The sequence below is a fragment of the Mytilus galloprovincialis genome, chromosome 11 (genome assembly GCF_965363235.1).
Source record: "Mytilus galloprovincialis chromosome 11, xbMytGall1.hap1.1, whole genome shotgun sequence".
Taxonomy (NCBI): Eukaryota; Metazoa; Mollusca; class Bivalvia; order Mytilida; family Mytilidae; genus Mytilus; species Mytilus galloprovincialis.
In genome coordinates, this window is record NC_134848.1 from 76058683 (window position 1) to 76127574 (window position 68892).

Here is a 68892-nt window from a genome sequence, read left to right on the forward strand (position 1 = left end):
AACCGTTAAAGATTATGACAAATTTATTTTACAAAATTGTTCGGTACATCCTCAGTAATTTTTGGCGTATTTGGATCGAAGCGATTCGAAGAAATTTTATAGGAGTTATCTATCTTTTCGGAATAAATTTGTCGGTATGTTTTTTTAACTCATAAACCGTTAACCGTATAACCCTGGAATGTTTTTATTTGAGTCCCCTGATTCCTAACTTAGAAAATTAGGTCAAGGTCAAAGGTCAAGGTCATATTTTAGATTTTCATATGTCTTTGATTTCCCTATAACTCTTGAACGGTTATAGATACAAAAAAATTAAGCAGTGAAAAATGCTTGGTACTTCAAGGGGCAACTTTTTTTACATTATGACTATATTGATTTTACCATCATGTAAGGGACATAACTCCCATCGATGGTTTTTAAAAGGCCATTTTTAGGCAAAACTCTTAAACAAAAGGTCCTTGACCGATAGGGTCTTTTGCAATGACCTTGTGGAGCAATGACCTTGACGAAGGTTACAAGGTCAAAGGTCAAGGTCATCAAATTATGTGGTTTTGGCACTATTTAAACAGTTTTATGTGTGTTTGAATTTCAACCAACCAACCAACATACCAACCAACCAACCAACCAACCAATCAATCAATCAATCAATCAATCAATCAATCAATCAATCAATCAATCATGATCATGATCAATCAACCAATAATGATCATGATCAATCAATCAATCATGTTTCCGTCTCATGTGTTTCTTATAGGGTTCAACCAACCAACCAACCAACCAACCAACCAATCAACCAATCAATCAATCAATCAATCATGATCATGATCAACCAATCATGTTTCCGTCTCATGTGTTTAATATAGGGTCCAAGATCTTCTTTGTGTCTTTTTCCGTGTTTCAATTGACCCTATCCAATGTGTTTAACCAACCAACCAACCAACCAACTAATCAATCAATCAATCAATCAATCAATCAATCATGATCATGATCAATCAATCATGTTTCCGTCTCATGTGTTTAATATAGGGTCCAAGATCTTCTTTGTTTCTTTTTCCGTGTTTCAATTGACCCTATCCAACGTGTTTAACCAACCAACCAACCAACCAACCAACCAACTAATCAATTAATCAATCAATCAATCAATCAACCAATCAATCAATCATGATCATGATCAATCAATCATGTTTCCGTCTTATGTGTTTAATATAGGGTCCAAGATCTTCTTTGTTTCTTTTTCCGTGTTTCAATTGACCCTATCCAACGTGTTTAACCAACCAACCAACCAACTAATCAATTAATCAATCAATCAACTAATCAATCAATCATGATCATGATCAATCAATCATGTTTCCGTCTCATGTGTTTAATATAGGGTCCAAGATCTTCTTTGTTTCTTTTTCCGTGTTTCAATTGACCCTATCCAACGTGTTTAACCAACCAACCAATCAACCAACCAACCAACCAACCAACTAACCAACTTATCAATCAATCAATCAATCAATCAATCAATCAATCAATCAATCTGTATGACTGTTTAATCATGACAGTTTATTGAAGGAACAAACTCTCAATTATTCAAGAAAAATTGAAATTTAATATTGTTCTTACGTCACTTCTGAAAAAAAAATCCACATGTTCTCTGAAACTACAAGTACAATCGACCTCAAAATTTGCAGTCAGCAGGGCATACATGTACTAAACGTTTATAAAAAAACTTGGTGCAGATATCTCTCAAAGCTTTTCCTAGAGAAAAGAAATGGCAATGCCGTAAAAATAGCTTGCTAGGTCCGTAAATCTCAGTAAAAACCTACAATAAAATGTCCGCTCCGAGTTTGAAATACTAATCTGTGTTACAAACAGGTGCTGAAAAATGTACATTATCAGAAAATAATCAATAAATGTGTTTTAAAGTTACACCGGATCAATTAAATCCAAAACATGCACTACTTGTGAACTGTCATCAAAATGTCAATTTCCTACAATGACAAAAGAAATTACATTGTGTACATTCCATCTCTATAGATGTTGTCTGTTTAACGTCCCCACCTAAAAAGAAATAAAAAGACTATCTTTTCGTTATTATAAACCCGTGTCACGTGATGTGGCGCGCGCGCTGTACCTAAAATAAAAGAAAAACTTTCCAAACTAAACATGAAACTTCTCCGGTAACAATAATATAGACCCCATACAGAAACAAACAAACAAACAAACAAACAAACACCCCCCAATTCAATTAATTGTACAGGGGGAAAGACCCCCTACAATTGCTTTTTTAAAGCAATTGATTTATATTATTGTTCTTACATCTCTTCTGAAAAAAAAAATCCACATCCTTGTTATCAGTTGAACTCGGACACTACAAGTCCAATCGACCCCAAAATTTGCAGTCAGCAGGGCATACATGTACTTAAGGTTCATAAAACAACGTGGTGCAGATATCTCTCAAGACTTTTCCTAGAGAAAAAAAATTGCAATGCCGTATAAATTGCTTGCTAGGTCCGTAAATCTCAGTGAAATGCTACAATAAAATGTCCGCTCCTAGATTAAAATACTAATCTGTGTTACAAACTGGTGCTGAAAAATGTACATTTTAAGAAAATAATCGTTAAATGTGTATTAAAGTTCCACCGGTTCAATTAAATCCAAAACATGCACTGCTGGTGAACTGTGATCAAAATGTCAATTTCCTACAATGACAAAAGAAATTACATTGTGTACATTCCGTCTCTATACATGTTGTCTGTTCAACATCCCGACCTAAAGAGAAATAAAAAGACCAAGTTTTCGTTATTATAAACCCAAGTCACGTGGTGTCTCCTCAATCTGGCGCGCGCGCTGGACCTAAAATAAAATAAAAACTTTCCAAACTAAACATGAAACTTCCCCGGAATAATATAGACCCCTTACAGAAACAAACAAACAAACAAACAAACAAACAAACAAACAAACAAACACACACACACACACACACACACACACACACACACAATCATGTTTCAAAGGGGGGAAAGACCGTTTACAATTGCTTTTTAAAAGCAATTGATTTATATTGTAAAACGGCAATTTGAACCATTCTGTTCCGTTTAAATAAAAAAAAAAAAAAAAAAAATCCCTGGGACCCCCTTTTGGCCCCCCCTTTTTTTTTACCTTCCACTTACAAATGAATGTAGCTTGTGTGCTATATATCCCATCAACAGATAAGAACGACAACTCCAGTTTTTTCCCTATTATTAGGTCTTTCCACTTTTCCGTGGAAAGACCTATTGGTTTTCTTCTGATTATTAGGTCTTTCCACTTTTCCGTGGAAAGACCTATTGGTTTTCTTCTGATTATTATTTTTTTTTTTTTTTTTTCTTCCGCCTAATTTTTTTCCTTCGCTGTTTTTTTGTTTCGCAAGATGTCGATTTGATATTTGGAATATGATATCGAACAGTTTATACGCTTTTGAAACCAACTCTGCTTAACCAAATACTTTCCCATATAAGAGTTATCTCCCTGAACACTGTTTTTCTTGTTATCGCCAAGGCTTCGCAACCGTATAAGAAACCGACAAATTTATTTTTTCAAATTGCTCGTTATATCCTAAGGATGTTCTGTTTTATTTTGACCGAAGCCGTATCGAGATTCCATATGAGAGTTATTTCCCCTTTTGTATTTGAAATTTTGAAATGTATTTTAAACTGGAAAACCATAAGTGATAGAGACCTAGGGTCTTTTGATTTGAGATCCTTGGTCCAAAAAAATGAAAATTAGGTCATGGTCAAAGGTCAAGGTCATATTCTAAATTTTGATTTTGGCTTATTTTCACTCATTTTCATTAACCTTATAAGATATCGACAAATTATTTTTACTAAATTGTTAGTTGCGACGTCGTAACTTAATAATTTTGGTTGAAAGGGTGCGTAGTCAATAAATGGGAGTTTTAGCCCCTATCATATCTAAAATTATGCGTAAAGTGATATAACTTATTAACCATACATATTAGAGACCTAGGGTCTTTTGATTTGAGATCCTCTGTTTGTGACCTTGAAATTGAGGTCAAGGTCATAGGTAAATTTGACGTTCTAGATTATGACCTTTGCTTAAAATTCATATCTTTACATCATATAGCCATAGGAACTGACATTTTAGACTGATTTTTAATATTCTAATATCAAAATAGATATTTACTGGTGGAAAGACCTTCAATTGTTCTCTGAACAATTGGTTTTTAATTATTTTTTTTTCTTCCGCCTAATTTTTTTTCCTTCGCTGTTTTCTTGTTTCGCAAGATGTCGCTTAGATAAATGAAATATGATATCGAACAGTTTATGCGCTTTTGAAACTGACCCTGCTAAACGGAATACTTTCTCATATAAGAGTTATCTCCCCGAACACTGTTTTTCTTGTTATCGCTTAATCTTCGCAACCGTATAAGAAACTGACAAATTTATTTTACCAAATTGCTCGTTATATCCTCAGGATGATTTGATTCATTTTGACCGAAGCTATCCGGAGACTCCATATGAGAGTTATTTCCCCTTTTATATTTGATATAAGTGATATGCATTTTTAACTGGAAAACCATAAGTGGTAGAGGCCTAGGGTCTTTTGATATGAGGTCTTTGGTCCAAAAAAATGAAAATAAGGTCAAGGTCAAAGGTCAAGGTCATGATTATATTTTTGATTTTGGCTTGTTATCTCTTATTTTCAGAAATCCTACAAGATATCGACAAAATATTTTCACACAATTGTTAGTTACGACATGTCGTAACACATAAATTATAGTCGAAAGGGTACGTAAACATTTGACGCCAGTTTTCCCCCTTTTTATATCTAATATCATACGTATGGTAATATAACTCATTAACAATATAAAGTAGAGGACTAGAGTCTTTTGATTTGAGGTCCTTGGTTTATAACCTTGAAATTGAGCTCAAGGTCATATTCTAATTAAACATTCTAGATTTTGACCTTTGCTTTTACCTCATATGTACACATGATAAAGCCATGGGACTTTTTGCATTAAGTTGTAAGCAATGTGACCTTAAAAAACACAACCGGAAGTGACCTTTTGTTAACCGGAAGTAGCTATTTTTTGTACTAAATCAATGTAAAAGTATATGGAACCATATATTTTTGGAATCAGTGTCAAGTAAACTATCAAACAATACCGGAAGTAAACTTTTTAAACCGGAAGTAAAAGATTATCTCCCTTTTCTATATATTTTTTTATAGAATCCATATATTTTTTGAATAAGCGTTCAATAAGCTGTCATTGTTGACGGGCAAGATAAAACAAATATGTTGCTAAATTTTGTTTGATGACATCATGATGTCACACATAACAACCATGGAGGAAGCGCCTTAGCAGACGAAAAGAAGTTTGCAAGTTTATAGAATATACACTCAGTCAATACGATATATGTGGACCAGTTAAAGTATATTGACACTCGGACTTCGTCCTTGGTCAATATAACCTGAAATGGTCCCTATATCATGCGCTGACCTCGTCTAAAGTCCATGATATATAAATGTAAATATCAATCTTGCATGTGGCGTGACAAATTCAAACGAGACTTAAAATAGATATATTCAATCATCTATACCGCACACATGTGACCTATGATGCATTCATGACCTGGCACCCGCAATCCCAACATGAATTGTGATAAACTTTTAAAATATATGACATAACATATCAGGTTAAAAATATACCTTAGCTATTTTTTACATTATCCTGACAGATTTTATAGTGGTTGATGAAAAAACTCATCCAAGGTCTTTTGTGTAAAAACATTCCTCATTTTATCATTTTAAAATAAAGATCAGATTACGACAGGTTTTTTCCCTTACGTTTTCATAATAAATGTGATCGAGATCTTTTACGAAAAGTATGATTGTATTCTAGTAAACAAACTTATAAACTACATGAATTAGTTAGCTTCTCTTTCAAGATCCAGAAACATAAATAACCTATCCTTATGAGTATACGATCCACCGAACGTATATTATTTAAATCAAAGGACTATTCTCCACTGTAAATTCATTGCAATGAAAAATTAGACGTACGCTGTCTTTGACAGTCGAATTGAAGTCAGTGTACCAAACATCGATGTTAAAATAAACAATATTGTGTTTTTCACCAATTACAATAATTTGATATCTAACTAGTATTTAATTATTGTTTAACCCAATCAATACCAATATTTAACATTGATATGTATTATTTCGGAATTTTTTTCTCTGGTGTACAGTACATATATCACAGTATCGGAATTCCTATCAGTAAGGCTACAAAGGTTAACTGTAGGTAAAGTATCGTACATCGATAAAGAAGAGACGAATCACGATAACTATCAAAATTGAAACAAAAAACGAATGAACGCACACACAACTGTACGGACATTTTATCTTCATCGTTTATTTTTATCTTGTCATTGAGAGACAAAATCAAAATATTCTCCAAACTAACATTTGTCATTCAAAGATTATTCTTATCAGGTGGTAAATGACTGCTGGTTATATCTTGATTTCCTATGTATTTTCATTACGTTCCAACTTTAATGCAGCAGACATAGGTTCCACACACGAATGGAAAACAACTGTGCCTTCGTACATGCTTTGTATGTCAAAAATGGTTTGTCCGATGTTATAAGTAATATATCAACTATATCTGATATAATCGTTTTGACTGTGTTTAGTATATGTTGTCTCTTTATCATAAACTGTAATCACTATGTCATCTTCGTATTAAGACAACAACAGATGCCGACAAGCTTCAACACGGTTAAATATATTTGAAAGCTGATTTTATGTGTCACAGCACTAATCCAAAATTTCTATCTATTCAACTTTCTTCGCACATGTTTCTAAAAAAAATACTGTAAGCTTAATTTCAAAATATCAGGTAAATATTCAATTGTATATGTATCATCTTTCTAAATGACAGTGTTAATTATTGACAGATGCACTGGTATTAAAGAGATAATAGTAACTGCAATTACGATTATCCCAATATGGCGACGGCAGATATAGGTAAAATCTTTACAGTCAATTTACTTAAATGTAGCATGTTTTTGTCAATAGTTACTCAGCTGCAAGGTTTTTCTATACCATGACATCATATTTGAATCGTAACGGTGCACTGGAATTATCTAAGCGCTTTGAAAATTGCCGTTGAAAAATTCGGGATGATCATCGTAACTCTATGGAATTTTTCTTGTTTGATAATCGTAATTTCTTTATCGGATAATAGTAACTGAAAAATTAAATGTGTCTTTCAGATTTCAATGGTATTGTTTGTATTAAAATGCAAATGTACAGTTAATTGATGACATTAACGGAAAATTAAAAAATGAAGAAACTTACAGGTTAATATTTAAGACAAATTTACTTAATATATATTTCTCGATTTATTGGCATTTTTTTTTTACAAAACCGTGATTTCTTGTCACAGCCACTTTAAAACAATTGTTTCTCATCTTCACATGTATTTTTTTGTGCAGTCAGTAGATGGAATTAGATTTAAAAAAATTTAAGCAAAGAAACATACTATTTTTAGAGGGGGCTAATAAGCTATGGATTCCTGGCATTTCCCTAGACGCCCTTTTCAACATTTATGCTCAATGTTTGCAAGAGATATAAACATAAGGGTCTTACAAAAGAAATTATGTTTTAATAACGGCACTTTAATTGTTGACAAAAAAGAGCACATTAAATGGACCAGAGTGATACCGTATTTTTGTTAATGTCCACTTTGAAACGGTTCAAATCTCCTTCAGTATCTGGTTTTAAAACTATGAAACGAAATCAGTGTACAGCTTGATACGTGTTTTGATGAATATAATCATTCTTGTTACTATTGCAATATGGAGATTGTAAACATGTAAATATGTCCACTACAAAACGGTCACCTACAAAATAAGTATTGGAGATTTTTTATTTTTTCAATTCTATTCGTGCAAAACAAAAAGCAGGGGTTAGTTTCATGTAATTTTCAGTATGTTATCAACATAGTATAGGGTTGATGTCAACTACGAAACTTTTTGTCCAATTTTCCATGTATCTATAAATTGTACATGTGTGTTGCTTCACAAATTAACGACAAAAATGTCATAACACTTTGGGATATTTGGATGATATATTGGCTGTCAATAATATTGTATTCAATGTGTGCACTTAAGAAATATATCTTACAGAACTGACTTTAAAGATAATACTAATAATGAAAACGGCACTTTCCTAGATCTTGATATCTATATCTCTAACGGGAAGCTAAATACCAATATTTGTGATTATAGAGATAATTTTTCATTTCCTATTATTAATTATCCATTTTTTTATTGCAACGTTTCTGTGTCACTCTCTTATGTTGTTTGTATATCTAAACGTGTTCGATTAGCTCATGTATGTTACAACGTTTAACGAAACATTATTACACCATGGCTTTCGATAACACAAACTAATGAACACATCTGCTAAATGTTATCATCAGTACAAGGGCATCAATATCTTAAATGGTACATCATATCATTTGAGAGTTACGACACAGACATTGCGTATACATGTCAAACATATCATTAACAAAGGCTTCAATATGTACTGTACGGTCTTCAACACTGAACAAAGCCCATACCACATAGTCAGCTATACAAGTCCCCGAAATTGCAAATGTAAAACAATTCAAATATGAAAACTAGCGGCCTAATTTGTGTACAGAAAATAGACGAAAAACAAATACATGCTACAGCAACAAACGACAACTACTGAATTACTTGCTCCTGGGACTGAGGACAGGCACTGTTTCAGAGGTTCGTTCTCATTAGTTAGTTTTTGTGCAAAAACTCTACCCTTATAGTCTAGTCTGATCAATGTGAATATAAGCATACGTACCGTATTACAAAAATACTTAATGTCAGTCTTATTCAGATATATTAATTTCAATTATCACCGAAATACGGGATAACGAAAAAAGGCTATCACCAACATATCCACAAATAAATTAGGCCGTTAGTTTTCTCCTTTTAATTGTTTTGCATTGTCATTTTAGGGCCTTTTATAGCTGACTTTGCGGTATGGGCTTTGCTCATTGTTGAAAGCCGTACGGTGACTTATAGTGGCTAATTTCTGTGTCATTTTGGTCACTTGTGGACAGTTGTCTCATTGGCAATCATACCACATCTTTTTTTATATATTTAGTACAATAATGTCCTTTTCATGAAAGAGATTGTACTATTAGTGGTACGTATAAACTAATCATTGGAGCCATGGTTGGCTATCAACATAACATTTAAAAGAAATCGATCCATTTTTTTAAGTTTGTATGTTTGTTCTCATTCACTTGATGTGAATTGTTTACTATTTAGCGTTGTATATATAGGTATATGTATCGTTGATCCATAGCTATACCTGGTCAGCAACCTTTGTATCAGAGCATATATAAGAGTTTTAAATATACATTTGGAAATATGATGTTAGTAACAATTTGTTAAGCATTTTTATTTTTTTTGCTGATATTTTATTGTTGTAAATAAGTTTTCTAGTGCAAGGACTTTGATGTAAAGAGATACGCAGTAATTCAATATGCATGTCACTATCGTGACATAAGGTACATACAACATCCGGATTTTTCTTCATGATTTCACATAAAAAGTAAAAATAACGCTAAAAAAAGAATATAAAATGCAGTTCACATCCACAAAAACAACTTCGAATTTACCTCGCTAGAATGAAACAGGTAAGAATATATCCGCCATTAAATATGTATATTTAATTATATTAATGTATAAAAAATACATATGAATATATTTCAAATTTATCCATATTGACATCTGCAAGTAAAAATATATATATTGAGGGTATTTGAACTGCTATGTTATACACTGAGCTATTATAGAAAGTCCTGTTAGAATGTAGAAAAAATGGTTTACTTTTATAAGTTGTTACTTAGATGGTGAGTTCTCTCATTGGAATTCATACCACATCTTCCTATATCTACGAAATGCAATATCTCAATTGAAATGGTGTTAGGATGGAGTACACGTAACTAAGTTACGTAGTTTCAAATATAACCGAATAACTATGGAAAATATATGTATTCGTTAATAATTTTCAAAATAATTGCAAACAACCAAGATAATTAATATTAAAAAATATTCCCTTCAATGTGACATTATTGACAGTTATAGAAACATAACCCTGCATTTACAATTGTGAGCCTAAACAATGTATTTAATGTCTCAAAGCACCACTCTTTTGTATTTGGTGTTTTGCTTAAATATTTTGTAACGTGAGGTGACTTGATTATTAAAACAATCTCAACTTGAAATAGATCTTGCAATGATAATACGAATTAATACATTCTGCCATTATAAATCGTTTGGTAAGCCCTTTTAGAAAGCATGACCTTTCCAGATAAACTTCTAACAATGGTCTTAGAAGAGAGAAACCATAAAATGTAATAAACATTTCTAAAATAATTGAGGAAATGTTCTGTATTAAATTCCATTAAATTGTGAAAATTGTGGTCATCATAAGTAATATTAAACCCCATTAAAAAAAAATGTTATTGTGAAAATATATATAAACAAAACGTTGGTGTAGTAAATAGAATAATGAATACGCCTTTTAGTCAGCCATCGTGTGATGACATGACTTACGATTCATAGGGTCATAATCATCAATTGTTTTTAAACATCTTTTTTTTTAAATTATAAGAACTGTCAACCTCAGAAATATATGACCTGGGATATATTAGCTAAACCCTTTCCAAATGTTAAGTTTTGCATGGTCCTCATCTTCGATCTTAATTTGGCTTTTATTCATTTTGGCGTCACTGGTAAGTTTTCCGTGGTGCACTCAATTTTAACCCTAGTATATATCATGAGTTTATTCATTGGTAAATAAACTGGTTTTTTTTTTTAATATTTATAATTTACAGATTTTTTACAAACAAAATCCATGTTAACTTTCGGATGTGCTATCTCGTTTTTGCCAAACATTCTACAGGTAAAACCCAACCTTTAAGTATCCATCAAGTAAAGGTTATAATTATTTGTGATAACGAAATGTCTGATTGAATAATTTATTATTGGTATTAAAAGACCTTCGAACCATCAACGATGTTTAGAACTCTGGTCTCGACGGGTCATTTTGTGAGGTCTTTTTATGTCAGTTATAATTTTAAAGTTGAACTTTTAAATTCTTACAAAAAAAACCAAAGACAAAAACAAGACAAAAAACACTTGTTAAACCATAATGTCCTGATATTGTTCTTTAACCAGTACTCACATTGATATATACAAATAAAAGTTAACAGTTGAATGGGAAATGAACCGATTAAATTGCAGTACATCATTTAATTATCATTAATGTTTCTGCATTAAAATAAATGAATATGATAGTTCTATAAAGGGCAAGGTTACATTCACTCATTCAATTTATTTTTCTCCTAATTTTATTTTCGCAGACTTTAAATCAAAGTTTTAGAATATCAAAATTTCAAATTTTTGAACATTTTTAATATTTTTAAATATTTACTAAATGATTTTAATTTTTAAACACTAAATAACGTTTTTGAATGTATTTGATAGTTCAGATATTTGATCAAACTTTGAAGTGCAGTTTTTATTATTTTCACTTTTTAATTTTTTAATTTTTCGTTAAGAAATCATCAATAGAAAACGACACATGAGGATACATGTAAATTGCGACACTGAGTTAAAACGGAATGAGACGAAACATAACGAATAAAAATGAGCAAACTAAAATGAACAGCTACTGTTGACCTTACAGATAATGTTTGCAATACAACCAGAGGCAGACAGTTATAAGCGGTGACACATTCGATAACAAACTTCATAGTTTCCAAGAGCGGATAATTCATTTTAAAACTACGGCTCTGTTTAGGATCATACTTAGCTAAGAATGAAAAAACACAAAATATATCAAATCATTTTCATGGCAAAATAAATAATGTAAAGAAAAAGTCTTTTCCTATTAAAAAATCACATGGGAAAACAGTTTACGAAAAATGTGTAGCTTGTCGTCGTTTGAAAACAAATTAATCCTATTTAAACCGGTTTCAAACAATATGATGATTTTTTTCAATCACTAATATGAGCTTAGCATTCAAAATACATAATTCAGAACTATTTGTTTTTCCTTCCACAAATCATTTCTTTTTGTATAAGGCAAATTCTAGAATATGTGGATTAAGTTTGGAAAACATTGGTTTTATTTCATGATCTTAATTCATAAAAAAAACAAATGTCCAAATAGAGGATGCAACGATTGTACACAGCTAACACATTAATATCATTTTGCTCCAATACTTACAGTATAAACAATTTCACTTATATTCAAAGCTGTGCAAAAATGTAGACTGTCATCAAAGTGAGAGGGTTAGCGCTATAAAACCAGGTTTAATCCTCTATTTCTACATTTGAAAATGCCTGTACCAAGTTAGGAATATAACAGTTCTTGTCCATTCGTTTTTGATGCGTTTTGTTATTATTTGCCATGTGATTATGGACTTTCCGAATTGATTTTCCTCTAAGTTCAGTATTTTTTTGATTTTACTTTTTGAGTAGCAATCGATTTACGTCCACAATTCAAAAATTCTATTAATACACTCATCAAGAAATATTATTACCTTTTACATTTGTTCACCCTCTTCCTTCGCTATATTAGTATTTTTATATAACAACTTTCAAGTTCATCTACCGAAAGATTTTTTAGATACTTTTTAAACACTTAAGTGTCTATTTCAATTGATTCGTTAGTTTATGTGAACAATTTTAACTAATTTAGTCATTAAAAACGCTCCGATTCAAGCTTAGATTTAAAAAATATTTCAAATATGCCAAACAACGTCTCTTTTCAGATAGTTTTTTGTCAAAAATGAAAGTGGCCGCATCCGTGTTCATCCTCAAACTTTATATATATTATGTATCATCATCAAATACAACTTACATTTCAATATTATGAATGACCACAAATGCGACCACTTTCATTTAAGACGGAAACCGTCTAAAATTTATCTAAAATGTTAAAATTGTGAAGATTTCAGTAATTTAGCATCACTTAATGATGCTAGTACCCGATATATGTGCATTGTACTGTCAAAAACAGCCCAGAGGCTTTCTACTTTCCAATATATCGCTTAAAGATTACATTTTCACAATTTTGTAAAACTGCTATATTTTTGGGCCAAAAAGGGGTCTTACTGAACCTACTCCTTTACCAAGTTTACTTATTTTAATCATGGATGATTGATTAGTTTATAATGAGTTGATTGATTGAGGTGTAACGCCAGCTGGTCGTCGCCGATGCCCATTTATTTTCCTTGATTTTAAAAAAGGCTGACTTTTTTTAGTTCGTTCTTACGTTGTACTGCTATACCACTGTCGCAGGTTAGGAGGAGGGTTGGGATCCCACTAACATGTTTAAACCCCGCCACATTTTTTTATGTATGGCCTGTTCCAAGTCAGGAGTCTCCAATTCAGTGGTTGTCGTTTGTTTATGTGTTACATATTTGTTTTTCGTTCATTTTTCTTTTTATATAAATAAGGCCGTTAGTTTTATAGTTTTAATTGTTTTACATTGTCATATCGGGGTCTTTTATAGCTGACTATGCAGTATGGGCTTTGCTCATTGCTGAAGGCTGTACGCTGACATATAGTTGTTAATGTCTGTGTCATTTTGTTCTTCTTGTGGACAGTTGTCTCATTGGCAATCATACCACATCTTCTTTTTATATAAACATATTTGTGTGCAAGATTTTGAAAATCTTATTGATTCATTCTGAAAAGAAAACCATACTATGACCTACATGTATTGATATTAGTTTCCGTGTTAAATGTACACGTATCACAATTTCGTGCCCCATTCGTGTCGGTTCTTAACTTTTTTAAATTTTTTGTATACCTTCTACTCTATCACATGATCAACTTATACAATTTTCTTCTGTTCTATAAAATAAAATTCATGTACCTCACATTGGCGTCTGGTTGGCGGAAGAGAGGGGGTATATAATTATATCCTGTTTATATGTTGAAAAAAATGTATTGCTATTCAAAAGAAAATCATTATGAATATTTCATTAGATTTAATTAAAAATATCAGCTTTTCCGCGATAAAAGTCATTACATAGCACCCCTCCCTCTTTAAAAAAACTAAGTTGGTACAATAAATTACATACAAAATGTTTTGAATTTTTCATTTACCAGTTTCGGATAATAACAATTCACTTGTGTCATACTTCATACAGTTACAGCATTATTTTTATTGTGTATGGATAATAATTTCTAAAGTTTATATCTAGATTAATCTAGACTTTTACTTCACATTCTTAATGAGCCGTCGGTGGTATTAAAACATGAACGCATTAGAAAGGAATATCTCTCTTTATTGTGGTCGGTGAAATAGGATGCTAAATTTTACAAATCTTTATAAAAATATATTATGTGACAGTACATAAGTCAGATAATGCATATTTTAAGATTTTTCTTATCGTAGAACATACCTCATGATGTTTTACGACAAGACAAACCTTAAAATATACATTATCTATATAACCTACATAACCTTCAGTTCATTATTGAAACCAAACGATTAAAACTAACCTTTTCAACAATTATGTCAGAGGTATTTATGTATTTTTAAAACTTTCGTTGTCAACTGTATTACTTAACGCTAATCTTAGTACCAACTAAAATATAAAAACAAAATACGGAATGAAACAAATAAAATATTATACAATATTATTTTTGTTTTTTTACTTTATACATTGGGTACAATCATCAGTGTATTTCAATTTTAGTTTTATACATTGTTATAAAGATTTTGCGTTTTCATTTTGAACAGATTATAATTTTCGTGAACAAATATTATATGTAGTTGAGGTAGCGTATACTTTAAATACTCGTACATATTCATGTATTTCCTATTTTCGTACATTTGTTTTGGTGCTTATTATTTATTTTCAGGGGTGTAGCATAGTACTCAAAACGAAAGTAGCATAGTACTCAAAATGAAAGTGGGTATTTCTGTTCTCGTCTGTCTTCTTGTGATCGATACTGGTTTGGTAAAAGGTTCATGCCCGTCGGTATGTTCTTGTTCTAGCCCTTATTACGAACACATTATAGATTGTCGATCCAGATCCTTGGGAAATATTCCAGCAGACCTTCTAAATGATACGTTATACTTGTAAGTGCACACAATGGTGTTGTAAGTATAATTTGAATTAATAACTTGGCATTTTCAATATCTTTCCGTGGACAAGAAGCAAATATGCAATTTATTCTAGTTCAGATTTCTAAAAAGGAATCAGCAATATTCATCATGAAAATAAATGTAACTTAAAAAAATTATCTTTTTTCAAAATAAGTCTGTTTTTATTGAACCCCAAAGTTACATTAAAGTATCGAACTATAAACAGGCATTGCAGAAACTTGATTTCGAATAATACCCTTATGAAGGAAATAGTAATATTCTGCTATTCAATAGTCATAAATAGATTTAGCTGAACAAACATCTTGGTCACAGACCAAACCTGTGGTAAACACATCAACTATAAGAGGAAACAACACGGAACAAGAGAAACACTGAACTGCTGTAAAATTAAACACCCAACATACATAGAAACTGACTATGTGAAGGCAACTGCCGTATACATATTATTAAAACAAAATGGGGAGAGGGGTGAACCTGTTTTTTATGGTTAACCAAATTTCCCACTTATATGGAAATGTTAAAAATATTGCTTACATGACAACATCACGTGACAGGAATACAAAACAAAAAAAATACAAGAACTTATCTCATTACGGATACAAGGATTGTAATTTTGTTTTTGCGCCATATAAAACCCTCATTGGTGACACTCAATTCGAAAAAAGTTTTAAAAAACAAAATCAAAATAAAGAGCAAAATTGCAGAGCATTGCGGACCAAAATGTCTTAGAATTTGCAAATTACAGCCGAGGTAATATATCCCTATAAAACCTAAGCACTTTCAACATTTCAAGGTTTTGTGATCAGTTAATTTTTCATTATGATCATACATAGAAACTGACTATGTGATAGCAACTGCCGTATTAAGGACATTTAAGAAAGAAAATGGAGAGAGGGGTGAACCTTTTTTATGGTTAACCAATTTCCTACATAACAACACCACGTAAAAAGACAACAGTACAAATAAATGCAAGAACTAAATTCATTATTGGTACCAGGATTGATTTTTTTTTATTTACACCAGACAAAACCCTCATCAGTGACACTCGAACGAAAAAAGTTTTTACAAAAAAAAATTGAAGTGCAAATTTGCAGAGCATTGGGAACCGAAATGTCTTAGAATTTGCCAATGACAGCTAAGGTCATATATTCCTAGTGAGGAAAACCTAAGTATTTCAAAAATTCAAAGTTTTGCCAACAGTTAATTTATAACTGTGACCATACTATCAACATGATCAATGCTAAATCTTTTGAACACAAAAATGCTGACTACTGGATTGGTGATATCGTAGTGGAATAAAGTATCTACCGGCAGTGGCATCGACCGAGTGGTTGTTAATAAACTCATCATAAATACTTGGATTGATATGTTGTATTAATATGCGTATCGTCTACAAAAGACTAATCAGTGACGCTCGAATAAAAAAAACTGTAAACGGCAAGGTACGAAGTTACGAGAATTAAGGACTAAAAATTCCAAAAAGAACATTCAAAACATACATAAAATTATTCATATCATAAGGACTTTTATCTTAGGTTTGTGATTAAGAACCAAGGTTTATAGTTGATTTCCATTCGTTCGATGTGTTTGAGCTTTTGATTTTGCTATTTTGCAAATGACATACCGTTTGGAATTTTGCTTGAAGTTCGTTATTTGTTGTGTATTCTTTTAATCGAAATTCTCTCATATTGATTAATGCAAAACGTTTGTGGATGGGTTACATGTTAAACTTATCAAATCGGAAGGATTGTAAAATATAACTAAAACCAATATTCAAAGAAAATAGACTTATAGTTATGTATATTAGATTGGCCGTTATACTAATTTGAAAAAGAAAATATCAAAACAGTTAGATGTATAGCCAAATGAAGGATGTATATTACGAATAACTTGTTTCAAGACAGGGTGTTCTTTTAAAACTTCGGAATTTGCAAACAACGCACTAAGAGGACTCATTGTGTCCGGTATTTGTGTTGGGTTTTTATCATTGGTCTATACGATGTTATATTTTATTTCTCATACAGTTAACGTATAGTTCATTATTTTAACAATTATTATTACTTGCGATCGTGGCTTGATTGTTCAGAATTTTAAAAAAAAGCATGTTGTGCTAACATCGGACGTTCATGACATATAAATGAACATATAATTTCATGATAATATTTAAGAAGTCAACCCCTTTATTTGCAAGTTGCACCGATATTTGCATCTTCAATTAGCAGCCTGGTCAATGGCCATATAATAACAACACTGGCAAAACCTTGTGATCACAAGAATGGCGATAAATTAACATTAAACCATAACAGAGTGAAAACGCAAATAACATTTCAATGCTTGAACACACTTAAAATATTGGTATTGTTTGAATTAAGTAAGAATCATGGTATATCGCCATTTTCGATTGTACAAACTCGGTCTAGTTATTTGCCCAAATCTGCAAATTTGGAGACATATTTGCAATTTATTGGTTAGACAATTTATTTTATAAAGAAAAAAATGTGTTTTTAGAATGATTTTTTTTTCTCATATAAGCCATTTAAGGGGAAATAACTCTTTTGGTAAAGGGAAAAGTTATACTGGACTGATAGAGAAATATTTGTCTTTTTACCTCTAGCAAGAAAACAAGTTCAGGGACACCATTTGTTTTCATTTTTATTTCTTACAATATATTATAAAACCTATATTTTCACAATTTATTTCAAATTCTATCTCATATTTCTTTTTATGCACACAAATGTATTTATTCCTGAACAATCTAACCAATTTTAGGTAAGTTATAAAATTGAGAATGGAAATGGGGAATGTGTCAAAGAGACAACAACCCGACCAAATAAAAAACAACAGCAGAGGGTCAACAAGAGGTCTTCAATGTAGCGAGAAATTCCCGCACCCGGAGGCGTCCTTCAGCTGGCCCTCTAAACAAATATATACTAGTCCAGTGATACAATGATTCATAGCTTTGAAAATAGCACGATGACTCATAGCTTTGAAAATAGCACGATGACTCATAGCTTTGAAAATAGCACGATGACCCATACTTTTCATAATATTTTTGAAAAAAGCATAGGAAAGTCTTCATTTTGACAAAGTGTAAGAAAATTATATTTCAAGAAATATATACCTATGATCTACCTCAACATGACAAGAAACATATCTTTTATGAATGAGCTCATTTTTTTATATCTTCTATCTAGGAGGCTCCAGGATAACAACATAACAACAATTGATGTTCAGTTTTGTATGGAGATGCCACAGTTGAAACAATTGTATGTATAAACTGTTTGTTTTACATATATAGATGATAGCACACATGAACAACGCGTGTTTCATTGTCATTGTCAATATTCTATTCTATTAACGTAAAATGCAATGGTCTTGTCTATCGAATACTTCGAGTTGCAGAAAGGAGGGACTACTGATTTTACTCTCAATAGTGCTTCATAATTGCGTGTTGAAAACTGATATCGATCCAATAAAATGTCATGTTGCCCTTGATTATTTTATGATTTTTTAATATCATGTTTAAAAATTTTGACCGTTTAGTGAACTATTACACTGTCGGCTTATTTTATGTTACTTTGTCGTTTCCGTATGCTTTCTTTTGATCTTTCTGTATTAATGACAAATTTCAATGTAGAAAATATTATCTAAATTGTTCTACATGATCTAGTTGAATAAATTAATGTTGTAAGCCTCTCTTTTTATATATACATGCCCTTCATAAGGATACAGATGATAATACATTAGTCATTATAAAGTTATAACGGATGAAAAACTTTCATATGGCATTGAACAGATTTGTAATCAAGGAAAAATTGAGTACCAAAAGAGCATTTTTATATTGAGTTAAATTCCTTATCCTAGTTCTCTATTAACGAGTTTTTAATAATTACTAAACAAACTAATTGTACATCAATAGTTATATTCTCGACATTTAGGATTAAATGTTTTCTTTTTTATCTAAGATATCTCTTCAACAACCAGATTTCTGCAATTCCGGTGAACACGTTTGTGGATTGTGAGCAACTAAATACCATGTATGTTTATCTTTTACACATTTATTTTGTAATGACCGCATGCAAAATCATAACGTTCAACACTTAAGCACACAAAACTATTGTATAGGACATGCACAATTGAGAATTGAAAACAGGATGTTCCTATAGTAATTGCAAGTCTTATTTTCTATAAACCATAAAAAAGACAATAATTACACAATCATCTTTAGAGTTTAGTGTTGTGTGGTTTTTTGGGGTTTTTTTTTTTGTCTGATTGTCTTTTTTTCTTTTTTAGCCATGGCTGTTTATTTTGGTCTATAAGTTTGACTGTCATCAGGTATCTAACTATTTACACCACTGGATCGATGCTACTGCTGGTAGACGTATCGTCCCCGAGGATATCACCACCCCAGTAGTCAACACTTCGGTGTTGACATGAATATCAATAATGTGGTCATTTTTATAAATTTCCTGTTTACAAAACTTAGAATTTTTCGAAAAACTAAGGATTTTCTTATCCCAGGCATAGCTTACCTAAGACGTATTTGGCACAACTTTTTGGAATTTCGGATCCTCAATGCTCTTCAACTTTGTACTTGTTTGGCTTTATAAATATTTTGATATGAGCGTCCCTGATGAGTCTTATGTAGACGAAACGCGCGTCTGGTGTACTAAATTATAATCCTGGTACATTTGATAACTATCCCCACTTTTTTCCAAAATATCATTGTTTTTCCAGAAATTACACTTTTCAACGTATCATATTCTTTGTGTGTAAAATTGTTATATAAACATAATGCATATTAAATAAACCATCCCTCAAGAAAAGTTGTACTTGATTTTCATCTGATGAAGACATAACTTTTCAATTAGTTTCATTGAGGTCTGAAAGTGTCAGTAACAACTTAAAATCTTTTGTTGATTTGTGTATCATTGTCATTTAGCCTAGATTCTTCTTTTACCTAGTTAGACATCGGACTAGGACCTCTTTCAAACTGATTTTTACTGTGCGTATTGCCATTTGTTTCTTTATTCTACTTTGGCTATATGTATAGGAGGAGAATTAAGAAATACAAGGCATGTTTAAACCCTCAGCATTGTTACACCTGCTTTTGTTTGTTTATAGAAGGCTGAATTGATAAAAATAGCCAATGAGACAGCTATCTACTTGAAACAAAGATTATGCAACCATACAAAATCAATAATGAGCAAAACTTATTAGATATAACAAGTATGATATAAAAACACAAAAATGACAATGGGTTTATAAAAACTATGCTAGATAGAGAACATATCGGGATAGCAAATGCATATTCATATTTGCTATAGAAACATTATCTCTTCCTACTTTTGACTAATAATCATACGTTGTAATATGTGGATTTCGTGGTTAAACCGGAGCAAAGAATTCCAATGTCTAACGAATTTAAAATTTGTTTAGGAAGTTATGCAGAGTTTGACAAAACAAAAAAATCCAATATCTTGGACATTCTAAACCATCTTCGTAACATCTCAACCTGACATGTCCGAGTTTATCTAATGTTTGATAAAAATTTAAAGGTGACAATTTATCACTTTTCGATGGTCTTAAATCGTGTAGGCGAAAAAAAAATACAGGCCACAATCAAACAATGCAAGACATAAAAAGTAAAAGGGGTAAAAAGAAACCCTGAATTGCTACAAACACAAACGCTAACATTCATAGAAACTGGCCATTTAATAACAACAGCTATGTTCTTGTGTGGCACAGGACAAGTTAAGAAAGAAAAAAACAGTAGGTTAAAACTAGTTGAATGGCTAGCGAAACCTCCCGCTTATATGGCAAGGTTAATATATATATATATATATATATATATATATATATATATATATATATATATATATATATATATATATATATATATGCTAAAATGACATCACAATCTGAAAAGCAAAAGCACAAAAATACTGAACTCAGAGAACAATCTAATCGGGAAGTCCATAATCACATGGCAAAATCGAATGACAAAACGCATCAAAAAAGAATGAACAAGAACTGTCGTATTCCTGACAGAATATAGCATAAACAAACGCAAGAAAACTCGCATATGTTCCCTATAATCTTTTGTTTGTGTCTTGCGTTTGGTGGTTAGAATTTTCTCTTTTTATTAACAGCAAACTTAAACAATGTTTGTGAAATTGATCTGTTTGTAACATACTATTCATCACACAATATAATGCTTAGTTTTGTTCTAATTGACACTTTCAACCTATTCACTCTTCTCTTTACAGACAGCTGCAATACAATGAAATATCTACATTAGATTCCTTCACCTTTATGAATCTTCCAAATCTTCATTATTTGTGAGTACCTGTATAGTCTATATGTTGTTCAAAACTTAAAATAACATACGAAAAGACGGTAGAATAGACGTTTACTCTAAAAACACAAATTAAATGACAGTCGTCCCTTCAACAATGTATCAACAGCTATCGATCTTGGTGAATATTATGGCTTAACAACATATGTTGTAACACAATCAAAAGAAAACATTTCTGATTCTTGCAAAAACGATTAATGAAATCAACGAGTTAAACTATGAGCTTTTGCTGACAAAAAAAAATACTGTGAGTACCTGTAAATAGAACGTTGCAAACATATTGAATAGAATTTGCAATAAAAATTGAAACAATACATATAACCGTGATTGGTAGATCCTACTACAAAGGCAACAGAAAGTCTGTACATAACTATAACTTGGTTTCAAGTTTTTAATAAGCTGACGTTTTCATATCATATCAATATGTTAAACTAACAATCATTCGTATTGACACTTTCTTTACTTCTAATTATTTCCTAGTATTATCATTTTCTTTTCATAAATTGTCAAGATAAACATGATAAAGTTAAATTGTTCGATCTCTTTAGATATCTTAGCAACAACAAGATACAGTTACTGAAGAGTTATACGTTTATCAACCTGCCAAACGTATATTACATGTAAGTCATCATGGAACTATTTTATTTTAATTTAATTTCCGGTTCAATCAATTTACACATAACTTTGATTTCAATTATATACTTGGAATAATTTCCATGCTAAACTAAGAGAAGATTTATTGTCCTACTTCACAGTTATCTTCAAAAATTAAAATTATCAAAAAATCTTATTCAATTATACAAATATTAAAAAAATAAAACGTTCACTACAAAACATTACTTTTTGTATGGTTCATAATACAAACATTAGTATAAACAAGATTGTGATTCTCTCTTTTTCCTCAGAGTTCAATAAAATGCTGTATCAACCTATTTTTTTATTGCTTGATTTCTTTAAAGGAAAAAAAGAACAATTATAAGCACTTGTTTAATAACCAGTATATTGTTCTTATACTGTTTGTTTATACATTAATATGCACAGATGCAATAATTTGCAGTATTTTTCATTTATATATATATAAATATACATAAATATTTAATGTTACAGAACTTTAAATGAAAACAATATCAGTCATATCGAGGAACACGCTTTTGGGACATTTACGTCTTTAAATGAGTTGTAAGTTAATAACTAGTATTTACGAATGTAGAACACATATTCACATTTTAACTATACATAGATAGTTTGTAGAAATCCACGGTCGTCAAGTGATGAAGTAAATGTTGCAATTATGGATGATGATATTGTCATCATGTTTGTTTATATCATTAAGAGTTACTGTTGAGATCCGTTATAACCTCTCTTTAAAACGGTCAATATACTGTGTAATTGAACTTAATGCGTGTTCATATATTATCTTAGGCAACAACCATTTTCTTATCTGGGGGGGGGGGGGGGTGCTGGGATTTTTTTTTTAAATATCTTTATGGCCTAGCTGACCGAAAAAAAAATATGTTTTGCACTGTAGCTGAAAAAAAAAATCATGCTGTCACCTGCTTGAAATTTGTTTTTTGCACTGCTGAATTTTAGAATAGAGAAAATAACAACAGTTGAGACAGTGAAACAGCAGATTATAAACATCTGTCCGGTCTACAGATTACACTAAGGCTTCTATTTATACCTTATTACTTTTTGTATTTTCCTGTAATAGTGTTTGATCCAGAAATATTTAAAAGCATTTAAAATCTCCCGCATGAACGCTACTACATTAAGACATACTTAAAACTGCAACTATTATAAACATGAAATGGTCAGGTTATAACAGGGATATATATGGTATCATAAGCAGTCTTTTAAAGTAGCCTTGATTGTGTATTGCGGTAGTATTTCCCTTCGTATCATTCTGTATCATTCTTTATACCTCTTTTTTCAATGGAATGTCAATTACCATAGTTGGAAACAGTGGATGTTTATAATTTGCATATGTCAATAGTGGCCACTTCAATTGCACTATTAAAATTTAAGGACTGTAATACCAGTATGACGGACTCAGAGATTATCATAATGTAGAAAGTGGGCTAAAAAAACCAACAGAGACAACAGCCAATGCCAGGATATAGACAGAGACATGCACTTTACATTTTACATCAATCAAAAAATAAAATAAATTTTATGTAAATGTTATGGTTTTGAGAAAAAAAATGTATTTCTGTTCCACATTATATTAAAAAAAAATTTGCTTTCCTTCTCATAAGAAAAAAAAAATATCGGAGGAAGGTACTGAAAAAAAAATTATGAACACAATAAAGATTTAAAATTTCATAAATACGACAAATGCTTTGACCAAAATTTAATACGTGGAAAGGTTAGAAAATTATCTGCTGACAGCTTGTGTTGTAGCGGTATGAACATAAGCATTTTGTGTTATGAAAATATGTTTTTACCATTATTTTGAAATTGTTTCAAATGACGGAATGTATCTACATCATGCAAATCTCTAATTCCTTGCAAGGTTTTGGGTATACCATGTTTTCATTTTTGGTTTATAGGTCTTCATCCTTTGAATAACCTTTGGATTTTCAAATATGTTGAGCTCGAACATCACTGACGAGATATTGTCGAAATGCGAATCTGGTGTAGAAAAAGTGGTTCTGTTTATGTTTCTACTGTATTGGCTCTCATAGTTGATCTATCTAAGTAGATATGCCGAGCATTGACTAACTGTTTAACTTATTATTAACAATCAGTTTAAAGAATATATTCAGGAGAATGTCTCTTAAAATTGGAGCAATGTACTTTCACATGTAAATTGACTTGCGAACCATTTCTCTTGTTTATATCATGGGATGAACATATGTTCCTCTATACTAGTACATAGAGGGGATGGTAATGTGTATAGATTTAACTATAATTGTGCATATATAATTGGACATTTCTAATGTAAATTCTCGCTATAAAGTTTGTCGTCTGATATAGGCGAGGCAGTAAAAACTAAAGTCACGTGAGCTGAGCAGACCTGCAAACATTTTACTTGAAATCAGGTCAGGTTTGATCGGTGTTGTCCAAATTAAAGTTATCTTATGACCGGACTGGTTTCGAAGTTGATTCATTATAGAACCTGCCTAGTCTCCAAGTTTACTTTTTCGTCATACAAATAATCCCAGGAACAACATGTTTAGGACTACACCCATCTGTAATAAAATCTTAATTTATAATCAAACAAAAACTCATCCAAACAGAAAGAGGGAAAAAAAATATATATTGAAATAAGAAGTTTCAAACAAATTAAAAGAATAAACCATGGACAAACAATTAAAAATATGGGATAAATGAATGTAAAAATCAGAATTATGAATAATAAAGCAAATAAACGAAATAAACAAAATAATCAAAATTTATACATACTAGTACATCAATAGATATAGCTGTCCACACTATATTTGTTATTTATTAGATTTTAAAGAAATCAATGAAGCAGAACTATAATATCTCGACAACGACTAATTACCTTTGTTCCATACCTAATTAATCAGTTAAAATGAAACATAATCACGTAAATCAATTAAGGAAATACTATAATCTCCAATAATGATAGTCTGAGAGTAATGAGCGTCTCCTGTGGTGCACACCCAAAGTGGTTTGAATTCCTTGTTATCATTGTTTGTTGCATTATTTTTTTCTCTTGTTACTAATGTACAGATTATCATAAATGTGCAATATAGTAGAAATGTTACATGTAATATATATGACGTCACGTTTCATAGAACTATTACATATCTTTTTATGAATCTTGCACATGGATCGGGATTTTTGCGCTCTTCGGTCAAGTTGTTATGTCTTTGATTCATTGCCCTTTCCAATCTCCGTTTTATGTTTGTTGGTTTTTGAACTGGTTGCATACAACTACTGGCCAGTCTGGATCAATTTAACAATACAAGACATGGTAGTTACCAAATTTATAATTGTGCAAACTGGGTGTTCAGTAGAAATTTATACAACTAATTATCTTTTCTCGGCTAGATAGAGACATTACATGTTTCAAGTTAAAGCAAATTTGAATTAATTACACTAAACGATGATTAAACGTCAGTGGAGTTTTGCTTATTTAGAAACTGAAAGATTCATTTATTGTCATTGCAATTATGACTACCTTTTGTTCTCGTACCAATAAAGATTAATAACAGGATTTTAATAAATAATAGTGTTGTTGATGTTTTGATTTGTGTCGACTTTTCATAATGGTTAATCAATCGAAATGAAACATAATCACATACATTGAAATAACCTTGACAAACTATTTTATAGAGTTAAATGTGAATATTTTATTCGTAGAGACCTCGAATCAAATCCACTCAACTGTGACTGTACCATATATCCATTTTGGTCATGGTTAGTCGGAAGACCAATCCCAGAATATCGCTTTTATCAAAGAGAAAGTGCTACATGTAGCAACGGAACATTAGTTAAATCACTACAAGTAGATGTACTTACAAAATGTAATCGTAAGTAGTACCAATTGATAGATAGTCTGCTCTCATAAAAGTATAATACAATCATACAATTAAGTTCTGTATTTTTGACATCTTTAAGCCTTTTTCAATTTGATCAATGCTTCAATTAGACCAACCTACTTGTAAAATTGCATGATACAATATGATGTCAAATTGGCCCTAACCCATGTACAAAACATCGGTTAAAGAAAACATTTACCTTGAATTGTCAGTTGAAAAACAAAAAATTAAAAAAACTAAATAGTAGCAGGTTTTATAAGATACTTTAGAACAACACAGCTGTTGATTAACAACATATTTGGTTACAGTTCAGATTGAAAATAATTCAGTTGAGCATATGAGGAGATCGAAATCGAAAAGTACATAAATAAGGCTTTATCATAAACTTATCTAAATTAATCTTGCAAGGTCAAAAAACGAAAATTGGAAATTCCTTCACTATTGGCAACGAAATTCAATCCGTGCATTCACAAAATGAAACAATGCGTCAGTAAATATTGGGATCTAGTAAACCAGGACTCGGTTTGTAAACAATCTTTTGAAGCAAACCAATTTAAGTTTCTAAAAAGGATACACACAAAGCAAATCTAAAATTGATCGACATAGAAAAAAAGATAAATTAGAGGTGATTCCCTGATGATGGGGGCCTATAATGCTTAACCCATTCAAAAATGTAATACATTGGCGTATACTTGTTTCTTGCACTTTGACGTTTTGCTTTTTTTCGTTATTATTTTCTTATATTTGATGTTTTCCCTTAGTTTTAGTTTGTAACATGCACTTGTTTTTCTTTCAATCGAGGAAAGACTTTCGAAAAGCGGTACACTACTGTTGCCTTTTTTTGTCATCAGCATATAATACAAAAACCGCCGAAATACTAAATAAGTGTTGGATTGATGTTAAGCGATTGCAAGTATATTGATGTTACAATAAAATTTAAAAAATACATAAGCATTAGTATAACATACTAATATTAAGAATAACAATAGTACATTTATGTCATATCACTTTAGTGTACAAATTTGAATTGTTTAGTTCATTTTTCGGAAATGAAAATAATTTTCCTAACGAATCTTGATATCATTGTTTCATTTCAGCTGATAACTTCCAATGCTTCAATGGTGGAAAACATGTGACAAGGAGCAATGGACATGTAGTTTGTGAATGCATTGGAAATTGGACCGGTAGTTTTTGCCAAGGTGATTATCTTGATTGCTGCGAGGCAGCGAAAAAAGTCACAAAACTATGCATATACATTTATTTGTTTTATTATTGCCGTGGACACTTAACATGAAATTTGTCTGTGATAGGAAGCCTAACGTTCACGTTTAATCAAATTGTTAGCTTATGAGGGAACACCCATTGTCCATGTAGCCAGTAATTGTGCAAGACTTCATTGTCATGATACATACATCATGTAATAAACTTTGTAAATAACACTACAGTTCAAATCTTGTTTTTCGAGTTTACATTCATAAAACTCAATATGTTTAAGTGCAGACACGTGACTAACTATGTTATAACAAGAGAAGTTAAATTAAGAGCACCTTTTCACTCTTGGCTAATTTCAAATAAGGTACACTTGTGTGAATGAATCACTTCCAAATCATATAAATGTTTACATGAATGTCAATCAAAATATTCGGAATCAATAATTGACATATATCTTCATTTGTAAACACAGGTACAAACACGATACGGATAATAGGCCCAGTGTTTGAGCAGAACGTTATTGAACCAGGAGTATGTCAAAAAGCATGTCGTCCTTTATTGAGAAACAAATCCTTGGACGCTACCAAGGCCTTATTGATAAATAATCCGTTTCAACTTCATAAATTATACACCATGGTCTTGAATTATGATTATAGGCACTGACGATATCTAAATACAGTGTATGATTATATGATACAATTCTTTTAACCAATAATGGTGCCCAAAATTTGGGCTATACAATCAAATGAATTACAAAAAAACGCACAGTAAATAATTAATGATTATAATGATTAAAGTAAATTCAAACAAAACACATGAATGTATGTGTCTGTAGATTATTACTGTTACTGTTTATCCTGTTTTCGCAGTACTCATTTGATGTGGCTCGGCACTTGTATATTATACCATTGTCTAGTTGTGCTTTTGTAAATTTTGTATTCTTGTATTTTGTTTTTGTTTCAATGTGCTTTGTTTTATCATGTACATGCCGTTTTGTTTGTTACCTCTCACTTCTGACTTTGATGACAGTTACATAACATTCTATTATATTGACAACACATTACAAAACAATTACTGTGTTACAAAGGGAGGATTAAAACTAAGGGTAACCTCAATCTTGTTTATCGGTAATTCATATATTTTCCCTTTGATCTTACTGCCTAATAATCAACGTACTGGCTGTATCACTGGTAATACATTGTGTGACGTCATAATTACCGATAAACAGAATAATAGGTAGTTTCGTTTTTGATACTGACTATATCATGTCGAATATCTTAATTCGCCCTAACGGGCTCGTCTAGATATTCCACATGATATAGTCAGTATCAAAAGCGAAACTACCAAGTATTAGTATATATGTAATTTAAATGTAAGGTAATCTTGTGTGACTGAATCACTTCCAAATCATTTAAATGTTTCAATCAATGTTAATCAAAATATTCGGAATCAATAATTGACATATCTCTTGATTGTAAATACATATGTTGACACAAGTACAAACACGATACGGGTAATAGTGTGTTGTGGCCGATAACGATCGTCATGTGTCAAAAACATTACGCACTAGTAAGGTTAGCACTTGTAAAACATGTGTACATTAGATTATTTAAAACATTGTGATACATTTGACCCATATAGAAACTAAAGAAATCATTCAGCTCGGCAACTAATTTGTTATTATGTTTTTGATTTTACCACCAAACATCAACAGAAAGTCGGTGTATCTCACATGATTGTGGATTTGGTAACTGCTATATCGAGCCAGTTAATGGTACAGCTCAGTGTGTATTTGAAGACAGATGTATAAATTGTTGTCCAGGTATGTTTGGTTATGTTACTAATAAGATAAATGACGTTTTAAAATGAAAAGTTAGTTTTCTTTATGTTATAAAAACTCTTCTGCAAAAAGAATTTAAAATGCATTTAATAGAAGTTGTATGTTACACACTGCATACACTATAATCATTATAAATGTTTCTTGAGTTAGAAATACATGTTGTCAGTACAATATATTTTGATGATCGCTTTTATTTATATTGTTATACACTATGTGCTTTAACATATATCCTGAATTCAATATTATATTTTCAGTTTAATCATCATCAATATTCTCAACATCCCAATGTATACTAACAGAACTAGCTTTTTATGTCAGAATAAAAGGTTGCATGTTTGTAGGGATAACTTTTTCAATTGTTTTGGGTTATTTTTAGAAATGTGACTGACATAAATAAATAGTCACATGAAAAAGTTGAAGAAGTTTTTAAATCAAAGGTTATATTATTCATGTTATTATCATACAACGATTTGATGATTTATACTTAATTTATTTTGTTTTCACAAGAAAATTGTGATAACTTTTGAACAAAACTAATCAATCTCTTAAAAGATGTCAAATAAATATAAATATATATAACATATTTTTTGTATTTATTTTTTTTTTTTTTTTTTTTTTGTGAATTAGTGTTATCTCAGCATTAAATATGTTCATGAAAACTCTTACACATGATATTTTTTCAGACATCGTTAATATAAAACAGTGTAAGCAATGTTTCATAGTATGTACAGTCTTTCTTCAACGAAATATGTTTTTATGATATGTAAAGCCAGTTTAACGGAACAAACAAACGTTTTTAATCTTATTTATTTCCTTATTGTTTGTATTACACATAGATGAATACTTGATTTCATTCAATTCATAAAGCACAGAAATTTCAAATATACCAAGCTGAAGTTTAATTAAGATGCTAAAAATTAAAATTCACCAAAAATTAAATTATGTATTCTATTTTAATTTTATGTACGTATGATCAAGATAAACTAATCTAGATAAAAACATCAGCATGGGACAATGGTGATGCGTAGTGTGATGATAAAATAAAGAACATGAGAAGGTAATAACTTTAAACTTTTTAAACTTTCTACACACAATCCAAGTACCATATATGTTATATTTGTTTCCACATTACTTTTTTCCATGATCGCATTACATTTGACCGGATACTTCTCATGAAACAAGTGACAGTTCACATTTCACTGCAACAGTATGCCAACACAAGTTCTAAATGCACCTTAATACTTCAAAAGTTTCTAATGCAACGTCTCAAATAACATAATGAATTAGGTCATTAAATAATTTAACAATATTTAGATCGACAAATATTGCATTTCATAACTTATATGTGTTGACAACTGATATTGATAAGTATTCATTCAAAAGGGAAGATAATGTTAATAAATCAGACTTTTGGGGATTAATTTGATATACTACACATGTCAAATACTACTAATTTAGTTTTTGATAATTGTTATAATCAAGTCATTGCCGACGTTCTGACTATTGAGCTCATGCTAAACTCGGGGACAGCAAAGGTATCACCGAAGTGCTGTACAAATGAAAAGAAAGCACATTATACATTGCATGCGTCCGATCCATTTTTCTTGATCTACTTTCATCAGGACCAAATCAATTAAATAGCTATATGACCAAAAGTTAGTAATGTGATTAATAACCTTTTTAAAGAGGATAAATTTTTTTGATGTTACCCATAAAGACATGTCTTACTGTAGGAGTACATGAACATTAAACATTGAATTCTTAAATTTGGTCCACTATCTTGCCTTCTTTTTCTGACACAAGCTAATGAAATCAAAGGCGACAGTTCCTTTTAAGATATTAATTACTTCACAATTTTGAAACAAAAACACTTTCAAAGGCAAAATGTCATCTACGTTGCAGTGTTTTTAAGACAAAGAATTTGCAAAAGAAAGAATTACTGTTATTTTCTTGCTTGTTTAGAACTGTTCGTGATTGAACAATGAAGTTCTAAATGTCGCAAATAAACACCCAGTCTCATCAGACAGATTAACGAGTAAACCCGTTAATAACGTACTAGGTATAGTATTGTTTTCAAACGAATGTTTGGCCTCACGTATAACTAATCGGAAGTACAGCAAAAGGGATGTTTCTGTATAAAGTATATCAATGTTCACCTTGTTTTGTATTCACGATTTCGAAATAGTAAATTCTATAACGAATATTGATATTTTTCTACAATTTTCTTTTGTTGGTAAGAGTCTTCATGAACAACGCAAATACAGAATGCAGGCAAGTTTGGATGGCGGAGGAAAACACTATCACAGCGTCGTATAAGATACAGAAACGAACCAATTAAAATTCCGTTTTTTTTTGTACATTTAGTTATGTGCGTACTTGATATTTCAAAATTTTTGCAGTTAAAATGTGTTTTATATGTTTTTACTGTAGTATGTGTTTTAAAGCCATTATGAAATGCATTTTATTTATATATTTGATTATCGAATAATACACAAACATGAGTTGAGTTCTCTGTACAAAGATATCACCTTTCTTTCATCCAGTTTCTTTTTTCTTTGAGATATCTTTTCTTTTAGTACGGTGAACAAGTAAGGAAAAGTCTCTCCTTTAAAGAGTTTAATTGTCATTCGGACTATACGGCTATAAATCACTGAATTGGTAATTCAAAGGTAAAACTTAACATCTTAATTTGTCATTAAAAAAATCGTATGTTGCAATTTTTTTTAATTCACTTTGAAGTACGCTAGCTTACCTGAAAGAAAAATCGACTTTGAAAAGTTTTGAGGTCTATATTGTAAAAGAACATCCGTGATATGATTTCTGTAATTATATCCATTTACGTTACAACTTATATTAACGATTTCAAATAAAGATTAGCAAAGTTAATCCGTTATTAGAGAGTTTTTGTAAAAGTTTAATATTACGAATATTTTGCATTTAATAAAGTACGTTTCAATTCAATTTCATCATTTGTTTTTAAGAAAAACATGTTTTTACGTGTAAAATGATCAACATTTATATGATATTTCATACCTTTATTAATCAATAATATCACACAGTAGCATATGTTTTTTGACCGCTACGACACGAACAACGAAAATTAACCGGCTCTCTTTAATTTCTTCGGTAGTTTTATTCTTCAAAACTTTGACAATTCCCCTATGATTCCATCTGATTGTGAGCTTTACTGAGCCGGAACGTTTGTAAATACCGAAATTGTCACAGTTGTTTAACGCTGTTAATGACTGTCGTTATTTGTTGAGCACTCATGAGGAGGCCAATGCCAAATGCCTTAAACTCTGACTGAAATTTAGAGAAATGGGAAAGAGCGGAAAAACAACCATACGGATCCCTTAAACGAAGGTGTTATTTTCTGTGTGTTCACTACTACAAACATATGACACATGCAAGAGAGTTGTGTGTGCAGATAGGAAACATTAGCAGTATAAGGGATGGGCGATGATTTCTACCCATTCACAAACTATGTGCCTTCTTTCCCCAACCATTTGTAAACTGTTGCTTGGTGCACATGCGCTTACCGAATGCGGCATAACTTCGGCTGTTTGAAGTATTCCGTATTATTGATAAACATGAAGCCCTATTTTTGGGCATGCAAGTAAATTTCAAAGCTTTATTATCAGAAAAATCTCTTTAAATCCTTTCATCTTGATATTTATACAATGCACGTCCAGCTTGCACCAGTAAAGATTTACGCTTAGTCAGGTAAAGTCCCTGTGAAGCGGTACTAAAACATCATATTTTACGTGCTTTATTTCAAACTAAAATTTGTACCGCATTACACATTGCTTAACCCTCTATTCCGCCTTAAATGTTCTGGCTTAATTCTGTTGTGTGGATTTCTTTGATACGATTTTGTAATTATAATTGTTTTCGAGGTATTGATTAGTTTTTGGTGTTAATGAATTACATGAATAATCTTTTTTAAATACGCCTTCATGATAGTAGGCTTCAGGTAAAAATTCAGCCGGCAGGGAAACTACTGTAACTTAAAAAGAATATGTGTTGATATTGTAAAATAGAATAAGTGTTTGAAAAACGCCAATTTTCAGAGCTAATCAACTTCATCATTCCTTTATTTTTTTTTCATTTTCGAGATAATTCCTAGCTTATTGATTTGAAAAACATATCTGTATATGAAATGTAACCTAAATTGTTGTATATTTCTTCAAATCTTTAAAATATGGAAGAAAATAATAAATAACAGAATTTGATCATTTACTTTTTTTTATGCATACCTGTCACTGCATTTATTTTTGACGACATCGATATTTCAAAAGTACTATTTTTTTCCGGATCCAATCATATATAATATAGCCATATAGAATGTTTGATTTTTTAATCTAAAATATTGTGTCTGGTCAACGTACTATTAAGCTCGTCAAGAAAAAGGCATTTTTAAAATTTTTCGTTTACTTTAACACTTGTATTTTCTATAAGGTACCGCAATCTATTTTATGTTCCGTGTTAAGTCCTGTTTTAATCAAATATGGAAAACTTGAAATTCACTTAAATCCAATTTTCTTGGATTTGAACGCTCATGGTGAAGGTTTAGCAAGGGAAGCGCCCTTACTGCGCTATAAAATAAAGTGTTTATCTTTTGCCTTTATCTAATAATAACTGGTTTAAAATTTAAATGGTTCAAACAACGTTGTGAGTATCAGATAAAACAATAAGTTTTTGTAAAATGTGTCTAAAACGTTGAAGTAAACATTGTTTGTTTAATAATTTTTGCTAAACACTTTATTATTTAAAAAAAAAAAAGCTTGTAACCTAAGTTCGCATGTATTGATTCCTAAAAAATTGAGCGTCATACAGAATTGATTAACATTCATGCTAGAGACTACCACACATGTATAGTGCGCTAGGAAAATACAGACGACATATAACACAACGGTTTATGTTTCAAGTGTTTCAATGCGTTCATATATTCAATTTTCAATCTTTGACCGTCTGTAGTTTAGTGGTTTAGTTCGTGTGTCATTATTGGTGATAATTGCGGTTGAACGTTTTGATCCTGTTCCCTTCTTGTTAGAGCATTCGACTCCTATCTTTGTCGACTTAAGTTTTCAGTATTCCTGTAGCTGGTTAATAGTTTTCTCTTGCTTACTCCAGCAGTACAAATATAACCATGTGTGCTTAAAATGCAATTTATCACCATCAAATAATCAATTAACCAATCAATTTTCATACACTAACACCGTAACGTCACAATAGCCCAGCCATCACACCCATAAACTATTAAAACGAAACTAGAATGTCTTTTACATCTGTCTTCTTTAGCAGCTTTAACAGTGACTTTTGACTTTTTGATTTGGAAAAAAAATCTTTCTATATCCATCATCTCAAACCAACGCAAATAATTGAAGTTAGCATACGGGAACAATCTTTTTCAAAAGTAATACTGTTAGTTTTATCAGCAATCAAAGCCGAGATTCAAAGTTATTGTGAAATTGTGAAACTACCTATTCCAGAGTTGTTGTGATTTCGATGTGAATACTAAAAAAATCCAAGGATCTTGTAGGGTACATACAATCTAACTCCCTTTCATTTTCCAATATTATTAAAACATTTGACTTTTCAACATTTTCCACAAGTATTACACATTCCAAACTAAAAGACAAATTGAAAGAGTTGGCATTGCTTTGTTTCATTAAAAGAATAGCCAAAGTAGATACAAGTATCTTGTCTTTGGGGTGGGGGATAAATTTTACTTTGTAAAGGATCACTCTGATTCAAACAAAAAATTCTCTAAAACGATTATTATCAAGATGCTTTATTTCTTGATTGACAACATATTTTTTACGTTCGGAGGACGAGTTTTTCAACAGACTGTCGTCATTCCAATGGGAACCAATTGTGCCTCTTCTTGTCGACTTGTTTCTTTATTATTATGAGGCTGGGTTAATACAAGAACTTCTTAAAAAAAAAAGATAAATAGTTAGCAGCATCCTTTAACTCTACTTTCCGCTATATAGATGATGTTCTCTTACTACATAATTCACAATTTGGTGACTATGTTGAACGCATCCATCTCATCGAACTAGAGATAAAGGATACAACAGATACAGTTAAGTCGGCCTCATATCTTGACTTACATTTAGAAATTGACCATGAAGGTCGGTTGAAAACAAAACTTTACGACAAAAGAGATGATTTCAGCTTTCCAATTGTGAACTTTCCATTTATAAGTAGCAACATTCCAGAAGCACCTACATACGGGGTATATATCTCCCAATTGATATGATATTCCCGTGCTTGTATTTCCTATCATGATTTTCTTGGTAAAGGGTTGCTGCTCACAAGAAAGCCATTAAACCAATGGTTCCAAATAGAGGGTTGATACTCACAATGAAGCTATTAAACCAAGAGTTCCAAATGGCGACGTTGAAAGCATCCCTTCGTAAATTGTACGGACGCCATCACAAGTTGGTTGACCGTTATAGAATAATCGTTTTACAGATGATATCGGATATGTTCCGTACGTCGTAACTACAATCCCCTTTAGTACTGCAACTGACATAGAAAAAGACGCTTAGTTAACGAGTTTAATGGTCCGAAATAACACACGGCTGCAAATTGTTTTAAATGATAGAATAATATCTATATTTTAATTTCCGTCTGGTCGTAAAACGTTTCTGTGGTCACATTTTTTAGTGTTATCCCTTTAATGGGGGTACCTCTCAATTTACGGTTTTGGGTAGTTACCTTAAAATCCAAAATATATATTTTTGTTTAAATTTCTCGCTTTTTTTGGTAAATATTTTTGATGCACATATCATCAAGGATTACTGGAATGGTGAAGACATAAATATAATACCATCCCCAAGTAAAATTTTCAAACTTAAAGTTGGCTGTTTTTTTTAGATACAAATTTAACGCGTTTTTCTTTGAAAACGAGAAAACAGATGATTCAAAAACAGTATTTGACCTTTGAGAGGACAAAACATATTATTGCGATACTGCATGCAAATTTTGTTAGGCAAATTCCAAACAATTTTGTCAAAAACTTAAAAATAAAAACATCAATTGTACCTTTTTTAATTACGGAAATTTCCTATCCGTAAATCAGCTCCACCATTTATTTTTTCCTTCACAATGAATTTGATAGTTTTGATGTGATTGTGTAGATTTTGTAGAATGAGTTAAAATTTTTTTTGAGTGATTTGAATATATATATAGTAGTTTTTTCGTGTATATTCTGTAAATAAGTTATATTTTTGTTAATAAAATTTTGACTTTTTATAAAAGTTAATAAATTCCTTCGGATTACAGTTTTTTTTCGGATAATGACTATAGTTGATATTGTGTGAAAATACATTGTATGTCAATGTTTAGCCTCAGAGCAATTGATATGCATGCAATTGGTCAGGAAAAAGTACTAATTGAAGATTCGCAGATATTTGGTGTGTGACAAGGTGATGCTACAACCAACTTCTCTTGATATTCTGCTTTCCTTGGGCGAATCTTCAGTGTTATGAGACTTGCACCGGAAGGCAAAATTGTTGCGTCTTTAAATTAGATTGATTGATTGATAAGTGGTTGCTTAACGTCCAGTGGCAAATATTTCATGCATGTTCAGGACGAGAACAAGTTAGCAAAAAAAACAATAGGTAGGTCTTGTCATAATAGAGGACATTCGGGATGATGGTCGGGAAAATTTGGACTGTCAATGGAAAATGATGGTAAATTGGATTGGGACTGAAATTTTGCATTGCAACAGGCCACCTACGGACCCCTCAAAGAGTTGTTGCAAGAGTGCTTAACGTGCAAAGAATGTGGCACTCTCTTTACAAGAGGCATCGGATTTAACGTCCCCATTCTGACCGGACGTGACTGCGAACTTGATACATCCCGCACAGCCAAACGGACCACCCACTTCGTTTTACTGCCGGTCGGGAGAAGACCAAGTGACCATATTTCGTTTGCCCAGTCAGTCTTTGGGAACGTTAAATTTGAAAGCCATATATGTGATCAAACTGACACTTTTATACGATCTCGCGCTCAGTTTCGGCCTTGTGGTTTGGATATGAAAACAGGTTTTGTGTGAAAGCAAAACCTTTGAAAAATAAATGGAAAATTACACAAAACTGAGTACTCTGAACATGTTAACAGTCTTTTAAGTTGTGCTAATTAAATTTAATGTGAGTAATCATTTATTCATGCATTACCAAGTACGTATTGAAGTCAACACCTGTGCAAATAGGTAAAACAGTTACTGAGAAACAAGAATTTGAGCATGCTGTCAGTTCATAGATAAGGATTGTTAGTAATGATCTGTTCTTCCATAAGAAAAAGCATTTCTTATGTAGCACATCCTCGACATATACCGATTACTTTTACCCAAGATTGTCTCTCAACTCCAGAACTAACTAGATATTGTGACACCTTACAATTCAGACACAGTGGGACCAAGGGATATGAAATATAGAGTTTAGCTCTGAACTCAATATAGGGGATGCCATATCTGCTGCAAGAAAATTGAAGTCTGTGTTAAGATTTTCAGAATTACACCAAGGTGTGTCTGAAAATATAAAGGATACATTAAAAAAAGATCAATTACTTCACCCTGCCGCCAGTGCTTTTATGAGCTATGTCCTCGTTTTGGGTATTTCTATGGAAAAGATAGCATAGGTTCTTAATTGACATAGGAAGATGTGGTTCTTTGTTAGTTGATTGATAAAAAATAACATAAAGGCGCTTCTGAACCGTATATTGTCCCTAAAGATAAAAAAAATCGTAAATGTATGGCTATTACAAAATCAATCGTTTCTGTAGCAACATTCGCCCCATTACATTTGGGATTGGCCGTGCAGATATATCATGAATATGCATATGAGAATGTGGGTCATGAACATTGATCGAAACTTTGTACTCACATGGCTTTTGTGTTTCCAATGCAGAGGTAAGACTATACCTGACGAGTTTGACCGAATCAAGACGGTATGTACGCTCCATATGGCATTTGTACTCAAAAACTGTGTTTACTTTGAACAAACTCTGACCTGCGCCGAACTTGTTCTTGTAAAAAAAAAATAAAGTGTGTTGTAATGCTAATACGCGTACTAAATCCGCATATGATTACTAAGAGATTGATTCATGTCCCTATTTAATAAAGACTTGAGCTATTGTATGTCGCTTTAAAAAGTTAGATGAGGGTCATGACTGATTTTGAATTACAACATTAGCAAATTGGCATTACATTGTATAATTTTTCATCTTTCCCTTATACAATTGATGAGTAAACTTTTTTACCAGGATTATCCCACTAAGACAATGTTCATGCACCAAACTGACTTTGTTTTACACCCAACCAAACCTTTAATCAAGGCAAGTAACTCTTACGATTTTTTAAACCTCTTATTCGCCTCGGGTGATTATGGTATTGTTTTGTGTTATAGCTGATCTGTCCAGACTTTGCAAATACACAGTGTGTATTTATCTATAACTAGATACTAATTTTCACACAATACACAACCTTTTAGATGCAAAATTAAAAACACTGTTTCAGCGCTTGAATTTAGTTTTTTTCAAAGATAGAAAAAATATTGAAATGATTTGATAATCTGTTGATATAGTTAAGAAAATCATTCTGTAACATACTGTAGTGAAACACTATACACAATATGAAAGCTTATGGATGTGAAAAGGTCAAGGCCACTACTTCGTTTGCTATGTCATAAATGGAAAAAAAATCAGAAGGTTCCAAATCAACGCCATTTTGTAATGGCAGTACCTCATATAAGTAGTAAAATTTGTCGTTTTAACCTCGTTCATGGCATAAGTTTATGATTGAATCGTTCTTGTAGCATTCTATCGAATAAATATCAGACAATTTCTGCTTTTTGTTCTTGTGGTTGAAGTATTGATATTTTTAGGTCTGACCTTTGACCTCAATTTAACAAATATGTGACCACTCTGGATTTTTACGACCAACCTTTTCGTTTTGTGCACGTTTTACTCTTTCCATCGATATATAATGTAGATGTTTGTTCTTCCGGACCATCAAATTTTAAAAATGAACTCTGTTTGCAGTACTACTTCCCTTTCATAAATGTGACTTACCGAATTAGACTATTAAGCGTATTTGTTATAACATAAGCAACACGACAGATGTGGAGCAGGATTTGCTTACCCTTCCGGAGCACCTGAGATCGTTTTTGTTATGGTTCGTGTTGCTTATTCTTTAGTTTTCTATGTTGTGTCATATGTACTATTGCTTTTCTGTTTGTCTTTTTCATTTTTAGCCATGGCGTTGTCAGTTAATTTTCGATTTATAAGTTTGACTATCCCTCTGGTATCTTTCGTCCCTCTTTTAGTGACATCGATGTTGATCAATTGATCCCAAAGTTAAAATGATTATTTCCCCACCTCGTGTTTTTCATCATTGTGTACAGGTTCATTGTGATCAAATTATAGTAAATAAACTCGAAAATTCAAATATATTTGCTTCGAATAAAAAAGGATTGACGGAAGAGTATTATATTCTCCTGGATTCTTGTCAGAATATCAATATTAATGTTTGTCACAATAGCAAGAAAAGCAAGGCATAGTATTTACAACAAAAAGCCATATCAAACTAAAAAAAAAAATTGTATAAGAGATAAAGTTCTTACTTAAATAGATTTAATAATTTTCAATAAAGACTATATATATCAAATATATTTAAAAAAAACTTTCAATACAAAACATAAACATTTGATCAGTTATAGCACCTGATGATAGATGTTTCAATTATAAGCAATTTTAAAGGAAGACGGAATGGACTCCTCGGTGATATAGAAATAACACAGAGGCTGACATGTACTGTATTCTCCAAATATTAGACTATAACTCCCTCTGGAATAAAAATAAAAACAAGTTTGAAATAATTACCACACCTTAATTGTTATTGTTGTCGATATAAATGTACCATATGTAATACAAAAATGACGATGCAATACTTAAATTACAACATATAAGAACATATGAAGGAAGAAAAGATATCTTTTCCTTGTAGCTCGGAACTTTCCAAGTAAGAATTTCACGATGCAATCTTCTGTTCTTTTTTTATTCAAATTGAACAAAAATGCTCCAAACGGAATACAAAAATGTCGTTTTACTCTTGGTAAACACGAACTTTTATGATATAAGATTTCCATCTTCATAATTATTGTTAATATTTAGTCTGCTAAACATATACAAAAAACTAAAGACTGAGATCTAGAATGATCTCAGTGATCCAGAAGGGTCAACAAATTTTACTCTGCTAAAGTTTGCTCATTGATTGCATTTGGTGTGGAAAAGTGTTTAAACAGTGCCAGCATAGTCCGTTCATAGCGTGAGGTTTTTTATTTGCCGGACTAATTTGTAACAAAACTTCGAAATATTCTTTCATCTGAAGTTGTTGGTCAGATGTAAAATGATCATATTTCTGGACAAGTTTCAGATTTGGGTCATGAACACACAAACATATTTTGTAGTCATACAGTGTGAGTTCTGCAACAATACGTCCTAAATTTTCACAAACCAATTGATGAAACTAAATATGACAGACATGAACCAACGACAACCACTTAATTACAGACATCTTACATTGGACAGGTACATAAATAAAATGGCGGGGGTAAACATGTTTTTGAATTTGCTTACTTTTTGAGAGGTTTTATATTGATCGACTTGATAAACTTCCAGGTGCACACATTACATACATATGATGGAATATCAAGGAGTATCAAATATATACGTACCTGATGCACATTTCTTGCATGCGAACACCAGTCCTCCAATACACAACACGGCACCAATTCCACAAAGAACACCGGTAGCGACGATAGCCCCTATTGCCATACTGAAAAATATTACTGGTAGTTAATACAAGTCATGCAATGATAATTTGTGTATATTCAAAGTACAAATCTGAGAGTACTCGTAGTTAATGACTGATAGTTCAAGCCAAAAGGAACTAATAAAACTATTATATATCTTGTCATGTATTTAATATCAGATTTTAGGACGGTAAAGCGCAAACTCATTACAGAGAATATAAACGCTACGTAGATTAGTGCGTTCTTGATCGAGACAAATTGAGTGCGGAATCTCTAAGTATAATGGTTAAACTGATATTACCACCCATGTGCGCATATTGTTGGTAATCTTCAATGACACTTTTACAGCAAGACGCTTTTTTCTTTTGACATATGTCATGCCAGAGCTATGACGTCACGAGCATATTAAAGTGGTACCTAACACTACAGGGAGATAACTCTGTAAAGTCAGCTAAACGTTTAATTACATTGTGTTGTTAAGAGAATATTAAGCTTCTCAATGATCAAAATCGGTGTTTGTCAAACTGCTATATAACCAGTGTAATTTTTCTGATGAAATGGTTAGTTCAAAAATTTTATATTTTTGTTATAGGGTCAAAGTAAATACTTTGTCAACATTTTATGAAAATTAAACTAGCCAAATTAATTTTAGTGAAAGTGTTGGGTACCACCTTAACCAATTGAAAACATCGCTGAATTGACAAAAAACGGCTTAATAGACTAACAATTGGAGTTTTTGAACGGCAAACTTATACTTCAGACATAGAAAAACCAGTAGCGTCCTTTATTGTCGGACTCAGACGAATACCCAGCCATTACCCTTCCTAGAATTTAATATCGCATTACAATAGGCCAAATTCCATCGTCGGAAAAATAACAAGCCTTCTTCAGTCAATGCAATGAAGACTAAAAGCTTTTCTATCTAGTCACAACGAAAGCACACTGTTAGATCATTTCCTTTTCTTTAAGAGAGATTAGTGTATGTGTTTTAAGTTCTACAGATATGATCCAGATAGGCAAAATGCAGTGTTCCATTTTTTTATATATACTGGCCTTATTAATTACATTTTATTTCTGCAGTGTTTCCAAATTACATTCCGTTATAAATTATAAATACGATGATCATGCGGTATGAGTGCCAATGAGAAAACTATCCGTCCAAGTCATAATGTGTAAAAGTAAACCATCAATAGGCCAAAGTACGGAGCCTTTACTTAAACCGAACAGCACGCTATAAAAGGTCACAACGTGACTACTAGTATTGCAAACCTTCAAAATTGAAAAGTAACAGTCTAAAATATATTTTAAAAAATTAGATACATATGAAGTTTACTGTACTAACCTATTTGGTTCGTTGGAAGCTGCAGCATTGTCACTGTTTATAGATCCTAGAACACAAATACGACAAATTATATGCGGTGAAATAATAAAAAAAACTTATTTTTATGCTTCAATACCATAAATCATGTACTTTCACAAAATGGGTAACATTTCAAAAAGAGCATACACATTTACTAGTACATTTATCTGTTTTATACATATGCGGAAAACAGTTATGCCAGAGAGCAACCAATAAAAGGACTAGGTTACAGACTCTCCACTTTGAGATAGAGCATGAATTCCAACAAGGACTTACCCAGTCGACACTACTGATTCTCCCGACTTGTACCAGCACAACACAAATGCCTTTTTTTTTAATCTGGTTGGCTGTGCGGGATGTATAGTACATAGCCACATACATTCAGGATTGCATGTTTAATCCATGAACCGTTGCATCTCATTGTAGTATGTACTGTAGGTGACTCATAAGTGGTTTCTTTGTATTATTATTTTTTATCCTAGAGTGTATTAGCTAATTGTCACTAGACCATTAGTTTGTATCCCCCATTTTTTTTAAAACAGCGGTATACAACTATTGTCTTTATTTAACATAGCTAGCAGATGTATGAATGTGACTCATTCGTCGTTTTTCCTAGCGTGTATCACTTAGTTGTCACTGTACCATAAAAAAAAACAAGAAGCAATACAATCATATCTATAACGAAATCTTTTAGCGCGCACAATGAGATAACTCTCAACAATAGACAAAATGATATGACAGGCAGTAAATATATGTCACTCCACAGCTTACTAATTAGGATATCATACCTTAAGGCAAGCTATAAACCCCACCCACCGTCCACCGATACCCCACGTGGCACATGTAAAAATTCAAAGAAGAAAAACAACGGTCTAGTTTTTGTACAAATATGATTAAAAAAAAACATATGACATGCTTTATATTGTCTACTACCGGGACAATCACATACAAATTGTGGCACGATTTGCAACTGATAAATGTATAACCGAAATAAAAAAAACTTATATTTTCAAATCTTTAGCGAATATCCTCCGGGCTGAGAGTACGTTTCATTTCTCTTATCATAATAATAAATGTCACTGCAAAACATATTACTGTATACCTTCTGCACGCACAATGCATAGTACTAGTAGAACAGCGCACACAACCGAGATAATCAACGTCAACTTTGTCATTCTCCAGTTTTACGTAAAATCCATCACCCTAAAAAATAAATCTGATACCATGTCTATGTTAACGATACGAAGCATTGTAATACTTTCCATTTTTAACTGATAAACAATTACATCTAGGTAGCATGGCATTTCACACAGACTTTGACAACTATAATTTGCAGTTAAGGGAGCATCACTATCATATAATTTCAATCAATTAATTGTGCAATTGTTTTTGAAACGACTGATCCCGATGCAACAGAATAAAACGTGAAAAAAATGTCTTCCAATCTCCAATATTTCACATTAGATGATGGCAGTGGTTAATAACAGTAAGTTTTTTGACGGCACATTAAAACTACATGTATAGTCTACGGAACAGGTCCTATGTGTGACTTAATCAACAACTTACGGGGTCATTATGGGTTTCATAATTAGGTACCTGAGTGTTATGTGTTTCAAGAGACACCCGCCGTGGTTTGAACATGTATAGTTTTGATATGATTTTCATACCTTAATGTTCCAAATTTAAAGTTTATCTACTGCGATGAATGTTTGGTTTGTTAATAAGCATAACAATTGAAAATTTAATAGAAATAAAAATATAGATTTTATTCAACTTACTTAAAAATATAACTTTTATAAATAAAAATAAAGTTCGTGTTTACTTACCGAAATGTGGTCCCCATTTTTGATAAGGTTGCATGTTAACGACTCCAAAGTAAATATATAAATACAATCATTATTTTACGAGGCCTTCAGAGGGGAAACTTGTGCATACTTCATAGTATAACGGTTTAAATTATCAAAATGTTTAAACAAACTGATAAGATTAATTTGATGCTCAATGCGGAAACTATCTATGATGGTTCTGATATAATTTAGTTGTCCCCCAACAGGACATTTAAATACGTGAACTAATTATACTAAACTAATATTTGAAAATCTATCCAATATCTATCGACGTTATGGGTCAGTGTTACTTTGTATACAATCGTCATAGTATCGCGTCTTGTTAATGGTTTTGTTTTATCTTAATAAGATGCATTGTAAATAGAAAGAGAGAGGGATAGAGAGTCAGAGAGAATACTCTACACTCACACAAATCTGCATTCAAATAATGCATATTGTCCAGTATATCGTTTCCGTAGGATGTGGTTGTCCAGTATATCGTAACCGTAGGATATGGTTGTCTAGTATATCGTTTCCGTAGGATATGGTTGTCCAGTATATCGTTTCCGTAGGATATGGTTGTCCAGTATATCGTTTCCGTAGGATATGGTTGTCCAGTATATCGTTACCGTAGGATATGGTTGTCCAGTATATCGTTACCGTTGGATATGGTTGTCCAGTATATCGTTACCGTAGGCTATGGTTGTTCTGTATATCGTTTCCGTAGGATATGGTTGTCCAGTATATCGTTACCGTAGGATATGGTTGTCCAGTATATCGTTACCGTAGGATATGGTTGTCCAGTATATCGTTACCGTAGGATATGGTTGTCCAGTATATCGTTACCGTAGGATATGGTTGTCCAGTATATCGTTACCGTTGGATATGGTTGTCCAGTATATCGTTACCGTAGGATATGGTTGTCCAGTATATATGGTTGTCCAGTATATCGTTACCGTAGGATATGGTTGTCCAGTATATCGTTTCCGTAGGATATGGTTGTCCAGTATATCGTTACCGTAGGATATGGTTGTCCAGTATATCGTTACCGTTGGATATGGTTGTCCAGTATATCGTTACCGTAGGATATGGTTGTCCAGTGTATCGTTTCCGTAGGATATGGTTGTTCTGTATATCGTTTCCGTAGGATATGGTTGTCCAGTATATCGTTTCCGTAGGATATGGTTGTCCAGTATATCGTTACCGTAGGATATGGTTGTCCAGTATATCGTTACCGTAGGATATGGTTGTCCAGTATATCGTTACCGTTGGATATGGTTGTCCAGTATATCGTTACCGTAGGATATGGTTGTCCAGTATATATGGTTGTCCAGTATATCGTTACCGTAGGATATGGTTGTCCAGTATATCGTTTCCGTAGGATATGGTTGTCCAGTATATCGTTACCGTAGGATATGGTTGTCCAGTATATCGTTACCGTTGGATATGGTTGTCCAGTATATCGTTACCGTAGGATATGGTTGTCCAGTGTATCGTTTCCGTAGGATATGGTTGTTCTGTATATCGTTTCCGTAGGATATGGTTGTCCAGTATATCGTTTCCGTAGGATATGGTTGTCCAGTATATCGTTACCGTAGGATATGGTTGTCCAGTATATCGTTACCGTTGGATATGGTTGTCCAGTATATCGTTACCGTAGGATATGGTTGTCCAGTATATATGGTTGTCCAGTATATCGTTACCGTAGGATATGGTTGTCCAGTATATCGTTTCCGTAGGATATGGTTGTCCAGTATATCGTTACCGTAGGATATGGTTGTCCAGTATATCGTTACCGTTGGATATGGTTGTCCAGTATATCGTTACCGTAGGATATGGTTGTCCAGTGTATCGTTTCCGTAGGATATGGTTGTCCAGTATATCGTTTCCGTAGGATATGGTTGTCCAGTATATCGTTACCGTAGGATATAGTTGTCCAGTATATCGTTTCTGTAGGATATGATTGTCCAGTATATATGGTTGTCCAGTATATCGTTACCGTAGGATATGGTTGTCTAGTATATCGTTTCCGTAGGATATGGTTGTCCAGTATATCGTTTCCGTAGGATATGGTTGTCCAGTATATCGTTTCCGTAGGATATGGTTGTCCAGTATATCGTTACCGTAGGATATGGTTGTCCAGTATATCGTTACCGTTGGATATGGTTGTCCAGTATATCGTTACCGTAGGATATGGTTGTCCAGTGTATCGTTTCCGTAGGATATGGTTGTCCAGTATATCGTTTCCGTAGGATATGGTTGTCCAGTATATCGTTACCGTAGGATATGGTTGTCCAGTATATCGTTTCTGTAGGATATGGTTGTCCAGTATATATGGTTGTCCAGTATATCGTTACCGTAGGATATGGTTGTCCAGTCTATCGTTACCGTATGATATGGTTGTCCAGTCTATCGTTACCGTAGGATATGGTTGTCCAGTCTATCGTTTCCGTAGGATATGGTTGTCCAGTATATATGGTTGTCCAGTATATCGTTACCGTAGGATATGGTTGTCCAGTCTATCGTTTCCGTAGGATATGGTTGTCCAGTATATCGTTTCCGTAGGATATGGTTGTCCAGTATATCGTTACCGTAGGATATGGTTGTCCAGTATATCGTTTCTGTAGGATATGGTTGTCCAGTATATCGTTTCCGTAGGATATGGTTGTCCAGTATATCGTTACCGTAGGATATGGTTGTCCAGTATATCATTTCTGTAGGATATGGTTGTCCAGTATATATGGTTGTCCAGTATATCGTTTCCGTAGGATATGGTTGTCCAGTCTATCGTTTCCGTAGGATATGGTTGTCCAGTCTATCGTTTCCGTAGGATATGGTTGTCCAGTATATCGTTACCGTAGGATATGGTTGTCCAGTATATCGTTTCTGTAGGATATGGTTGTCCAGTATATCGTTTCCGTAGGATATGGTTGTCCAGTATATCGTTACCGTAGGATATGGTTGTCCAGTATATCATTTCTGTAGGATATGGTTGTCCAGTATATATGGTTGTCCAGTATATCGTTTCCGTAGGATATGGTTGTCCAGTCTATCGTTTCCGTAGGATATGGTTGTCCAGTCTATCGTTTCCGTAGGATATGGTTGTCCAGTATATCGTTACCGTAGGATATGGTTGTCCAGTATATCGTTTCTGTAGGATATGGTTGTCCAGTATATCGTTTCTGTAGGATATGGTTGTCCAGTATATATGGTTGTCCAGTATATCGTTTCTGTAGGATATGGTTGTCCAGTATATCGTTTCTGTAGGATATGGTTGTCCAGTATATATGGTTGTCCAGTATATCGTTACCGTAGGCTATGGTTGTTCTGTATATCTTTACCGTAGGGTAAAGTTGTTAAGTATATTGTTGTTATAGGATATGGTTTTGCAGTATATCGTTATCGTAGGATATGGTTTTGGAATTTTGGATCCTCAATTCTCTTCAACTTTGTAATTGTTTGGCTTTATAAATATTTTGATATGAGCGTCACTGATGAGTCTTGTGTAGACGAAACGCGCGTCTGGCGTACTAAATTATAATCCTGGTACCTTTGATAACTATTTACACCACTGGGTCGATGCCACTCCTGTGGGACGTTTCATCCCCGACGGTATCACCAGCCCATGCCAGTAGTCAACACTTCGGTGTTGACATGAATATCAATAATGTGGTCATTTTTTGTTTTATAAATTTCCTGTAAACAAAAGTTTAATTTTTTCGAAAAAACTAAGGATTTTCTTATTCCAGGCATAGATTTCCTTAGCCGTATTTGGCACAACTTTTTGGAATTTTGGATCCTCAATGCTCTTCAACTTTGTAATTGTTTGGCTTTATAAATATTTTGATATGAGCGTCACTGATGAGTCTTATGTAGACGAAACGCGCGTCTGGCGTACTAAATTATAATCCTGGTACCTTTGATAACTATTTGCAGTATATCGTTAACGACCGTAGGATATGATTGTCCTGTATATCGGTATCTTAGAATATGGTTCTCCATTATAGTGTTACCGCAAGGTATGGATGTCAGTTTATTGTTTTCGTAAGATTAAAAGATACCGGTATCGTTATTCTTATTTGTATCGAACAAAACCAATCAAAGAGATAAATATGATATCAAAGATATCTAAAGTTATTTGTCCTTATCGTGACCTTTTGTTAATTGTTAACATTCTCGTCATTTTATTCAGTGACCAAGGACATTTATTGGGATGTAATCTTATTGTTGAACGTACAGCTCAATATTGTATCATTTGAAAGAGATAACCGAGTTTTCTAAGAATACATTTTGATTGATTGAAATTTTGATTTCTTTTTCTTTTTTATATTCAGTCCAAAATAGAAGCTCATACTCATTTGGCGTCATTAATAGTAGATTTTCGTATAGCAACTAAATCCTGAATATGTGTTTACAAACAAATCTTAAAATAAAGATTTTTAATTACAAAACTCAAAATACGAATTTTTCAATCTATGTTTAAATTAATGTATAGGGAAATGTAGTTCACCTATTTATTTTCTTTAAATAAATTCTAAATTTTAATATCAGTGGTAGGTATAATTAAAGATACTACCTTATCGGTGGCCTGACCTACAATTAATAATGTGGGTCTTGTAATCGTCAAGAAATGAAGTCAATAGTCTTCTTTGGTAAGAATCACTAACACACATATAATTTGCTTGACATTTAAATTCTTGTAATATGCATCATTTTCATAGGTTTTGCATTGAAGCCGTACGGTCAACTATGACTGTTTTTATCTTCGTACTTTCGTCTCTTTTACATATTTGGGATTCAAAACACAACTGCTTGTTACTATATGTCAAATGCCCCGATATAAAAAAAAATGTAAAACAATTCAAACGAAAAAAGATACAAAATAAATGTGCTCAGACAACGAACAAACAAATATATGTACACAAATCAAATTTTTGATAAATCTTTCTCGTGTATTTGGTCGAATCTTAAGCTAGATCAAAGGCAGGAGTTGATCCAGCCCTTTTAAAATGGGGGTCCTAACCCAGGACAAAGAGGGGGTCCAACTTCAAGTCCTCATTCAAATGCAATGATCCTCAAAAAAAGGGGTACCCCCCCCCCTAAGATCCGCGCCTGAAATGTATAAGTTTCCCGATATAGAATTTGTTCATACTTTGCAAAAATCAAGATTTGTCTATGCTCTTTTCAGAAATTTAATAAAAAAGATGGTTCACGGTGATATTTTTCAAGCTTTGAGTCGTGGAAAATTGTCTAAATGCTTAAAAGATCATGCTTAAGCACATTTTCATGCATAAAAAGAAATCTATGAGATAGAATTTTGAAATAAATTGTGAGAAGATAGGTTTTATTATATGTTTTAAGAAAAAAATTGGTGTCACCGTGTCAGTATGTTTTTTTACTGAAAGAGTTATCTCCCCTTAAATGGCTCAGTTTTAAAAAAAAATGATTCTAAAATACAAATGTTTGATATTTGTTTAAATATATTGATTAATGCAGTAAATCAGCACGGTTTCTCCATATAATTAAACAGTCTAACCAATAAAATTGCTAATCTGGCTACAAATTTGCAGATTTGGGCAGATAACTAGACTAATTGTGTACTGCGATAGTAAAATCCAAAATGGCGGTATACCATGAATCATGACAGAAAAAAAATCGCCGACCTAACCATCTTATTTTGTAGTTCTATTTATCAAGAGTCTTTTTGCGTGTCTGGTATAATTCAAGAAGACAATAACAATCAAAACCAAGGAGTAAACAAATACTCAAAACCAAGGAGTAAACAAATACTCAAAAAAATCTGTCATGTTTTCATCACTCTGGTTTTTAGGTAGATTGCCAATGAAGTATACACATTCCCAAAGATTGCATCAAATTCCTCATTTTGAAAACCAATTGATACAACATATACCAGAGAAATTGGCCATCCTAAGATACGACTAGATTTTGATCACCCCCCTTTTTTTCTTGCAAATCATGAATCGCATTGTCGTATTTGTGTTGGATGCTAGAGGACAAGTCTGCTTTTTAAGGGACCGGTCAAAATTTATCTACACATAGGACCAGTGCAAAGTGCAGTAGGACAGATACTTTTTTCCGGAATCGCTTTTGTTGGGACATCACTTTTTTCACAGATAATATCCATAGGACACAAGTTTTTTTTCAAACGATTACTTTGAAATAATTTTTATTAACATTTATAACAAAATTTGAAATAACAAGTATAATATACAATATGTAAAAATAAAAATTATTATATAAAAATTCAGATAGGCATCTTTAATTGTTTTTATAACTTTCTCAAATCAACTTGGATTTTCATCAAACAATGCAGCTATCTTAGAAAAATTATATATCAAGCTTACTGAATCCCATTTCATTTAGTTTTTTGTTGTATTGCTGTAAAATTTAAGAATTAAAGTAATCTTGGTAAAAAAAAGCTAGGATTTGCAATTTGGACAAAATAGAGATAGTACACTTTAATTTTTTTTATAACTTTTTCAAATCAACTTGGATTTTCATCAAACTATGCAGCTATCTTAAATATATATCAAGCTTACTGAATCCCATGTCATTTAGTTTTTTTATTGTTTTGCTGTAAAATTTAATTTCACTTATATGGTGAAGTGCAACAAACATACAGCATGTACATCATGTACTTTACATCAACCAACAAAGTAGCAAAAATCATTCGGGGGTCACATCAGGTACATTTTCTGCAAATGGGAAAACGTTAAAGCAATTATTACAATTCCTTATAAAAAACACATTCCAAGGCAACCTATGGGTCTTCAGGTTAAAATATATATAGAGAGTTAAACCAAATGCTATTGAGTTTCATGTATCTCCTGGAGCTTGTTTTTATAATTAATATTTAAAGGTATTGATAAAATTCTATATAAGATACATGCAGCTTCATTAATTTTTCAGTTTAACAAACACCTATTTGTGGTTTAATTGCATTATGCAATGTTTCTTTGTTTTTTTCAATGCTATATTCATAGTATAATTTATGATAATGCCATGCCTGTAATTGTATGCGAATCAACAAAATAAAACATGAAATTGTTGCTTTTGATCATATTATAAAGACAACATAATTCCTCTATTAAGTATACTTTTATTTACAATACATTGGAAAAGTGGGATAGGACACCAACTTTTTTATTACTAAGTTGGCATAGGACATCATTTTTTTTCAGTCAGAAAGCCATAGGGTTGTAACTTTTATTAAATGTTTTTATTTTTTGCACCGATCCTATGTGACGATAAATTTTGACCGGTCCCTAATATGTTTCCATGTTACGTAATATATTAATAGTGATATTTACAGGGGATTCGGACTTATACTCCATACCCCAATGGTACCACCAGCCCAGTAGTAAGCACTTCTGTTCTGACATGGATCATCATTGATATGGTCAAAATTATAAATTCACTTTTTACATATAGCTTTGAATATTTGAAATATTAAGACTTTTCTTCATGAATAGCTTACCTTTACTGTATGTGGCAAAACTTTTGGAACTTTTTGGTCTTTAGTGCTCTTCAACTTCGTACTTTATTTGGCCGTTTAAACATTTCTTATTCGAGCGTCACTGATCAGTCTTTTTTAGACGAAACGCGCGTCTAACGCAAATATAAAATTTTATGAACAGTGTATTTATACTTTCTAAAGCGCTAGAAGGCTATATACTTATGGCCCTCTTAGTAATATTAGTCCTTATCCCCTACGAAGCCTGAATAATTCTTAGGTGTCTTGATTTCATCAATAATTACCATTCTTTTTCATATCTATGTTATCGTTCCATTCAGGGAGGAAAACCGTCTGAATCTTCGGTTGATTTTGACATGTTCTATAAATTAAAGTTTTAGCGATTTGCTATGTTAGAAATGCACATATAAACGTCAGTTTGCTATGTTTTTTCAGTGTCTTTTATACTGTTGACCCAATCTGCAGTGGTGCAGACTGCTGGACAGACCTTTGAGGATATCGATACAAGTATCTGTACCAAACTCGGACAAATATATTCCGGATTTTGCAATGATTCCTGTATTTCTAAATTGTGCAGAAGGAGTTGTGGAATGTGTCGTAAGTAAGAAATATAAAACAGATTTTGCCTCAGTATTTACAGAGCTTAAACGTATGATATAAATTTTAACCATATCATATCACTGGTATTTTCATTTTTTTTTGTATCTGTTCAATTTTTTGAACCGCTGAGATTTTTCTACCAGCATGCATATACTTATAAGCATTTGACATTGCATTTCGAAAATTGTGGTTTTCAATGAATATTCCACTTTGTATTTGATTTCGCCTTCCTTTTGGTTTAACGGCCAATGATATTGCCTTCTGTTTGGTTTAACTGTCAATGATATTGCCTTCTTTTTTGTTTAACGGCCATTGATATTGATGCTAACTTGTTAATAACACATTGTTTAAATATTCTACAGCCGTCAAATGTTACGAATGCCATGAAGTGGACGAACCAAGATTATGTACGAATGTAACACAATGTCCAGATATTGACCATGTAAGCTGAAATTAATCATAATTTAAAGTATGTAGAAAATTAACTTAACAGTTGCTGTAATTCATTATGCAACGTCTAAATTTTATTTTATTTCATCTTTACTCTATTAAAATTTTACTTTATTGAAGTACCAATATCTTCACTAACATAGATTTGCTCGTTTGATTTTCATAAAATTGTAAAAAATATATGTTAAATGCTTTGACAAAAAAATATAAGATTTCATGAAATTTGAACAACACAATTTACAGAAATAACTTCATTAACTATATAGCAGTTTGACAAACTGTTGATCATTGAGAAGCTTTATTTCTGTATGCTGATGGTATGTGACCAAAACGTTCAGCTCATTATTAAAGAGTATAAACTCCCTTATGTGTTTAGTACCCCCTTAATCTTTGTTGTTAATTGTGATCTGGTCTTCTTTAAAGGAAATGAAAACAGAACAATTGATAGTAAAAACAGAGTGTCCGATAAAAAAGAATCAAAAGTCAGAGATTAATACATTTCTTTACGACATTTTTTTTCTGTCGAAATTACCACAGAAAACATACTTGTACGTATTATCTTTTTATCTTCAATTGGAAAAACAGTAAAAAAAATATTGACATCGTGTGTATATAAATAACAGAATAGTGGAATTACAAAGTACAGAAACACAATTGTTATACATCGGAATCATCAATTAGTTATACAACAACAAAAAAGACTGCATACTAGAATACAATCTAAATAAAACACATTCTCTGCTCGCCCCCGTTTTCTGGTGTGACTGGGGCGATTATAAATCGGTTTGTAATTATATTGACTAGAATACAAACAACCATATTAAGAAGATAACATGTTAATATATCTCGACTGTTAAACCCTACTTTGAACAAAACCGACACAAAGTGACATTCCACAGGAAAGCATGTTACTCTAATCAGACACAGTATTCCAACTCTCAGCCGACTAATTTTGGCTTTTACTTCTTCGTGCTTTGTGCGTAGCATATTTTAAGTCCTCAGTTTATTCCGGGCAGGGAACTTATCCACGACCTTCTGCACAAGATGCGAGCATGCTAACACGAGATCAACGAGGCTGTTCAATGGTAAATGAATGACATAAACCAACGACCAACACTAAACTACATGATCCTTACAAAAGAAAGGCGGGTTTAAACATATTCATTTGATATAAAATACTCCTGTATATACGTATCTGACAAATAACTTAGGATTATTTAGTTGCACAAACTAAGTTGAAATTTATTTTGAATTTATAAGTTTTACTGTTCCTCTGGTATTTTCGTCTCTATTTCAGTACTGCTTCGCAACCAGATCTTTTGCTGATAATTTCAAAAAGATTTACAAACTTGGATGTGCCCCAAAATCTGTGAGTAATTTTGATTAATTTGAAATTTCAGTGCACGCAATATTTAAATTTGTGAAAAATAATATGGTAAACGACTTTTTGTGCTTTGATAATGGAAAGCAATTTGTGAATCTGGTTATTTTTGGCTTTGATTGTAAGTTTGTTCACCATAAGACAATAACAATCAAAACCAAGGAGTGAACAAAGACTCACAAAACCAAAGAACATTTACATCAACAGTTATAAATAATAGTTAAGAAACAACACTAACTCCACTAAAAACCGGGAGTGAAATCAGGTGCTCCGGAAGGGTAATGATATCTAAATGATGTTCCCAAAAGATTTATTTTTATTTTATTTTATTTTGGAAGTCAAGTTTTTGATATTTGGTTGCGGGAGTTGCTTTCCCTTTCGACACAGGTGATACCACTCTGTTTAGTTAAATCAATATAAAATGATACTGATATCATGAACCTTTTAACACGTTCATTTAATTAAGACTGGAACACACCCGCGAAATCGCGGGCATTTAAGGCTTGGTCGAAAGTATGTAAACTGTTGTAGGGAGAATTTTTGTAAATAATTTTTTGTTTGGAGAATTTCAGTAAAAGATTTCATGTGTAGAATTTCATATAAGGTATCAAAATAGCATTTTAAAACGGTTTAAGCCCTTTTCCCTTGCTTCCAAAGTCCGTTAATTTTTTTTCTGTTAAATTCCATTATTTTCGCGTTTTTCAGATTTTGTTTACTATGAACATACGTATACAGAATGGTTGTATCTCTGACACATTACCCATTTCCATTCTCAATTTTATTGTACACAATAAATAAAGTGTATTTGCTATTAACTGTCAATTTCAAGTTGAAAGTAGGCGATCACTGCTATATTATATAGAGAGTCTCTATCAACGGGATAATTATTGTCCTGTCCCCAAGTACTCTTATAAAATGTGTGTGCAAGTTTGAAACCGGAAGTCCTTTTTGACTTTAAAGCGAAATCGCGGGCACTTTAAGTTTGGTTCAAAGTATGTTAACTATTTCAGGATGATTTTTTGTAAAAGATTTTATGTCTGGAGAATTTAAGAAATGATATCAAAAGTCATTTAGGTACATGATACAGGACAATATTTTTAAGCCATATTTCTTTTTTAAAACTATTTTGTTTTCTGTTTTATTCCATTATTTTCGCGTTGCGTTATACTATGAACATACGTATATATATATATATTGTGAATATTAAAGTATATTTGATTTTCTATTTAACTATTAATTCTATGTTTCTTCTCCGTGGTGATCACTGCTATATCATATAGAGAGTCTTAATATATCATAGTAGTATATTAATCATTATTATACCTTACATATATTTTAAACAATTCTATTGGGTGAAACGTTATCACGTGACATGGAATAATTCAGTTGTTTTTCATTCAATTGCAAGGAAGGATGAATAACCCTAAAAATTTCCACCAGCGGTGAATAACCCTATTATTCACCGGTGAATAACCTTTTGAGTTTGTTGTTTTTTACTTGAGTTATCTCCCATGAAAATGACGTCAAAGACGTAAATAAACAAAATGGCAGCGTTCACGTTAGACTGGAAGCCCACCGAGAGAAGAGGAAATAAGGCATTGGACATGAAAAGAGTGCCAGCAGCCGATGATATATCTTATAAAAAGGTCCTTTTCAGGACCATCAATATTTTACAAAAAGATTCTACCTTAAGTTTGTTGTACATTTGAGAAATTCTAGAACAAAAAGCCGTCAAAGGTATTTTTGTGTGTGTTATAAAAAGTCCAAAGAATATAGTAACTAAGTGTTCGAAAGGCCTTTCCATTGTTAGTTCGGTATAATAAAACAATTGTGGCCCCTTAGAATCGATGAATATCCAAAATTGTCAACCCTTAAAAGTTATTTTACTTCGGGCTGCGCCCTCAATAAAATAACCTTCTCGTGTTGACAATTTTGGATATTCACCTCTTCAACGGGCCATAATTGTATATAGTATTAATGCAGATAAACGCGAAAATAATTGTCCTAACCCCAACAGATAACTCATGAAAAATATGTGAAAGTTTAAACCGAGGTATAATACTATAGTAGTAGTGGTCCTTACAATCCAAAAACACGATATGGACAACGTTCTGATTGGCTTATTTATTTTTCATTCTTGTTATCTATAATGCGATTGTTTCTAAATATTAAAACCGGAAGTAATGTGTGACTTAAAAGTCGGTTTGAAGACGGAAACAATATCCGAACGCATTTATTTTCGTTTTTCTCCGAAAATAACCCAAATCGAATAGTTATGATAATGGATGACAAATGCGACTATGCATGGCACCTATTGGACATAGACCCATGATGGTTAATTCATTGTGGGAGGAAGAGAAGCGACACATAAAACGAGGTCTTCTCGTTTAATAGTATAGATAACATTAGCATGATTAGAGAATAAACTTATCAATGGTTTCATTATAGATATGTAAGGAAAATTTTGGCAGCCCTGGAAAACGTGATCTCCGTGTTGATGCAGCTTGTTGTTCAGATGATCAATGTAACAACAGGTTCCCCGAAGAAATACAAGGTTCCAGCTATACAACATCAACAAGAGGTACTGATATATTATTTGCATAAAAAAGAGGCGGGATATAACAAAAGGACATGAACAATCGACAAGAAACCGACAACATTGCTGTAAAAATTATTAAATCCCATACAGTCTACAAAGAACTACACAGAACAATCAGCAATATTTGTCGTGTTCACAAATGACCCAGGGTGGGTTATTGTACACTTATTCGATTTGGCTGCTTGATAATTTAAACATTACGTAATTTTTGTTCGAGAAATACCAGTTTTCATGGATTAAGCGTGTACATTTGACAAACATATTGGAATGTCCAACGATGTACACATTTTCTGTAGGATTGCACGCCGACATTCATTTTTTGTTCAAACATAAAATCATATATAAACCAATTAAATTTACATCAATGAGAATGATTCATTATTCATCTATTCCATCGATTTTTTTATTCGTATGTATTCGTAAACACATCAAGACGTTAATGTCATTTCATGTAACAGACTTTTTTCAATTGAAGAGCCTACTGAAAAATCCTCAACAATAAAGGAATGTCAAAATATAGACGAAGATATCTGTACTCGAATCGCAGCTTTGTATCCTGGATTTTGTATAAATGAATCATGCGCTGCTGCAAAACTATGTCCACGCATGTGCAGACAATGTTGTGAGTAAATAACAAAAGAAAACTATCAGAACATATTGATTTATGTGTGTACTGAAAATATTGTAACAAACATCGATCTTCTTAAAGCAACATTCTTATTTAGTGTAGTTCCTGCACTGTTATAGGCTGAGGATTTAATAAATGAAAACTTAAAGAATTATTTCGTGCTACAAAAGAGGATTGATAATATAACATGATTATATGGACAAGCATCGGGACAACAATTTATATAAAATATAAATATGGTTGTTACAATGAATATTACACTTCTAACTAGCTATCCATTTCATTTACTTGTGTGTATAGCTTAACAACACTCAAATAAAGAAGAGACATTAAATTATTTCCATTTCAGTTAGATGTTATAGTTGTAATGAGGTTGACAATTATTTCCATTTCAGTTAGATGTTATAGTTGTAATGAGGTTGACATTGTAATTATTTCCATTTCAGTTAGATGTTATAATTGTAATGAGGTTGACAATGTTAAAGACTGTAACGTAACAGCGTTATGTCAGGGAACAAAAGTAAGTAAATAAATAAAGGCAACAGTACTGCTGTTCGAAATAAATAAACAAACTAAAACTGAGTGAAAAACATAAAATATAAGAGATTGAATACACATCAGAAACACTAAAAATGCAACACACACAGAAACGAACACTAGGGTAACAACTGCCACTTTCCTTACTTAGTACAAAACATTTAAAAAAAATGGTGGGTAAAACTTAAATTTAGATGTGAAAGACCATTATTGCGGGGTCAGGAACCGATCTTCGATGAAGATTAAGAGACATTTGTGTATTTAAACAGACAATCACATGCGCCGAACAGACTGATAATGGTGATATTTCTTCATTTGTCACATCAAATATGACATACTTAGCCACTTACTTAATCTCTATGACTTTGTAAAGACTGCAAGTCGATAAACATTTGTAAATAAATGATTTGTTTATATTAATTTTAGGAGATAACGGTAATTTGTACGTTAGCGAATTTGTGTACAAAAAAAAAACTACGCCCTATAAATATTCACACACTTTCGTATTAGTAGTGTCTTTCAACTGTACTGTTACATTTAACCAAAACTTTACATTATGCCTGCTGATTTGTTTATCATACCACCAACATTTGTAAAAATTGTGGTTTTGCCGAATCCACGTAAGATCCAAATCAAAATATTGGTATTCGTTTAAACATTTTTAACATTAGTATATATGTAATAACAATAGTATAAGTATTATTCTTATTGTATATACAAGCAATGTTTTTCAATGGAAACTTTAAGTATGGATGATCTAAGACCGGTAATCAGGCTTGGTTGCATGGAAACAAAGGTAAGTAGATTTTAGTTTAACTCATAAACTGGCAACTATTTTTTTTCAGTTCAACGATATTATCGTTTATGAGTAAACAGAACAGTTTCATTTTTGATTCGAGCGTCACTGATGATATTTATAGTAGCCTGGTGAGTTTGTTTGAAGCTTCCGAAAAAAGTTTTCAAAAATATTAAAAATTTAAATAACACTTTATAATTCCAATGGACTGTAGAAGTTTATAATGTTTTAACCTCACCATGATAACCAGAAACGCTCAAGCATGAAACTTTAAAGACTACGATGAAAACGTTATATATAATGTACAGATATGAATGATCAAAAGCGACCGAGGAGGTTAGAACCTCGGGTGATTTGTTCGAAAAGAGGTACGAAAGATACCAAAGGGACAGTCAAACTCATAAATCTAAAATAAACTGACAACGCCATGGCTAAAAAAGAAAAAGACAAACAAACAAACAATAGTACACATGACACAACACAGAAAACCAAAGAATAAACAACACGAACCCCACAAAAAACTAGGGGTGATCTCAGATGCTCCGGAAGGGTAAGCAGATCCTGCTGCACATGTGGCACCCGTCGTTAGAACTTACGGTGATTTAATACAAAGATTCTTCGTTTATGTCAGTACCTGACTACCTAGCTGATGATACCCTGTTCGAAATACAGTTCACAAGTAACGGCGTCAACTTAGTGTACGTAAATTAAACAGGGAAAGCTTTAAAGAAGCATTGTCACAAATAACTATATTTCTTTTACATACAGACATGTCAACGCTTCACTGCTTCACCTGGAATCATATTTGGTAAGCGACAATCATTACAACCAAAAGGTGGATGTTGTCATAGCGATCTGTGCAATCATAATCTAGCTTCTTCTCTGACAACACAGAAAACAATACCTACACCGAGTCCGATAACGACAACTGCAACACCACGCCCTACAGTTAACAGTAAGTAATGTGTTCATCACTGTATCTCACAGAGCCTTCAACACCGAATATTACACCAAAAACAGAACCACGTCCTTCAGGTAACAGTAAACAATGTGTACCTAATTGAATTCCACGGAGCCCCCAATTAACTACGAATTATACAACGCCGCCAACAAAAACACCACGTCCTACAGCAAATTGTAAGTCATTTGAACCTAATTGTATCACATTGAGCCTCTTGTATAGATTCATACAATGCCAGCAATAACACAACGCCCAACGATTAACCGTAATACACTGTAGACTGCATTGTATCCAACAAATTACAAAGCACGCACTCTTATAATGTCAACTCAACAGCATGTACAGTTAACGGTTAATCATATATTTGTACCTTGCTGTATCCCACATAGTCCCTAACACAGATATTTCTATATCGACAGAAAGTCATTTATACCTAACTGTATCCAACAGAGCCCTTAGCACTAACTATAACAATGACAACAACACCGCGTCCTACAGTCAACTGTTCGTCTTTATGTGCCTCGTTTAATCCAGAGAACCCACAACACTGATTCATACAACAACAACACCACGTCCTACAGTCAACTGTTCGTCTTTATGTGCCTCGTTTAATCCAGAGAACCCACAACACTGATTCATACAACAACAACACCGCGTCCTACAGTCAACTGTTCGTCTTTATGTGCCTCGTTTAATCCAGAGAACCCACAACACTGATTCATACAACAACAACACCGCGTCCTACAGTCAACTGTTCGTCTTTATGTGCCTCGTTTAATCCAGAGAACCCACAACACTGATTCATACAACAACAACACCGCGTCCTACAGTCAACTGTTCGTCTTTATGTGCCTCGTTTAATCCAGAGAACCCACAACACTGATTCATACAACAACAACATCTCGTCCTACAGTCAACTGTTCGTCTTTATGTGCCTCGTTTAATCCAGAGAACCCACAACACTGATTCATACAACAACAACACCGCGTCCTACAGTCAACTGTTCGTCTTTATGTGCCTCGTTTAATCCAGAGAACCCACAACACTGATTCATACAACAACAACACCGCGTCCTACAGTCAACTGTTCGTCTTTATGTGCCTCGTTTAATCCAGAGAACCCACAACACTGATTCATACAACAACAACATCTCGTCCTACAGTCAACCGTTCGTCTTTATGTGCCTCGTTTAATCCAGAGAACCCACAACACTGATTCATACAACAACAACATATCGTCCTACATTTAACCTTAAGTCATAATGCAATTACAATGATTCCTTAAGTCGCAACAACACGTCCTACATTAAACAGTTCGTCATTTAGAAAATATATACCTCATTATAACGATTCCTACAACGACAACAACAACACCAAGTCCTCCATTTAACAGTTAGTCATTATGTACCTTATCATATCACCCACATCGACAAAAACAACACCTCGTCTAAAAGTTAACAGCAAGTCCCTTGTAAAGCTTTTAAAAACACTACTAATTTCGTTTGTCTTAAGTGCTTTTCTGGATTTATCTTCTTAAGGAACGCTCAAACCCAAACATTTGACAACTAAGGATGTACAGATTATAATCCTGCGAAGAACTATGTATAAAAATGGATTAAACAATTGCCAAATTTATCTTAGGTCGACTTTGCCTTAAGAAGTGGTTACGTTAGGTTTTTTTTCAAATGTCTCAATTTATATAATAGAAAACAATAATGAAAGGAAAGTTAAGCATGATAACTATGTAAATTTCAGTGAAAGATGAAAGATAACACAAACAGCAAGCCACAAAACTTAAAACATAACATGAACAGCAAGAATTCTTATGCTCTTGACAACAGTGACCGATGAAGAAAAACAATTGTAAGGGCACATTTGGAAAATGTTTTCATTATTCATTGTTCTGTTATTTGCAGGCTGTAATCTGAACTTTCAAAGTCAATGTCCGACGGGGTACATTGCCCACAATAACTTCTGTTACCTATTTGGAACTGTATCAATGTCTTGGAATGATGCAAAGGTATACTCACGATAGAATACAGTTGTTGGAGACACTATAATATACATTGTGTACGGTTAGGAAGTCGTCTTATGAGATATTTTCTTTAGAATATACTTGTATTGCTGAACTGTACGGTGACCTTTAGTTGTTAATTGCTGTGTCATTTTGTCTCTCGTGAAGAGTTGTCTCATTGCAATCATACCACATCTTTTTTATTTGTACTGCTGAACTGTGTTCTCAAAACGTCAATGAACGATAAATAAGGCAACAGTGGCATACCGTTGTTCAAAAGCCAAAAATCGATTGATAGAAACGAAATCCGCGTTTCAAACTAAAGCCGAGGGAAATGCATCAACTATAAGAGGAAATCAACAAAACAACAAAAACACTGAAATGCAAAAAAAAACACACGCCAACATACATAAAAATGACCTATTCGATATCAACTGCAATACGTGACTAATATCTACGAGTTACTTAAAGTTGTTATAGTTAGTTGTTAATAGTTTTATGATCTTTTATTAATTCTGAAAATTTTATAAAAATTAATCCATTCTGGTTTATTTCTATATTGATGTTGTTTTCGGATTTACTCAATTTGTATTTTTCAGAATTATTGTACAAGACATTGTGGCTCACTTATTGACTTTGTTTCGGACAATGAAATGGGCCATACCATGCGTTACTTTTTACGCTATGGTCCAGGCCATCTGCATATTGGTAAGAATTTTGAATTAATTTGATTTGTTATAAATAGACATGTTGGTATATTGGGGTTTATATGATTTATTTTGTTTATGTTATTTAGAATAGACAGAAAAAATATTACAGTCATTTCTTACAATTTAATTCTAAATTCCATTTAAATCGGAGTAATGTTAACCATGAAAACACGGTGATGACGGCATGGTCACATGACAAAATTATGTCTACAAACAAGACAACGTCAGCCAATCATAAGATATAATAAGGTTTATTTTGGGTTTTTTGGTTGTTGATATTGATTAAAACCTATATTATGAAATCATTCCACAGTTCTCTTATATTTGATACGTATCCCTCAGATTTAGTTTGTAACCCGGATTAATTTATCGATTTATTAATTTCGAACAGCGGTTTACTACTGTTGCCTTTATTTAGAAGTCAGTTTTGTCAAAATAAGCTCAATAACGACGATGACGCCACATTAGCAAGCAAGTTAACAATTAAACTCATCTGTATCTGATATACGATGCACAACTATATACGATATATATTTTTTCAGCAATCAATTGATATTTTATAGTGTTTTTTTATGTTGTGATGTGAATATAAAAAAGAAGATATGGTATGATTGCCAATGAGACAACTGTCCACAAGAGACCAAAATGACACAGACATTAACAACTATAGGTCACCGTACAGCCTTCAACAATGAGCAAAGCCCATACCGCATAGTCAGCTATAAAAGGCCCCGATAAGACAATGTAAAACAATTCAAACGAGAAAACTAACGGCCTTATTTATATAAAAAAAAAAACGAACGAAAAACAAATAAGTAACACATAAACAAACGACAACCACTGAATTACAGGCTTAGACTTGTATTCCATGAAAGGTTTGTACCTATTAAAACGTGTAAAGCCGCTGTATATGTTTGCACCAGTCGAAAATTAGGAACCTGATGTTCAGTGGTTGTCGTTTGTTTGGTGTGGTTCATAAATGTTTCTCGTTTCTCGTCTTTGATTTAGACAAGACCGTTTGTTTTCCTGTTTGAATGGTTATATACTAGTCATGTTTGGGGGCTCTTTATAGCTTGCTGTTCATTGTGAGCCAAGGCTCCGTGTTGAAAACCGTACTTTGATCTTTAATGGTTAATTTTTACAAATTTTGACTTGGAGTTGTCTCTTAAGCACTCCTACCACATCTTCTTATATGTATAAATTGTGAACGTTTGTGTCATTCGAGGTATTTGGATAAATGCTATACAACTAAATAATCTCTTTACATCTAAAGATTTTGTTCTTCTTTGACATTTGCGTCTCCATTTGGATAACAATATACGACTAACTGACATCTTTAAACCTACATATAATGTTCTTCACAGCATTTGGAAGGCACAATATACAATTATATAATATATTTTCTTCTACAGATGTTGGTCATCTGTAACATTGTTAGCATTAAGTTGAAAACTTATATTTTTGTAGATGGCAGTTATTGGTCAGCGGCAACAACACATCTTGGAAGTGTTTGGGTATGGGATAGCACGGGTAAACATTTGATATCTGACTTCACCCATGATTTAGGTACTACACGATTTGGACAATGTGGAAGTGTGCATCATCATTTGGAATCAACTTCATGTGCCTCCAGGTTTCCACCGGCTTGTAAAACGACAATACGTTCTGGATAAATATGATTAAAAATATATCAAATGTGATATTACGAGATAAATATTCCTTACAACACATTATAACATTGAAACAATAAAATGCCAAATTGCTGTTAATACTTTTGAAGTTGCAAACGACTTTACCAAAATAGCGTGCTGTTAGTTGGGAAATGTGTATCATTCAGTATTTCAATTTGCTCAGAACTTTCAACTCCGTCATGCAATAGCTCTGTTATCTCGAGCAAAGTTGGCCTTAATCTCTTGGTCCCTTCTGTTGTTTTTTTAGATCTTCAACGTTAGAATAAAATTTTCAATTTGAAATTTGTTGGCATCGAAAAAAACTGAAGAGACATTGATTTTCCAAATGCTCCTCTAGTGCAGTACAATTGAAACCGTCGTTAGCATGCCCTTACATTGATATACATTTAATACGAAATTATTTGTTCCAAACGTTGAACTGATGGCACACCCTTTAAGGATTGTAGTTTTATTTTGGGTCTTTCACGTATGGCAGTATCCTTCAATAAGTATGTAATATGCTTCAGTTGTATAACAAATAATTTATTTGACGTTATTACATGTAATAGTATTCAACAATGATGTAGTATGATTGAATTGTAGAACAAAGAATGCATTTTGTGTTATAACAAGTTGCATGACATTCAAATTTACCAATCCATCCATCCGAAGAATATTTGATTAATTAAATATTCGCAAATCAACAAGATTGCCGTCAAACAAAAATCTCTTGATTAATCGTCGTATTTGATTCTGGAACTGAAAAAAAAAACAGAAAAAAACATTGAATATGGTTAATTAATTAGTCAATTTATCAAACGAAACATTTGTTCAGACTACCTATTGTTTAAAAAAAAACCAGTTTATTTCGTGCAATTTATTTTCAAGTTTATAATCAAACGTATGGGTCATCGGGAATTTTTTAATGTACATTGAAGATATGCACATTTTGTTACCTTGAAGAATATACATGATATTAGGAATTGTGTGCGAGAAGAAAAAATTATAATCATAAAATATGTTATGATTAACAAGAAAAAAATGATTATATGTAAGTTTTATAATATTCACACTTTTAGAGAGAAGTTACATACTATGGAAATGTTTCAATTTTAAACGCGTAACAATGTTGTTTCTTAAGGAGATCTGAGATAGTTTGTACAATTTTATTCGGGGTCCATGATTCACTTTTATCTCTAGTTTCAGTATAGTGTTGTCCATCGTGTGTTTTTGTATTCGGGGTCCATGTTTACTCTTATCTCTTGTTTCAGTATAGTGTTGTCCATCATGTGTTTTTTATTCGGGGTCCATGTTTCACTTTTATCTCTAGTTTCAGTATAGTGTTGTCCATCATGTGTGTTTTTGTATTCGGGGTCCATGTTTACTCTTATCTCTTGTTTCAGTATAGTGTTGTCCATCGTGTGTTTTTGTATTCGGGGTCCATGATTCACTTATATCTCTAGTTTCAGTATAGTGTTGTCCATCGTGTTTTTGTATTCCTCCAATCATATCTCTTTATTTCCTTTTTGCTGATTCTTCGTTTGTTCAACCTTTCCTTCAGTGTGTTATGCAGCATATTCAAAAAAATAAACAAGCAGAAAGAAAATAATTAAGAACACGTGCAATTTCGAAGGGTTGGGTATGTGTGTAACACAAGTTTACGAAAAGATGTAATAAAATCTAACTGGCTTTGTACATAAATTTTAACAACAACAAAAAATATTGTACCCCTTCCAATTGGTTTTTTTTTTTTTTTTTGCTCAAAATGTCTGAAATGATTGAAGCTTGGTCAAATTTATGTTTGTATTTTATTTTAAATGAGATTTTGTATTGTTAAATCTGCCTACTACAGCCGTCCTCTTTTCCTCATTTGGATTTTACTGATTTACTTTTTGACTATTACCGTCAGCAATTGAAAATTGTTATGGGCCGAGGCATCAAGAACGGGCCTCGGTTAGTCGTGCGCAGGAGTAGGCATCAGTCACTCGGGAAGTCGTGCGGAGAAGTAGCCATACACACTGAAGGCAATGACAGAGGAGACAACTGAAAGTCATGCGGAGGAGTAGCCATACATACTGAAGGCAATGACAGAGGAGACCACTGGTAGTCATGCGGAGGAGTAGCCATACATACTGAAGGCAATGACAGAGGAGACCACTGGTAGTCATGCGGAGGAGTAGCCATAAAAACTGAAGGCAATGACAGAGGAGACAACTGGTAGTCATGCGGAGGAGTAGCCATACATACTGAAGGCAATGACAGAGGAGACCACTGGTAGTCGTGCGGAGGAGTAGCCATACATACTGAAGGCAATGACAGAGGAGACAACTGGTAGTCATGCGGAGGAGTAGCCATACATACTGAAGGCAATGACAGAGGAGACAACTGGTAGTCATGCGGAGGAGTAGCCATACATACTGAAGGCAATGACAGGAAGACAGCTGGTAGTCATGCGGAGGAGTAGCCATAAAAACTGAAGGCAATGACAGAGGAGACAACTGGTAGTCATGCGGAGGAGTAGCCATACATACTGAAGGCAATGACAGAGGAGACCACTGGTAGTCATGCGGAGGAGTAGCCATACATACTGAAGGCAATGACAGAGGAGACCACTGGTAGTCATGCGGAGGAGTAGCCATAAAAACTGAAGGCAATGACAGAGGAGACAACTGGTAGTCATGCGGAGGAGTAGCCATACATACTGAAGGCAATGACAGAGGAGACCACTGGTAGTCGTACGGAGGAGTAGCCATACATACTGAAGGCAATGACAGAGGAGACAACTGGTAGTCATGCGGAGGAGTAGCCATACATACTGAAGGCAATGACAGAGGAGACAACTGGTAGTCATGCGGAGGAGTAGCCATACATACTGAAGGCAATCACAGAGAAGTCAGCTGGTAGTCATGCGGAGGAGTAGCCATAAAAACTGAAGGCAATGACAGAGGAGACAACTGGTAGTCATGCGGAGAAGTAGCCATACATACTGAAGGCAATGACAGAGGAGACCACTGGTAGTCGTGCGGAGGGGTAGCCATACATACTGAAGGCAATGACAGAGGAGACAACTGGTAGTCATGCGGAGGAGTAGCCATACATACTGAAGGCAATGACAGAGGAGACAACTGGTAGTCATGCGGAGGAGTAGCCATACATACTGAAGGCAATGACAGGAAGACAGCTGGTAGTCATGCGGAGGAGTAGCCATAAAAACTGAAGGCAATGACAGAGGAGACAACTGGTAGTCATGCGGAGGAGTAGCCATACATACTGAAGGCAATGACAGAGGAGACCACTGGTAGTCATGCGGAGGAGTAGCCATACATACTGAAGGCAATGACAGAGGAGACCACTGGTAGTCATGGAGAGGAGTAGCCATACATACTGAAGGCAATGACAGAGGAGACAACTGGTAGTCATGCGGAGGAGTAGCCATAAAAACTGAAGGCAATGACAGAGAAGACAACTGGTAGTCATGCGGAGGAGTAGCCATACATACTGAAGGGAATGACAGAGAAGACAACTGGTAGTCATGCGGAGGAGTAGCCATACATTCTGAAGGCAATGACAGAGGAGACAACTGGTAGTCATGCGGAGGAGTAGCCATAAAAACTGAAGGCAATGACAGAGGAGACAACTGGTAGTCATGCGGAGGAGTAGCCATACATACTGAAGGCAATGACAGAGGAGACCACTGGTAGTCGTGCGGAGGAGTAGCCATAAAAACTGAAGGCAATGACAGAGGAGACAACTGGTAGTCATGCGGAGGAGTAGCCATACATACTGGAGGCAATGACAGAGGAGACAACTGGAAATCAAACTTTCGAAGCAAGACTTTCGGCATTCCAATCTTCCCCGATGTGCTGCTGATTGGTGCGTCTATGGGCATCGGTTCTTGCTCGGAAGCTGTTCGAAATTATTTATTTTTACTTATTGTTTACTAACCAAAAACTTATAGTCGTTAATAGGGAAGATAACAAATTACAGCTTGGATACTAGTTTTAACTTGAACGAACATACAAAACCAGGTTTTAACTTACTGTAAATCGTTGGCAGTAATCATCCCTCAGCCATCCTTCTAGATCTGTATATACTTTAGCTGGTACACTTTTGTCGTAGAGAGCGGTGCAAAATTTACAAAAACTATTCCAAAACGAAGTATAAATCTGAAAATGGTCTCTCCATTTAAAATAACTCTGAAATAACGTGCTATTCCTACTAACTTTAATAAGATATTCGGCGAGACTTTTTATATTTGGAAAATCATAAACATTTATATATGAATTAGGAGGAACAGGTATATCTCGTTGAGCTGATTTCCAATTGACGACGGGAATGATTCCATTAGAAAGAGTATCCCAGAACTTCTCTGTCACATAGTCTCGACAATTACTGTCCTCAAAAGCCAGACGAAATCTGTATCGTCTCAGAGTGTTTGGAGGTAAACATGAATTATGTTTTATTTCACATTTCAAATTTCCACATTCACCGTAATAGTCGACATTGATGTGCTGACTTAATTCATTGATTAGTCTGTACCGCTCGGCATCATCGGCACAACGGCTTACAACTGCGTAGGCCATCTTGTCTCTGTATTGTGTTGGGTATATAGGTGGATTAATGCGCGAGACATTCGGAAGCAGTTTATTCGGAATAGGTTCATACATCCCGTATGGCATAAACACAGTAGAATGTCTCCTGTATGAAATAGTCCAGTTAAATACGTTTGCCCATGGTGTGAAACTCTCTTGCACAAAGATATTAGGTTCATTTATGAATAAAGCCCACACCTGTGAAAGAAGTCTTTTTGTGGGTAAATCGTTCATAAACAAATCTTTGTCTGTAAAATGAAATAGTACTGCATCGCTTTGTGATAAATCTTCTCTATTGTTTGTAATGATACATTC

The 68892-nt window shown here is 32.9% G+C and overlaps 2 protein-coding genes across 4 annotated transcripts; both read left to right on the forward strand.

Annotated features, from left to right (window-relative positions):
• Positions 1–9636: 9636 nt before the first annotated feature.
• Positions 9637–32110, forward strand: LOC143052812 (uncharacterized). The gene is made up of 11 exons (XM_076225923.1): positions 9637–9715; positions 14967–15186; positions 18408–18479; positions 19179–19250; positions 21483–21554; positions 22120–22191; positions 22679–22750; positions 25904–26073; positions 27180–27281; positions 29009–30191; positions 31373–32110. Exons 2-10 carry the CDS (start codon positions 15011–15013, stop codon positions 29161–29163), a joined length of 963 nt encoding a protein of 320 aa, XP_076082038.1. The 5' UTR covers positions 9637–9715; positions 14967–15010; the 3' UTR covers positions 29164–30191; positions 31373–32110.
• Positions 32111–48717: 16607 nt separating this feature from the next.
• On the forward strand, positions 48718–64015 carry LOC143052811 (uncharacterized). 3 transcript variants are annotated; one of them, XM_076225920.1, is made up of 13 exons: positions 48718–48797; positions 52076–52237; positions 52603–52682; positions 53988–54059; positions 56520–56652; positions 57146–57292; positions 57648–57670; positions 57768–57818; positions 58557–58631; positions 59400–59586; positions 61508–61611; positions 62205–62313; positions 63783–64015. In XM_076225920.1, exons 1-13 carry the CDS (start codon positions 48776–48778, stop codon positions 63986–63988), a joined length of 1371 nt encoding a protein of 456 aa, XP_076082035.1. In that variant the 5' UTR covers positions 48718–48775; the 3' UTR covers positions 63989–64015. The 3 variants fall into 3 exon arrangements, with proteins under 3 accessions (XP_076082035.1, XP_076082037.1, XP_076082034.1); XM_076225922.1 differs by lacking the exon at positions 57648–57670 and adding an exon at positions 57694–57716; XM_076225919.1 differs by lacking the exon at positions 57648–57670 and having other exon boundaries at positions 57745–57818.
• Positions 64016–68892: the final 4877 nt, after the last annotated feature.

What these genes read in the sequence shown, in the direction of transcription:
- LOC143052812 (XM_076225923.1), top strand. Translation starts at nt 15,011, where the DNA reads ATGAAAGTGGGTATTTCTGTTCTCGTCTGTCTTCTTGTGATCGATACT. An exon ending in CTAAATGATACGTTATACTT is followed by an intron (nt 15,187 to 18,407) that starts GTAAGTGCACAC and finishes TCTTCTATCTAG; the next exon opens with GAGGCTCCAGGATAACAACA. An exon ending in GACCGGTAGTTTTTGCCAAG is followed by an intron (nt 27,282 to 29,008) that starts GTGATTATCTTG and finishes AAACATCAACAG; the next exon opens with AAAGTCGGTGTATCTCACAT.
- LOC143052811 (XM_076225920.1), top strand. Translation starts at nt 48,776, where the DNA reads ATGAAGTCAATAGTCTTCTTTG. An exon ending in TTGGATGTGCCCCAAAATCT is followed by an intron (nt 54,060 to 56,519) that starts GTGAGTAATTTT and finishes GTTTCATTATAG; the next exon opens with ATATGTAAGGAAAATTTTGG. An exon ending in GATGTTATAGTTGTAATGAG is followed by an intron (nt 57,671 to 57,767) that starts GTTGACAATTAT and finishes AATTGTAATGAG; the next exon opens with GTTGACAATGTTAAAGACTG.